Below are 72,089 nucleotides of genomic sequence, written 5' to 3' on the forward strand. Positions count from 1 at the left end.
ATCTCCATAACTAGCTCATTTCATGGACCTAATAATTTAGAAGATTTAATCAATTTAGAAAAGAGATGAGAAGAGATCAACCAGTAAACCACAATCCTTCCACTGACTTTACCAAGTCATTGAATTGGATTAAGGTCATGCTGGTTGAATTGGCACCTAGATCAATCATACTGATCAACCTTAATGATATGGATCAACTCGAATCACTTAGGGTCTAATCAAGACATAATTCACTAAATTGGTCAGGTAAGTATGATCGATGGGAGGGTCTGCTAAGCTTGCCTTAAACACCATCGAAATGGTCAGGTAAGCCGCTCTCAATTAAAAACCATCAGTCGGAATGCCGAACTTACCTTAGACACTAATTGGTTAATTAATTTTAATTTGATCAACTTAATAATTCAGATTCAACCACTGAGCTACAATCAAGGTCCATTTGGTCTAATCAAAGTTATAGACTTGACCATCTACAACTATTGTATTGGTTCTAGAAAAATTTTGATTTAATCTAATTCAATATTTGATTAGATTTAATCAATTTCTCTAGTTAGTCCATTAACTCTTTGATTCTAACTTTAGGTCTAACCCAAGTAAGAGGACCTGATTTGAGCTAACACATGCCTTCATATTTTATGTGAATGATATTAGATCTTTAATTCATAATTCTAGATCTAATCGATTCTACACTTAATTCTCAATTAAGTTCAGCATCAACATGAGTTTAGGTTTGAAATAATTTCAACCTTTTCATTTTGTAAATAATTCACAACAAATATTATGTAAAGATTTATTTATTCTGAAATTAGATCGACTCAATCAATATTGAGCCGGCTACACAAAGAGACTGGATCAACTCAGTTCAAAACTGGATCGGTTCAGTAATTTTGTAAGCACGATTCAAGGAGTTTTAGATTTGAAAAATCTTGTATAATTTTAAAATAAAATCAATCATAATACTTTTAGATCATATCTAAAATTTTTATAATTTAAAATTTTATTTTATCATAATTAAAATAATTTTAGTCATATAAATTAGATACCTTATTTTTCATACAACTTTGTATCACATACAACAAACCTAGAATTTCAAGATCTAGAGTTTTGCAGAAAAGGTTCTTTCTTTCACGTTCTTCTTCATGGGATCTAATCACATGGCACCCCTACACGTCATAAGAGCAGCCCATCGAATGAGAAGAAAGGGCCATTAAATCCTTCTTGCTCTTATGATCGGATGGCCTGATGATCAATCCAACCAAGTACTTGCTAATCAGATCATTTAATCTAATCACATATCATATATGCTTGAATTTAGATCTAATCTAAATTATATTAGATCTGATTACAATCTTAGATTATATCTAAATCTGATCATAAATATCACATGCATGATATAAAATCATATTTTATCAATGATCAGCACAAACTAGGACAATCTTTTCACTGTATGGGATAAACCCTACAGTAAGACAACCTTATGTCAATTTGTGTGATCAATTATTAATTAAATTTAGATTAAAATATCATATATTAGATTTAAATAAAATTAAATTTTAGATTTAATATGCACATAAATCATGTCATAACAAACCTAGGCTTTGATACCACTATTGGAATACGTAGGTAATTTTATGCATGTATTTTGAAATTTTTTTAAAAAAATTACAGTGAAAGATAACTAGATTAATCAAATTAATCTAATATACATATGATCTAATCATCAAATCAACCTACTCTAGGATCTATGACATGTTATGTTGCATATAAAATCTGAAATAATTTAAAGATAAAATCAGCATGCATGCATATGAGCAGTAGATCTCATCTACTTCTAATCTGAGTTCAAAACTTCATATCTGATCATGGGTCGATGATCTTCGCTACTGAGAAATAAGGTGAAGAGGATCCTTATTGGTTGCTCAGAGCTACATACACGTTCGGCCTCTACGAAAAATCCATTCGAAGCACCGATTTGATCGGTCTTCTCGGAAGTACTAGCTCACATGAAGACTTTCTTCTTGACTGATTTGGATTCTTTCTTCAAATCTTTAAAACTTTTTTAGAGATTGAAGATGAACTTCTGGAGGAGATGAAGAGGTAAGAAAAAAGATGGAGAAAAAAATAATTTTTTTCTAATTTATTCTCTCTTCCCAAACCCTTAGAATCAAAAATCTGAAATTCAAATTTTTGCGCACACCCCAAGAAAAAAGACCCTCCTCTCTATTTTTTATGTTATGAACCATGCCCAAACTTCTATCACATGAAGAGCTCTCTTCTGGTATCCTACACACATAAAAGAAATCACAAAAGTCCCTTTTATAGATATGTAAGGAGGTGGGGTGAAAAGTCCTAATGATCCTGGACTCTTACAGGATTCTGTCTTCCTTCATAATTTTATATCCAAAATTATGCCAAAAAAATATGAGACACCCATTTCAATATTTTTTTTATGGTAAATCAATTCTCCAATTGATCTCTCATGAAAAATATCCTCAAAATGTCATACATATAAGGAGAAAAAAATTTATTGGCATGGAAAGATTGATCTAGATGAGAACAGATTTTTTTGATAAGGAATATTTTAAAATCAAATTTTAGGACCTTTCTTTTATCAAAATCAAATCAGATTTGGATGTGAGATAGATAAGAAAAAAAAACTCTTTAGTTTAAAAAATCTCACATAAAATAATTTTGTGTGTGGAGATATCTGGCGTGCAATTTGAGTTGGTGCAGGGAGAAGAGTCCTATTCCAATAAGGACTCTTAATTTCTTTATTTGCATCCAAACCAAATCACATCTGGTTTAGTCCAAATAAAATATATAAAATCTAATCTAATTAAATTTATAAATTTTTAATCAAATTTTAATCAAATTAAGAATTGATTGAACCAAAATCTTGATCAAATCAGGGATAATTCTCCCTTAGTGATTAGATCATCTCATAACCTAATTAGATCAAACCTAATTGAATCTAATTTAATTAAATTTTATTTAATCTTCTTTGCTCCATCAAATTGAGCTAATCAGTAATTTAATTACTAATTAATCCTTCATTAATTCACTAATACTTAGTGAATTAATTTATTACAACTTTTGCATAAGATTAATCATCAATCGAATTGATGATTAAGTCCTTAAACGATTTTCAATCGTTGATCAACCATATGATCAGTCAGAAACTTCTTTTGAGTGTGACCCCATAGGTTTGAATCTAAGTCGGTAGCATAAGAATAACTTTCTAAATCAATTGATGTAACTATCTAGCAATGATGACCCGACATCCGGATAGATTGAATGATGGTGAAGCAATATTCAAGAACCTATTGGCGTATGGTTACCGTATAATTCATCCCTTTGATCCTAATACTCAAGGATGACCTAAGATTTAACTGTCAATTCTAGATAAGTCATCCATATTATATTTCAATCTTTTTCAAATTCATCACATGGATTATCCGGATTCAGATTTTGCTAAATTGAAATACACTGATGCATATCTCCTGCTAATTCAGAAGGATCAATCCCATCTTGACTCATGCATCGATTTGATAAATACTTGACTACATCCAAAAATCTTCCATCACTAAATTACAAACTCAGTTAGTTTGGCACTAAAATACAGTGAGTTGCTTACAAGTCACCGTGGTGATCTCAGATCGGAGGGACACTTATACCCATACCCTTCATGAGCTACCCTTGACAGCAGAGTACTCCACAGTTGGTCACATTCAGTGATGATGTACTCTTACATCTCACCTGCATGCTATACTAGTATCTCCATACCTTTTGGTTATGAGGACAACCAACGTATATGGCATACAACAACCTACACTTGATATCGCTATCGTCCTAGTAATAGCGTATCGTTTGGTCACGAACTAATTTAAAGACTACATGATAAATTCTCCTTTATCGATCGAAGTAGTCCTAAGGACTTCATCACAATAAAAGAGTTCGTTAGAAGATGTATTCTTGTGATAAAAAATATCAAATAACTTTTATTATTTATCAATTCATATACATTTATAATTACAACAATCGTCAAACGATTAGCTTTAGGATATAATTTCCAACAATACCTTCTTGGTGCTGGAGCTGGATCTACAAAATATATTTCTAACTATAAAATATTTTGATAGGGATCCTCCGATACTCAAGTTAGCTAGAAATTAGAGAACAACAGTAAGAGAGAGTGTTTCGAGGTCATTTGATCGCCTTCCTTGGGGTCTCCATTCTTTCTTATTTATATAGAGGGAGTAAGAGTCGTATATGTCGGAAGAACTTGATACTCTTGAAAAGTGCACATGGATCGCATTAGCAGAAATTATATTTCTGCATTTACGATACAGAGCCCACCGATAGTTGCCTTCTAGGATAGAATCAGATCTTGACGGTTAAATGTTTCTTATCTTACCTTTGATAGCCATAAAAAGGATTATCCTTCCAAAATGGTCATCTTGCTGATTTGAAAAGACTTACCAAATCTGAGACCATATTTTTTTTAACTACTCCACATCAGTTGTGGCTGGCTCATGCTTACCTCGACTATATCCGAGGATATGGTCAACTGAGGTCGAGGTGGTGGTCCACAATAGTAGCCCCCCCATTTTCGAGTCCTAGCTCGAGTTGAGATCGAACAAAGAGAGTAAAAATTTATGGCCAAGACCAACCCAATGTTGAGATCTCCTATCTTATCACTATTACCGCTTGTCCTTCATCGCCATCCATAGAGTTCCATGAGTTACAGAGGTTAGTACTCCTTTAGTTCATCAATTGTGTAGGATGTATATAGTTTGTGCTCCAAGATAAAAGTCTGATCTCTATCCAGCTTGTCTTTAGGTGAGATATTCTCGTCAACTCGACTGAGGGGTCTCCAGAGGATTAGCCTCTTCATCATCATTTTTGACCCTTATTTGACTCGTCCAATAATAAAGAGCATCGATTGACCATTAGAGTCCTGGATTTTGCTCAACTCATACATGGATGGAGAGCACCACTTGACGAACATCGGAGTCACGGGTTTTGCTCAGCTCCTCCATGAATAAGGAATACTGCTTGGTAAACTTTGGAGACATGGGTTATGCTCAACTCATCCATAGATGAGGAATGCTATTTGGTCAATCTTCAGAGATACGAGTTATGCTCAACTCATCCATAGATGAGAAGCACAGTTTGGCTAATCTTCAAAGATATAGATTATGCTCAATTTATTTGTGGATGAGTGCTGCTTGGTGAACTTCGGAGACATAGGTTATGCTCAACTCGTCTATGGACAAAGAGTACCATTTGACGAACTTTGGAGATATGGGTTATACTCAACTTGCCCATAGACGAGGAGCACTGTTTAGTGAATCTTTAGAGATATGTGTTATGCTCAACTCATCTATGGATGAGGAGTACTGTTTGGTGAATCTTCAGAGACTGGGTTATGCTCAACTCATCCATGGATGAGGAGCACCATTTGACGAATCTTCAAAGATACAGATTATGCTCAACTCACTTGTTGAAGAGGAATGTTATTTGGTGAACATCATCATCAAGCCTCTGCTCGACTTACACAAGGACAAGGAGCACTAGTTGGCCATTGAAGTTATAGATTCTGCTTAACTCGATTATGGACAAGGAGCGCCATTTGGCGATATTGTCATCAGGCCTCTGCTCGACTCGCTCGAGTATGAGGACCACCATTTGGCTGTTGGAGTTGCAGATCTACATGCAAAGAATGAAAAATCTCGATGGATTGACTCTATTTGGACCCTTCAATTCCTAAATCAAATCAGACTTTGGAATAATTGTAAAGAAAATAATAGATGATTAGAGTCGTGTTATCCTGTTCTAGTTAGTTTACCTCCGATCGATCTTCTTAGGTTGGCTTTCTCAAGTCAATCTTTTTATCTCGACCTACAAGAGCTTAGCTTTGAGAGGTCGGCTTTTGGGAGCTTGACTTTCATAAGCTCGGCTTCAGGGGCTCGACCCTTGGTGATCGGCTTTCAAGAGATCAGCTTCGGGTGCTTGACCTTCAAGTGCTCAGCTTCGGGAGGTCCCTCTCAAGAGCTTGGCCTTTAGGAGCTTGGCTTTAGGTGGTCAGCCTTTGGAGGTTGGATTTTTGGAGGTCGGTCTTTGAGAGCTTGGCTTTTTAGAGGTCGGCCTTTTTGGGAGCTTAGCTTTAGTCTGAATCTTCACCTCAGTTTGGTGAAGTATGATGGACTTGATAGCTCAGTCTCGATCTTCACCTCGGCTTAGTTTTGATTTTTACTTTTGCTTTTAGCTTGATAGCTCGGCTTTCATCTTGATCTTCTCTTCGGCTTGGTGAAATGCATTGAGCTTGATAGCTTAGTCTTGACCTTCACCTTGGCTTAGTCTTAATCTTCACCTCAACCTTGAGCTTGATAGCTCGACCTCAATCTGGATCTTCATCTTGGTCTTTGGCTTAGTAGCTTGGCCTAGTAGCTTGGCCTAGGTCTTGATCTTCACCTTGGCTTGGTGATATGCATTGTGTTTGATAGCTTGGCCTCGGTCTTTACCTTGGCTTTATCTTGATCTTTATTTTGATCTTTGGTTTGGTAGCTCGATCTCAGTCTTAAGTTTTACCTTGGCCTTGGCCTCAAGTGCTCGTGGACCTATGGACCTAACTATGGGGTCGGTGAGTGTCTATAATGTCCTTGGCTGGGGCTCTCATTCGGTTGTGTCGACTGTGCCCTTGCCTCAGACTATGAGGAGGTGATTGCTCGATCGCTGATCTAGCTTGATCTTGATAGGGGGCCATTTGGTGTAGATTGAGCTGCAGCAACCTGCTGCAATCATTATACAGCAGCAGCTACACCTTCTGAATATTATTGGATTATGTACCATTGAGTAGTAAGAGACACTTGATGCTCCTCTTCATGGCCTCATGATGAAACACACACTCTCTCTTAAAATAAGCCCCAAGTAAAGATTGGAGGCCTGATGACGATGTTGGCCAAACGATGCTCCTCGTTCACGAACGAGTTGAGCAGAACCTATGACTCCAATCCCCAACTAGTGCTTCTTGCCCTCATGTGAGTCGAGCAGAGGTCCGATGATGATGTTCATCAAATGGTACTCCTTATCCATGGATGAGTTGAGCATAATCCATATCTCTGAAGATTTATCAAATGGTGCTCCTCATCCATGGGCAAGTTGTGCATAATCTGTGTCTCCAAAGATTCACCAAATGATGCTTTTCATCCATGGGCGAGTTGAGCATAACCTGTGTCTCTGAAGATTTGCCAAATGGTGCTCCTCATCCAGGGGCAAATTGAGCATAACCCATGTCTCTGAAGTTCGCCAAGCAGTGCTCCTCATCCATGGGCAAGTTGAGCATAACTCATGTCTCCAAAAATTGGTTAAATGATGCTCCTCATCCATAGGTGAGTTGAGCATAATCCATGTCTTTGATATTTGCCAAATGGCGATCCTCATCTATGGATGAGTTGAGTATAACTCATGTCTACAAAGATTGGCCAAATGGTGCTCCTTATCCATGGATGAGTTAAGCATAACCCATGTCTTTGAAGTTCGTCAAGTGGCACTTCTCATCCATGGATGAGTTGAGTAGAACATGCAACTCCAATGTTCGCCAAATAGTGCTCCTCATCCATAAACGAGTTGAGTAAAATTCATGACTTTAGTGGCCATGAATGATGACGAAGGGGCTAACCCTCTGGAGATCTCTCAGCTGAGTTGATAAGAATGCTTCATCTAAAAACAAGCTGGATGAAGATTAGATTTTTACCTTAGAGCATGAGCTATATACGTCCTACGCAATAGATGGAGTACTAACTTTTACAATTCATGGAACTTTATAGATGGTGATAAAGGATAGACGATAAAAGCGATAAGACAAGAGATCTTAACGTCAGGTTAGTCTCATCCATGAAGTTTTACTCTTCATCCAATCTCAACTCAAGCTCAGACTCAAGTGGGGTGGGCTACTATTGTTGACCACCACCTCGACCTTGATCGATATATCTTCGAGTATGGTCGAGATAAGTAAGGGTCAGCTGCAACCGACCTAAAGGAATTAGGAAAAGCATGGTCTCATATTTGACAGGTCTTTCCAATTCAGCAAGATGACCATTTTCGAAGGATAATCCTTTTCATGGCTGTCAAAAGCTAGATAAAGAAGATTTAACCATCAGGATCTAATTCCATCCTAGGAGGCAACTACCGATGGGCTCCACATCACAAATGCAGAAATACGATTTCTGCCATTACGATCCATTCATACTTTTCGGGAGTGGCAAGTCCTCCTGGTGTATATGACTCTTACTCTTCCTCTATAAATAGGAGAGATTGGAATCTCAAGGTAAGTGATCGAAAAGTCTCAAAATACTCTCTCTTACTCTTGTTCTCTAATTCCAGCTAACTAAAGTGTCAGAGGATCTCCACCAAAAAATCTTCTTGTCAAAGACTTAGTTTGTAGGTTCAGCTCCAGCACCCAAGAGGCATCTCTATTAGCATCTCATCTTCGGCCAAATATACTTCCACCTCATCTCCAGTTGAGAATCCTTCCATCTTATATCCAGTCAAGGATACTTCTACCTTATCTCTCGTCGAGAATCATTCTATCTCATCTCTGCTGAGGACTCTTTCACTTCATCTCCTACCGAAGATCCCTTCGCCGCATCATTTTTTGGAGAGACAAAGCCCGACCCCACTGACTTGAGTTTTGGCAACAACAAAAACTTATAGATTTTTAAGAAGTTAATCAAGGACAATTTATCTCTAACTCTATCATGTGCCTTTATGATGAAATTGGTGATTAGAATCTCATAAGTAATTAAATGCTGGATTAAAGAACTCTAACTAAATTTAACTCACTCCATAAAAGGACTACAAAATTTAGATACAACTTATAACTCAAATTTATAAATAGTTAAAATTTGAATTAAGGATGAATAAGTAATTTTCAATAACTCGCTTCATATAAGTTTTGTTTGAAATCATATAAGTTAAAACACATTGTAACTCAACTTATTTGCAATTTGAATTGCAAGAAACAAAGTTGCATGAGATTGAATATCGCTAGTTAAGAGGAGAGGTGAAGCAAAATAAGTAGCAAACAATGGAGAGGGAAGGGAAGGAGAAGAAGAGAGGGAAGAAAGTGGATAGGGAGGCGAAGGAGTGGAAGTGCAGATGAATGAGTAGGTAAGAACTAGTGATAATTAGGGAGGTTATTGATGATGTAGGAGGAGGGAAGGGTGAAGGAGAAAGAGAGGCAAATGAAAAGGCAAGAGAAGTAGTTGAGAGATATGAAGGATGGAGGAACATAAGGGGAAGAAGAGGAGAGTGAGGAGAATGAGGAGAGGAGAGGGGGAAGCTACAAAGAGGGGAAAGTTGTGGAGAGGAAAGTATGAAGGAAGAGGGAAGATGGATGTAAGAAAGGAGAATGAAGAGAGGGGGAAATTGCAGAGAGGGGATCATAGAGGAGGAGAAGTAGAAGGGGGAAAGATGGAGGTAACAAAGGAGAGGCGAGAGATGACCTATAGAGAGAGGGGTGATGAAGTGAGTCAAGTTGAGTTATGGATAAGTTAGGCGGAGAGCGTGACTCAGCCTTGCAGCTGTGACATGGTCATTTTTACCATGATGAGTCGTAGATTTTTGTATTTGAGTTATATAAGTCATACAACTTAACTTGTAGGCTTTAAAAGTGTTCAATGGGCTTTCTCTATAACTCAACTTTCAAGTTGATCGAGCTGTCGAAATTTAATAACACATAGAAGATTTTGCATTCGATATTATTAAACTTTCAAATTAGAAACTTATAAATAATTAAATGCTCTAGTGAGGACCTATATATAATTTTCTATCAACCTATCCTTATAACCTTGTAGGCTATTTGCAATATCTACATGGAACTTGCAATCTAACATTTAATTAAGTACCTTTAGTTAAATTTATCCTCAATTCATTCTATATAGAGACTACAAACTTTTTTTTATTTCTATATGAAACTTGTAAGTCTCGAAACTTATAAGTAATTAATCACTTGATGAAGAACTTTTCTCTTTAATGTACTCCATTATTATATATAGTATAACTTATCCAATAATAGTTTGTACCAGCATCCAAATAGGTCCTTATTCATCACAAAGGACAAGCATGGATAATGACTAGAGTTGAATTCAATTTTCTCAAAAAAGGATTCAAATTCAAAACTAAGTGATAATAATAGGATTTAAGGTCAAAGTTAGGTTCTATCATTATTTTATCATATTTTCTTAGATTAATAAATAATTCCACTCCCTTGTCCAGCTAATGCAAAATACACTATAGTGGTGGTCAAATTGGAAATCTTTTCATGAAAACTTTGGTACAATTTAGATGGAATAACTCTATGCACAAGTATAACTAGATCTAATGAGCTGCAACTTGGACTTATAATGTCTATCTACTTGTGTATAGAGTTATTCCATCTAAATTATTCCGAAGTTTTCATGAAAAGATTTTCAATTTGACCACCACTAAAACTTTATCAAAAAAAAAAACTCTATGCACAAGTAGATAGACATTATAAGTCAAAGTTGCAGCTCATTAGATCTAGTTATAGTTAAGGAAGACTTTCTTTTTTTTGTTTCAAAATTGCAAGTTAATAAAAGACTTTTTGGATGGTCAGTTTTTCCATCCTTTGTTAACTTATAATCAAAGTTTATCTTACTGAGAAAAAAAAAGAAGATGAAAGAATGAACTAATGGACTACTTGAAGGAGATAACTGAAAACTTATGATCCCTAAGTTTGAGATAGTAAAATCATCAGGAAAGTAATTTTTTTTATTTTAAGCATAATATATATTAATTTATATTTTTAATTTTGAATCTCTTTGATTGTAGAACCTTCTAATCAAAAAGAGTTTTGGATAAATAAAATCTTTAATTAAAGAAGATAAATTAGAAAAAAATTATTTGATAGAACTCTAAAAGAGTTATAAAATATATATATATATATATAATTTTATTTTATTTTTTAGTGGATTATGAGTGAAGAATCCAATTAGATCCAATTCGCTTGGAATTCATGATATGATATGGTATGTTGGATTTTTTTATGATTTTTTTCTAGATGGATTTTAGAGAGGGTAGAGCTTTCTCCCTCCTATCCATTTTCAATAGGTATAAAAATAGAGATTTGAGAAAGCAAGCAAATATTATGTACAAATTTTGCAAGTAGCCCAAATTCTTGGATTCTTCGTTTTGGATGAATAGTGCCTTATAACTCTAGTTTTGCGCCCACGAACATCTCTTACCATGTGTCATATAATAAATTTGTTGCAGCACATGCTATACATGGGAAGTTAGTAAGGAGAAATCATATCTTACACGGCATGCATCGTGTGGCCGTATATGCCATCAATTACAACCCTATGGGCTCCATCTATCAAATGTTTATCGGGATGTACAGCTATAGGATTGGAGGTACATGGGGCCGCATGATAATTTTTTGGTTTGTTAATTGTTAATTACCTCTGTGGGCCCGACCAACCCTTTCTTTGACGTAACGGGCTCTTCGAACCATTTTCCATTTTTGGGTTGTGGTAAAAGAAATGTTGGTTTCGGGTGTCGCCCTGGCCCTGCCATGCCAATGGCCCACAACTCTTATTCTAATTTCTGAAACTTCCCCTCCCCTTCCGTTTATTATTTTCTCGATCTCTATCTCGATCGCCGCCGTGCATCATCGGCCACCTCGTCGCCGTCCCCTCTCTTCCTCTAATCGCCACCGGGCGTGGAACTAATATCGCCGCCGTCCCCTTCCGCCTCCGCTGTGGCTGACGTTGCCATGGCCTGATGCCTCGAAGGTCTCTGTAAATCTCTCTCTCCGCCTCTGTTTTCGAGCTATCCACAGGCTGCACGAAGGCTAGCGCTTCCGCTCGGCCCTCAGGTTTCCTCCCATACCCAACCTCTCGATCCTTTCCTCTTTCCCCTCTCTTGTTTTCCTTGTTTCCATCCTTATAGCTGATAAAAAGATTTTGATTTTTCCCCATTATTTTTTGTCTGAGATTAAATTGTTGCATTATATTTAGTTCTATGAACAAATTTCAATGGTAGGATTTCCACAAATCTTTCTTTGTAGTTGATAGGAGTTTAAAATGTGGGCTATGTGCTGTTCTGAATCCCTTGCTGTTTGCCCGCTAACAGTTTCTGGAAATGACTGGATTTTTGAGGTCCTATTTTTTGACTAATGTTTGGGATTTTGAGGATGTTATTTCTGCAATGTTTTTAACTAAAATTCTACAACTTGATGGTGAGCGAAGTAAGTGATAACATGTTCTAGTCTATATCAATGCTGGTAACTGAGAATTCGAGGAATTATTGAAAAAAAAAAAAGAAAAGAAAAAGAAAAGCCTGGAAATAGTCATCCATTGGGGGAAGGAGCTACTATAACCAGATCACTGCTATTGGGTCTGAAAGATAAAATAGTTGAGTTTAATCAGTGTGGTGATCCCGCGTGGCTTATGAGGAGTATCACAATGCCTAGCAAGGGATCTGAAATTATGTAGATTAGTCGATGAACAAGTTCATTTGTGGTCTCAGGCAACTCAGGGATCATAAGTATCATGATCCTTATATGTTAAGAGACTAATTTTGCTGGGAAAATTCCAGTTCACTGAAACAGTGAGGATAAATAGAATGACTTTGCATGGTGGAGTTTAAGCATGACTCTTATGGGCATGTGACTATGTGAGTTCTTCAAAAGTTTAGGATTTTCTATGTCATAGTGGTCATATTCCACCTCTCTATACGTGTTGATAGTGAAACTTTTCTTTCGAGCATATCTGGTGGAGTCTCACTGTTCATCACATTGAGAATTTATTTTGGTTGATGAGCCACATCGACGCGGAAGATGAACAAAATGGCATGCACGGGTGTCTGTATACCAGGAAAAAAGCACTTGCTTTTACTCAAATGATTGATGTACTAAGTTGATCTGTTGTCTTCTTTGATATAAAACAATCATGATCTAATTCCAAAAATGTTTGGTCCTTCTTGCATGAAATCTGAATGGCTAGAGCCTTCAAGTTTGGATGATTCTCTCCCAAGGATTTATTTGTGTTTCACGTTCAGTTGTTTTCTGATGGTGAATGTTTCCTATCATGCTACAGATGAAATAAACCAAAGAAGGTTCGCATGGATTCTCATTTGTCTTCCTAGATGTTGATATTGGATATTATGTGCTTTCAAATGGTTAATTTGATGTATGGTTATTATGCATTTTTGTGGATTAGATTTAAATGCTTGAATCCACATGGAGCAAAATAGCTTCCCTTCAGGTTGGGAAGGATCTGAATTCAAACTCAATAAATTGATCGCATGCATATTGAGAGTTAGGATTCTATGTTCTTTATGAATTCAAAATGCATGACTGATATTTAGTGCCATGGTTCCAATAGTGTCCCACTGGTTAATAGGTACGTGGTTGAATCCAGTTTTCTACATTCCTATGTGTCTCAAAACCACAGTCATCTACCTTCTATATTAATGATAATAAGTACGCTGGGCATGCTGCCATAAATATTACCTTCTACAGCATCTGAAAACTGCCTGTTAACAAGTGTTGTTTTCATGTCATGTAAGATGGATTGTATCAAGGCAAGTGAGGAAGATACATGGTTTAATGGTAGGGATTATTTATCCTGCCATTGGAGGTTGTACTCATTAGCTAGTAAAGTTGTATCTCATATGAAAGTAATAGCTGTCATGGCCAGCAATCAATGCCGTCTTTTGCTGCTTGCTTTGATGTCAGAATCTGTGAATAAAGGTATCATAATTCCTGCTGGGTTCCTAGCCTTTGAGTGTTCTGCTGCGGGTTTAGATTGAGATCTTGGAGATAAGTTTAGGCTATATTCTATAATGAAGTTGATGCTGGAAGTTATGCTCCTCATGCTATCTTTGCTGGAGAATTGAGGAGGGTATGCCAACTTTTGTGATGGGAGTATCAGGGTGTTGTTTATGAACTATTGACCTTACGTTTGCAACAAAAGCAATGTTCTTTGAAGCTTTTGTTTAGTTTAGCGAGTAGATTGAAGAGGCTGATGTAATCTTTTGCTTTTGTTGCTTTTGTTTATGATTCCAATGTATATGTTTGTACCAACTAAATTTGGTCGTTGATTTGTTTATCTATCCTGCTAAAGTCAGCAAGTATTTGAACCTAAGTTTTGCAAGAAGTTTGGGAGAGTGAGCCATGGTGCAACAGTCAAGTTGGTCTATTATGACTTAAAGGCCACAGATTCGAAACATGGAAACAACCTCTCTATAGCTGGGGGTAAGGTTGCATATATTTGATCCTCTCTAGATCGTATGATTGCGGGAGCCTCCTACACTAGGCCACCCCCTTTTTTCTAACAAAAAATTTGGATAGTTTTCATGTGCGTACACTGAAGTTTAGGATGTGCCAATATCCAAATCATGGTTCGCCGAACTGTCCTGAATCAAGCAGTTCGGGAATGCCAAACCATGTCGGTGGTTTATCAGTGCGGTTTGGACATTCAATTCGGAACATCAGCGAAAATGGACAGAGGGAGAAGGAAAGAGAGGAAAAGAGAAGGGGGAGAATGAAGGAGAGTGAAGGGCCGATGGTGGCCGGCCCACTAAAGTTGTCGAAGCCTTCAGAGCTCTGCCCTCCTCCAAAGAGATGGGAATAGAGAGAGATATATAGAGAGAGAGAGTGAGGGAGAGAAACAGGAGGGCGAGGTGGCATGGAGGCCGATTGTGGCTGTCTAGGCCCTTGGATGGACGGATTCTCCTCCACAGCCTGAGTTAGGTCAAAATAAGGGCGACTCTATTGCCGACTTCAACGTGCATCGTGAAAAAAAAATTAAATATGATTGAAATAGGGGCAAGTCACCCCTATTTCAACCCAGTGGAGGCTGTGGGGGGAATCCAGTTGTCCGGGGGACTCAACGGTCCTCCGACAGCCACCGCCGGCCTCCTTACCACCTCCCCTTCCATTTCTCTCCCTCTCTCTCTATTCCCATCTCTTCAGAGGAAGGCAGAGCTTTGGAGGCCCCCCTCTCTCTCTCTTTTCATTCCCTCCCTCCCCTCTCTCTCTCTCTCCTTTCCTCTCCGATTCTCCCTCTAGTCCGCTTTGTTTGCCGTGTAGGTTCAGGCCCAAACTGAACTGTATCCGCCTATGGGTGGGCATGGGTTCCAGTTCCAGTTATGCACACCTTGATCCAAACTTTGTTGGTTACCATAATTGACACTCAAAAACTCCATAAAAGGATATCACTAGTTTGATGCATGGTAAAGAGCACAGTTATAACTTTTTCTTCAGTTTTGCACAAGTTTATAATCTATCTACACACAATTAAATGCTTTATAATTTCAGTGTGGTAGGACATCATATATACTAAAATATGAAAAAGTGGATTGTCAAAACACCTCCATAAAACTTTTTGATGCATATATATATTACAAAAGTTAGAACTATGAAGTCTTCACAAAAATAGCATCATCTCTAGTTGTTCATATGACATAAAATATTTATTGAAAATTATTATTTAAAACATTTTTTTTTGTAATATTTGATGACCTTCATCTCCATCAACATTTTTTTTGAATGTTCTCTTTCTGTATGACAAGGGAATATGTTATCTCATTTTTCATGCATGTGATCTGGAAACTGCAAATGGATGACCATGCAAAGAAAAAGAATGAACTACCTTGATGGTTAAAGGGTTTATAGCAGCTAATGGAATGGAAAAGAAAAGAACAAGTGATGAGTCTGAACCAGGATCTATTCTGCTTTCACAAGTGGACAGGTTTGGATTTATAAAACTGGAGCAGAACTCTTCAGAGGGCTTAACTAAAAGCAGGCCTACTAATGAACATGAGAGGTATGGGATACACTATTTCATTTGTTTCTCTTAAATATTGTTTTCATTTTTCCACTTAGAATGGATCAGAAGTGTTGGATGTTTATATCATACGTTAAATAAAAACCACCATATCACAAGCTTTATGTTATGCCTGTTTTTTCTTTTTCTAATTGGAAGACTGCTCTTTCACATAAATTATTACAAAAACTATAGCCTACTAAAGGAACACATAACATGCCATTTTATGTAAGTAGGCACAACTTTGTTTTCAGCAAAACTTGTTTTGAACAGGGTAATGGTTGAGTTTTAAGCCAACGTGGGCTTTCAGCAGAAAGTGGTAGTGTAAATAATTCACACAACCTGCTTTGGAGTTGAAGAATATATGGCACATTTCAAAATATATTTGTGCTTAGGTACTCTCCGTGTTTTATTTATTTGCTGTGATGTAATTTATGATAGATCAGTTGTTTTCATTGTCTCAGGATTAATGTAAATACACATTAGTTGACAGTTACAAAATGTTCACTTCAAATTGTTAGCGTGTCATTATTTCACTTCAAATTGTTAGCATGTCATTATTTCAGTAACCATTTTGTTAAGTTTAAAATCATCTGAATCCATATTATACTTTAATTTGCTTAGAGTGAAATTTATTCTTGACAATATATGATAGAATTGTTTGTCTATATAAGTCTATAACTTCTGATGGAAATACTGCTTATTGTTTGTTTTTTTTTTTCTTCCATTATAACATTATGCATGTTGTATTATGATGAAAAGATTGTAATGACAGTTTGTTGGTAAAGCTGCTTCTTACAGGAAATTTAATTTGATGTTGGTGTGTCTCTTCAATTTAGTGAACTTTATCCAGTTATGGCCGCATCATCTATCAAAAGAATGTTGTTTTTTGTACTGTAGATTAGGCACAACAGTTTTTTGTTTGTTATGCTTTCATTAGTATTCTTTGTATTGTTGGAAAACTTATATTTATTGCTCAATGTGCATGGGTTGTATCTTCATAATTCATGCATGTGTAGCAGCAATATTTGTTTTCTTCATCATCTTTCTTACTTCCAACATGGCTCTTAATTTCTTTCAGAGAAGAAACAAGGATTAAAAAGTGGAGGAAAATGGTAGGTGTTGGTGGGAGTGATTGGAAGCAGTATGTTAGAAGAAAACCTCATGTGGTTAAAAGGCGTATAAGAAAGGGAATTCCTGATTGTTTGAGAGGACTTGTTTGGCAATTGATTTCTGGAAGTCGAGACCTTCTGCTAATGAATCCAGGGGTTTATGAGGTATTCCATGCAGCATACATTCTACTTTTGCTTGCCTTGACATAATCTATTGATTGGAAATTCTTCTTTTTAATATCCCAAACTCGATTGATGGCATGTTTTACATTTTTTTGTCCAAGAATTTATAGTATAAAATAGATTGTTCTTTGTGTCATTTTGAGATAAAGATAATAACCCAAACTTAAAACAAGTCTAATTTAACATTTTTATTGCAGCATGATATCATTTAGTTAACTCCACCTATGTTTTGCATTTAGTAGGTCCCACCCTAGATCGAGGAAGGCTGTGGTAGGTTGATGGCTAACATAAAACTATAGTCAAATCCTATATACATGAATCCATATAAGAAAACCTATGGGGCATTCCCTATTAGTGACATGCTGCATCACATCCTGAATATGGTTGGAAGTATGCAAGGGTTAACCAAGGTGTTCCCTAGTAGTGATGTGCTGTATCAGCATCCGGATGTGGTGAGGAGGGAAGGGTTTTCACACTTTAATGGATTGATGTGGGTAAAGAAATTAGTCAGGAAAGTAGAATACATTCAGTAACTTGGAATATAAGGTCATTGATAGGACAATTGATGGAACTAAAAGGCACAATGACAAGGAGGAGAATTAACATATACTGCAAGAGACTAAGTGGACAGGAGAAAAAGCGAAGGACGTTGGTAAGATGCGTTATAAACTTTTGTATACTCGAAAAGATCAGAATAAAAATAGAGCATGAGTTATTGTAGATAAGTATCTAAAAGATGAGATTGTAGATCTTAGGAGAATAAGAGAGAATAATCTAGCTAAAATTAGTGTTTGGAGAGGAGTTTCTTAATAGCATTAGTGCTTATCTCGGTTCACTGTGCCGTTATTGAACCCCGGATCGGTTGGCCAGCAACATGGTTCGGTACGCCCCCATACCGTTCCATATCGGGCTCAAATTGACATAGAGAAAGGGAGGGAGAGCAGGAGAGGAAGAGAGAGAGAGGGGGAGGAAATGAGAGGAAGAGAGAGTTTTCGGAGGCCATCAGAGGCCAGCCGAGCTTGCTACGCTGCTGCCAAGGTCGGTGGAAGCCGGAGGAGGGCAGAGGGAGGGAGAGGGAGAGAAGGCTGCTACGCCGCTATCGAGGCTGGAGCAGTCAGCAACTTCAACTTAAAATCCTCCAAAAAAGAAAAAAACAATGACTTGGTAAATCTCAAAAAAAAATGAAATAGGGATCGAAGCTCTTGTTTCGATCGGGAGGAGATAGAGCCCCTCACCGATCTTCACCAGCCTTGGCAGTGGAGCGATGACCTCACTGGCCCTTTGGTGGTCTAGCGGCCTCCTCTCCCTCTCCTTGCCTCTCTCTGCCCTCCAGCTTCCACCGAGCTCGGTAGCGGCACAACGTCCTTGGCTGCCCTTTGACGGTCTCCGGAGGCTGTCTCTTTCTCTCCTTTCCTCCTCTCTCTCTTCCTCTCTTTCCTTCTTCCTCTCCCTCTCGCCAATTTCTTGTTTCAAATGTCGGAACCATCTGATCGGCCGCTGGTACACTTCGACATGCTGCAAACAGACGGTTTGAGTGATTTGGTGAACCATGGTGCCTCAAGTAGGATTGGATGATGCTACACGCAATGCTTTTGGAAAGACATGTTAGACTAGTTCAAGAGATGTCTAGTGGAGAAAATATATTTATTGGAGGAGATCTGAATAGGCACATGGGAAAATATAATGCAGGTTTTGAAAGAGTGCATGGAGGTTATGGTGGAAACAGGGACGAGGAAGGAAATGCCATTTTAGAGTTCATGATGGCATATAATCCAATTTTAGCGAACTGATGCTTTAAAAAGTACTCTTACATGATAACTTTTAAAAGTGGATATGATACGAGTCATCTAGATTTCTTCCTCATTAGAAAGACTGATCGAGGTTGGTGTAAAGATTATAAAGTTATACAGGGTAGGAGTTTAACCAATCAACATAGATTGGTAGTTTTAGTATGTGCATTAGGAAACGTAAGAGGACTAAAAAAAAGGAAACCAAGGACTAGGCTGTGGAATTTGTGAGGAGAGAAACAAATGTCTTTTAAGGATAGAATACTGAAGGAAGGAAAATATTGTTTAGATGAGGAAATTAACACCATGTTGGAAGAGATGGCTGATAGTATTAAAAATACAGCTATTAGAGATACGAGGAGAATCAAAGGGAAAAGAGCCATCCGGTAAAGAAACTTGATAGTGGAATGAGAAAGTCAATTGACGATACAAGCTAAAGAGAGTGCTATAGAAGACTATGTAAGTGTAGGAATAGAAAAGCATATGAAAGATATAAGATAGCTAAGAAAGAAGTTAAGAACACAATATAAGAGACTAGATTTAAAGCATATGAAGAGTTATATCATAAGCTAGAAGTGAAGGATGGAGAGAAAGGTATCTATAACGTTGCAAGGTTAAGAGAAAAAAAATTAGAGACCTAGCTCAAGCTACATGCATCAAAGATGTAAAGCAGTTGAATCTAATGGAATATCTACTAAGATTTGGAAGTGTTCAGATGACGTGGAAGTATCTTGGTTGATTAATTTGTTTAATAAGATTTTAAAGACCAAGAAGATGCTTGATGAATGGAGAAAGAGCACTATAGTACCAATATATAAGAATAAAAATGATATTCAAAATTGTTTTAGTTACCATTGTATTAGATTCATGAGCTGTATTATGAAATTTTGGAGAGGGCTCTTGAGTGTAAATTGAGATGTGACAAAAAATATCAAAGAAATAATTTGGTTTTCTGCTGGGAAGATCGAATATAAAGCCTATTTTTCTCCGTCGGAGGTTAATGGAGAAATACAGAGACAAAGACAAGATCTCAATATCATTTTAATCACTTTGGAGAATGCATGTTATAAAGTCTCTAGATAAGTTTTATGGTAGGTATTAGATAAGAAAGGAGTTTCCATTAGGTTAGTTATATATAATGTGATGAAGGATGTGTGTAATGGAGTTGTTACTAGTGTGAGAACTAATGATTGTAATATTAGTAAGTTTCCAAGCACAATAGGCTTCGTACCCCAAGGATATGTTCTACATTGTTACCTTTTTGTGCTATTTATGGATGAGCTTACTAAGCATATTTAGGATGACATTCCTTGATGCATACTATTTGTGGATGATACAGTCTAAATAGATAAAACTATGATTGTAGTTAATTATAAATTGGAATTATGCAGGAGTATATTAGAATCTTATTGTTTTAGGCAAGATTCGCCATCTCGGTATTGGACCCCGTATCGGTACCATGCTATTATAGTATTGGTATATGGTTCGATATGGTACGAGACAGCATACCAAGTGTCGGTATGGATAAGATAGCATATCAGTGTAAGACCAGTACAATATGGTATATTCTGTACCGAGCAGTACAAAGTGGTATGGTAAACCATGGCTTCACGTTAAGTAAGACCAAGAAATACATGGAATATAATTTAAGTGAAATAAGAAATAGAGATAAAGTTTGAGTCAAAATTAAGGATCATGAAGTTTTTAAAAGTGATTACTTTTTGGTATTTGGGATCGATTATTCATAATGAAGGGAAGATTGAAGAGGATATTATCCATAGATTGAAGTAGGATGGATAAAATGGTGAAGTGCAACTAGATATTATATGGTCATAGGATACCTACCAAGTTGAAGGAAAAATTTTATAGGATAGCCATACGACCAGCTATGCTTTATGATATGGAATATTGGACAGTTAGAAAATAAAATGTGCACTAGATGAGTGTGGTCGAAATAAAAATGTTGAGATGGATATGTAGTAATATAAGAAAAAATAGAAAATAAAAAATGAAGTCACTCTTAAAAATGGTAGAGGTATCACTAATTGAGGATAAATTGAGAGAATGATGACTTAGATGGTTTGGATGTTACAACATTGAATCGAGAAATGCACCAATAAGTAGGAGCGATTTGATATACATAGATGGAAAGAGTGGTAGAGGTACACTGAAAATCTCATGGGATAACGTAGCAAGGAAAGACTTGGTATCGCTACATTATTTAGAAAGTATTGTCCCAAACAAAGTGGAATAGAGGAAAAAGATTTATGTAGCTGATCCTAACTAGTTTGGGATTTAGGCTTAGTTAAGTTTCAAAGAATTTCTGTGTAATCTTCTTTTGACTAATGTATTAAAAGGTAGGCATGTAGTAGCCACGAGGTGTCATTGTAGATAGCTGATAGCAGGTACCATGTATCCAAAGCAGGTTGTTAAAACATATTGTTATTTTTTTTCTTAGTATCGAAATTAATGTTCTATGGAAACTTCATGCCAAATATAATGGAAACAATCAAGTGCAAAGCTATAAAATATCATTAACCTAGCGCCGTAGAATCATGCCAACAACGATCTAATGTTAAGGTCCATAATTTAATGACATATATAAATCGAGTAAATTACAATAACCTCTTTGAGTTTAGGGGAAAATTATACTCACATCTGGTAGTTTGAAACACTTAATCTTGCCCTTCTGAAGTTTATTTTTATCCAACACTTCAACCCATAACTTAATAGAATGTTAGTCAAACTGTTAACCTTAAATGGAATCCAAATGCTATGTCTAAAAAATTTCAAAAACGACCAAAATAACCTTAAGTGACATAACAACCACCCAAGGACATAAAAAAATGTCTTCTCCTCCCCACTCAATGGAACTTTCGACTTTTCACATAGGATAAACAATTTCACTAATGCCATTAATTAAACTGGTGTAAGTGTAGGTTTTACGAACTTTTGGGTGTAGGTGTAATAAACGTAAACCTCAGGGAGGGTTTTGTAATTTATGTCACTCATAAGATAAAAATTTCCATAATCACATAACATTGCCCATAAAACAAAGATGCCCTTAATGATACAAAATCAACTTTAGAAAAAAGACGTCGGCAATCATATAACATAATTCACAAACAAAACATCATTATCTATAGATAATAGACTTCACGGGAGTTTAATTAAGAAAGTCAAAATGACAAATTGATGATTGACATCACAATGATCAATCATTGTCTGCCACTTCGAGTTCTGCTTTTTGAGCATCAAAACTAGGGGTGCCTGAGTCATCCAATTGGAAATTCGTCTAGCCTGCTACGGAATAAATCACCTCTTTTGAACCTATTGTATGGCATTGCTATGATACTTAGCTTTTTAGTTTCAGATCACTTGGCCACTAGAGTAGCCATAGTGGTCGATTTCTCAAGCAATGATTTTGACATAGATGAGGGCAATCCTGTGATTCCATAATAAGTTTTGTTCATGACAATTTGTTTTAGATTGGCTTGTGTGATTTGTCAATTTGTTGTGGCTAGCCAGTCTCACCACACAAGTACAATGGACTCTATATGCCAAATCCATTGTTTTGCTTATCTTTTTTTTTTTTTACACAATGTTGCTTTGTTATAAGAAGAATAGTTTTTTTTTATTTTTATTTTTATTTTTATTTTTTGATCACTGTCCTTGCCATCTGGTGGAGTGCCACATGTTATTATTGATTCCACCATGCACATGACTTGGGCCATCTAATATTGGAATCAAGTTTAATTCTAGTTATAGTGGATAGCTATGGGCGTAGAATATCGCTTTAGAAGTGTTCTAATACCAATGTACAGATAAAAGGTGATCCACAAAACTGCACCAACTATGAATTAGCTGAAGCATGTTATTAAGAAATCAATAAGAAAATTACTGTTTATTTCTAACAACCGATAATGCTGTAGCCAAGGTCTGCTGCTATGCCACTTCCTTCCCTCCATGAGGTGCTAAAATAATAATAGAGAGAGCACCGACTTTGAGAAATCTTATAAGTATTTTTGCAGTTAATTTGGTGGATTTTTTTAAGGATTGAATATCACAACAGCACAGCGTTAAAGAAATTTTAATGCCATGCAGAAGGGGAGGTTAGTCATTTCAAAGAGTGAGTAGTGAATTTTGAATCCTAGTTTGGTTTTACATATAGGCTCTATCTTAGAATGTATAATAATTTGATAATTGTGAAGTTGAAGCAATCATTAGTTCCAAGGAGGTCCTGTCAGTTGATGAGATGAGAGTAGTTATGAATGTTAAATTTGAATCATGATGGGAAGATTTGGACTATTGGGGCATAGAAATTGTTAGAACTCGAAGAAGTTATGAAGTACCTTTTTTTTAATGTGGCTACATAGAAAGCAAAGTTTTCATCTTGATACCGGTTTGTATTGGTATTGGGAACTCAGCAATTTGATGTATAAAACCCTTAAAATTATGGTCCTATGGCAAACTTAGTGGCAAGGATGAGTGCAGGGGGTGGGGCATTGAGTGGGGGAGCAGCAGGTGCAATGGGGCTAAAGCTCATGGTTGTCAGGTGGAGGAGTGATGGTGATAGACAGCAGAAGAAGTAAAGGTGGGGGGGGTGTGTGTGTTTGTGAGAGAGAGAGGGAGAGGGAGAGAGAGAGAGAGGTGGCAGAGTGGATGGCACCCAAAGCAACTATAGCACTGCAGAGTCCTTGGTGTCAGTAGGGTGGGGATCAAAGGTGGCTAAACAGACAGCAGGGCAGTTGGGTGCCTGCAAGAGAGAGAGAGAGAGAGAGAACAGTTATATCGGCAGAAACATCGCAGCAAAGAGGGAAAAGGGAAATAGAGGTTCTTTGGGAGGTCTTTTGCCAATAGGGTCAGAGATCAAGGGTCAGAGAAGAGATAAATATGGGGCATTTTTTTTAGATGATCAGATGCTTATTTTATGTCAAGATAGTAGGAAGTGGGTTGTTTTTCAAGTTGATCTGGACTTTTTATCTCAGATAAACCAATGCCTTGGTGTATCTTGGTATCAGCCTTCTATCGAGATGGATGAGATATTTTAGTCCTTTGCAACCTGTATGAAATTGAGGCTCAAAATTAGAATGTGTGGCAAAGGTACCTAATTTTTTGGTTAAATTATTCTGCATACATAAAAAAAAAGAATAAAATTGAGATTTTCATTTCAGAATAAAAGGTGATAGCTGAGATGGAAAAGATACTCAAAAATTGTGTAGTCACAGCATGCAATTCAGAGTAAAAACTTGCAGAATGATGGTAAAATTGATACTGTTATTTGGGTTGGTGAATTGGTTTAATGAAATGCAGACGATCCAAACACATAAGTGCCCTCTGTTCTCAAAAAAAAAAGGGGTGAAAACGGGAACATAAGATGAGCATTACAAAGACAAAAGTAGTTAGGAGTTATGTGGTAGAACAACTAGTGTACCTAGCGGGGCATAATCAGAAATTTAGATGTAAATTTAAAGGACAAAGTAATGAAAATTTGAGTACCATGTTCCACATGCATACAACAAAAGACTAAAAGAGCCCCTAGTAAAGACAGATGTTCAATTTTTGCATGAGAGCATCAAGAATGTGATTGCTTAACTAATGAAAAATTCAGTGAAAGTTTTGACAATGGATTTTGAAAGTTTGGATTCACAAGAGTTGCAGTCCTTAAATGGAGCAAACAATTAAGAGATTTAAGAAATTGAGGAATAGATTAGATGAGGCTTGTTGTACTCATGTTATTGTTTGGGATTTTTTTTTTTCTTTTTTTGCTATCTTTCTTATATCAAACTTTCTATTTTCCTTCTTTTTCATTTTGTTAATAATATGCTTATTGCTAATTATTTTGCTGCAGCAACTAGTGATATATGAGACATCAGCAGCAGAGTTGGATATAATTCGTGACATATCTCGGACTTTTCCTTCACATGTTTTCTTTCAACAGAGGCATGGACCAGGCCAAAGGTCCCTATACAATGTTCTGAAGGCATACTCTGTGTATGACAGGGATGTTGGATATGTTCAGGTTTGAATTGAAATAGTCAACCCTGCTGTTTGGCTACTGCTTAGCAATGGACCAGCTAAAATGCCAGAAATTGCCATTCCATAACCTTGAAATTGTTCGGATATCACTTGATGCAGCTAACTGTATTGCAGGGGATGGGGTTTTTAGCAGGTTTGTTGCTTCTTTATATGAGCGAAGAAGATGCATTTTGGCTACTAGTTGCTTTGTTGAAGGGGGCTGTTCATGCACCCATGGAAGGCTTATATCTGGTACTTCATTCTTTTGTAAATATTCTTTCTTTTTTTGATGTGTTATGGACTTGTCTTTGCTCCTATGCAGATACGTTATCCACTTGTTACATATGTGCACTAACTAGTTAAAGTGCACAAGCATATGCATGATAAACAAATACCCTGTAAAAGAGAGAATAATTTTACAGATGCAAAGAGGGCTGCAAAAAATTTAGATTATTAGGTTCAAATAAATTTGGGTTGATGATGTTTTATATCATGATACTTAGAAATCAAAATCTGGTGCAGTTGAATAAAAGGTCAATTCAAATCCCAATCCAAATATTTGATTCAGATTGATTCAATGTATTAAAAAGCCGATAATAGGCATGTATCTGCCGAGGGGGTTCATAGCAAAAAGTGGTTTGTGGATGTTATAACAGGTGCTTTGATCCCAAAGCGTTCTGTTAAAACATATCAATATTTTTTTCTTATGAAGTACCATAAAGCAATACTCTACATCAACTTCATGCAAAAAAATGAAAAGAAAAATCAGGACAAGCTTTAAAACATATTTGATCTAATGTCATTAAAAAAAATAAAAATCAAAATAAAGATAAGCAGTAAAACATCATTGATCTAACAACATGAAACCATATCAATGCTCATATGAAGGTTAACAATCTAATGACAAATATTATCATCTGCCCTTTACATGATATTGATGTCTAGCAAGATAAGTGGCGTGTTGGCTGTGCCAATGGGGGAGCTTTGGTGTTGGATCTTTGGTGGCATAGTGCTTCGAGGGATGCCTTGCTCTTTTCCATTCTCCATTCTTCTCCTCTTCTTTACCACTCTTTATCCAATGAGGGCACCAAATAAGTTAAGTGGTCCTTGTAATAAACACCAATAGGTCAAATTACTGCTTAAATTGCTAAGCTGGTCCAATTAGAACCAGTCCAACCTATTTTGGAACATAGTGCCTGCTATAAATCAATAGCATAGCAGCTGCAATGGTGGGTATTCACTCATCATATCAGGCACTATAGGCCCTAGCGCTATATGAGGTCGCCATGGCACGTAGCATAGTGGTTTAGTTTCGAAGTGGTATAGCGGCTGCTATGGCTGATTTTTTTTTAAAACAAGGTGTTTAATTTGATAATTTATTGGCAGATTTCATATTACAAGTGGGTAGATCCAATCCACTCATTATCTTAATTGGATGGCTAGGTTTTCGGGGGGAAATACTTTAGTTTTTTTTCTTTGACGCTCAGTAGGCAAGAGAAAAGATGGAAAGTCTTCTGTTACAATCACATTGCCTTCTTGGTAATTATGTTTTTTTCCTACAATGAACCAATAATGTGCTAAGTTATATGCTGTCGTATTTTATATTTCACTAAACTCAAGAACATCAAGATTTTCTCCATTTGACTAAATAGTAATGATTGTTTATATGTTTTAACCTTTCATTGTTGATAGTATACTAAAGTGAAGGAGTGATGCAAGTACTTTGTGGATGTGTTTGGTGTTATTTAAAAAAAAGTACTTTTGCAACTTTTGAAGCAAAAATTTCTTCCTAGAAAATATAAGCATTGGTAATAATATATGAGAAGTTCTTCTACAAGAAGAAAAGGTTTAAAAGTGCTTCTAGAGAAGCTAGAAAATCTTGCTTCTGGCTTCTCTTTTTTTTAAGAACTTTTTACACAGCAAAGGCAACACTAAACATGCCCTTTACTTTTATATGCGTATACTTTTGAGTAGAATTGTACACATAAAGATAGTTAGGAGCAAAGTTTTAAATCCTATGGGATAGACGCGTTCCAGTATCTTCATGAAATGGGATGCTCTACTGTCCAGTCCCATCCCGATAGCCATCCTGATTATGTATCTCAATAGATATCCTCTATCTTTTTTTCCTTCTTCTTTGCTTTCTTCTTTTCTTTCTTTTTCTTCTACCTTGATTTATTTCCTTTTTTCTTTTTTTTCTTATCCTTTCGTTTCTTTCCTTTTTTTCAATTTTCTTCTTCTTTCTCTTGTCTTTCTTCCTTTCTTTTTCTTCTCCCATCCTTTCTTTCTTTTATTTTTCTTCTTCTTTTGTCCTTTCACTTTTCTCCTCTTTTTTCATCTTCCTTTCTTTTCTTTTTCTTCTTCTTTCCCTACATGGAAGAGTTTTGGAGTCCCGAGCCTGTCTCAGTCCCATTTTCTCATTGGAACAGGACGTCCCAGGATGTCCCTTGTCGCATCGAGATGTAAAACTATGGTTAGGAGTGAGAATATACTGACAACAAAGTTATAAATAACTGAGGTTTTTAATGCCAAGATCACAGTCATCTTGTTGGGTGGCTTGACCTAAGATGATCCAAGATCTTGTTTTATTTAGCTAATATGGAATATATTCAATTTTGGAAGGAACTGAGTTTTTCCAAGATCTTGTCAAATATTTAATGACTAAGGTGCCAAAAGCTCGGCTAATATGGTAAATCCAAAATTGACGACCATAATTAGGTAGTGATTTTTAACTTTATTTCTTAAAATTCTATTTAAAAAAGGATATAAAGGTGATTGAAAAAATATCAGCCAATATGGTTATATTTGCATCAACCAATATTTTAGGGTTTCTTAGTCTAATCTGCCGAAATATATTTGAGATATGTACATGTTAGGAGGCACCCAATAGCAATAATAACTGAGATCTTGGCCAAGATGAAAACCTTGTAAAAATTAAGTCACTGACCAGGGAGGGTGGAATTTTCGGAGGAAAGATGGAAAGCCATCTGATAAGGAAGATTGGTGTTTAAGGAAAAAATTGAAAGCATTTAAAAGTCACTTTTAAATGCTGGGGGACAGTCTGTTGAGAGAAAAATAATATAGTATAAAAGGTCTCTCCTAAGTTAGTTGGGACCCAATTAGAGATATTTAGAAGCTATCTCATCTGTCAGTAAATTTAATTTGGAGAAAATTTGAACCCACAACTTTCAGCAGCCTTGTCTTTCTTATCCTATTAACTAGCCAATTGAACAGAAAGTTGTAAAACATGTTTTAATAATCATTTTCCTTCTTGCTGATTGAATTACTTTCGATCCAAACATGTCAGTACGATAATACTATAGTCGGATCTTTGAAACAAACACCCCAATCAAATCTTGGCCATCCCTTATTTTGTCCCAAGTTATAACCAATCTGGCTTGGCATCTTGCTATGGTAATTTACTATTTATATTGCCTTTCTCTTTTCATTTTAAGTGGAAACTGCAGCTCATTGATGATCTTTGTTGACACTAGCTGGTATCACAAGCATACATAATGCATTGGCAGTGGAATCCAAAGAATTCAAGGTCCTCACCCCCTCTTTCTCCTCCTTACCTTTTCTTCCTTCCCTCTATTTCTCCTTATGTGCCCAGGCCTAAATAACTATCTTGTGTAGGTAAGAATAAAGGTTGGAGCACAGAAAAAGAGAAAAAAAAAAAGAAACCTTTGAAATCTGATTGATAAGAAAATCGCCACATTCAGATCACAAAGGGGTAGAACGCCACACTCAAGAAAAGAAGAATGTGAGTGATAAGTTCTAGGGTTTATAACTCGCCACTAACACACAGGGGTTAGATAAGAGAAATCAGCAACACTCATTTTCATTCATTGAAATCTCAATTGAATACATAGGTCGCCTCCCTTTATATAGATAAGAGAGGGAACATAAGACAAATTCAGTAAATGAAAGGAAATAACAGAATTTGACTATCATAGAAATGATGGTGGCTATATCTTGCTACAAAAGAAATGATAGTGGCCGTATCTTGCTACTATAAAAATGATGGTGGCTGGAGATCATAGTGAATTAGGAAGAACAAAATAACTTTGGCTGCATCTTGCTACTATGGAAATGATGGTGGCTGGAGATCATGGTGAATTAAGAAGAACAAAACAACCTTGATTGCATCTTGCTATTATGGAAATGATGGTGGCTGGAGATCATGGTGAATTAGGAAGAACAAAACAAGCTTCTAAACTCGGCCCTTTTTCCAAGCAATAATTTCTTTCAAATTTCTGTCAAATCTGATTCGCACCACATCATGCTTCTACGCACGTGAGCAAAATCATCAATTTGGCTCTTGGATCCATATATGGCATGTGATCATCTCTTTCTTCATGATGGTGCACATCATTTCTCCCTTATTGAGTAGGATTTGCCCTCAAATCCAAGTCTTCCTCATCATCCAAACTATCCTCCAAGTAAGGAGAAAGATCTCGAACATTGAATGTAGCGGACACATTGTAGTCACCAGGCAATTCAATCTTGTAAGTATTGTCATTCACTTTCTCAACAACTCGGAATGGACCATCAGCACGCAGCATGAGCTTAGATTTTCTTTGGTTTGGAAATCGTTCTTTGCGAAGATGTATCCAAACAAGATCACCTGGAGCCAAGCGAACTTGTTTTCTTCCTCTGTTGGCTGCCTTCTCATAAGCCGCATTCTTCCTCTCAATCTGCTCCTTGATGCTCTTATGCATGGACTTAACCAACTCAGCTTTCTTCTTTCCATCCATACAAACTCTTTCTCTGATTGAAAGTGGTGCCAAATCAAGTGGGGTGATAGGATTAAATCCATAAACCACTTCAAAAGGAGAATGCTTAGTAGTGTTATGAATACTACGATTGTAAGCAAACTCAACATAAGCCAAACACTCATCCCAATTCTTCATATTCTTGTTAACAACAGTGCGAAGCAAAGAAGAGAGGGTACGATTTACGACTTCGGTCTGACCATCGGTTTGCGGGTGGCAAGTCGTGCTGAAGAGCAATCTAGTACCAAGCTTCTTCCACAAGGTCTTCCAAAAGTAACTCAAGAACTTGACATCTCGATCAGACACAATGCTCTTTGGTACACCATGCAGACGTACTATCTCTTTGAAAAATAATTCTGCAACATGTGAAGCATCATCGGTTCTGTGGCATGGCACGAAATGAGACATTTTTGAGAATCAATCCACAACCACCAAAACCGAATCCTTTCCCCTTTGTGTTCTTGGCAGTTCAAGCACAAAATCCATACTCAAATCTACCCATGGTTGATCTGGTACAGGTAGCGGCATATACAACCCTTGTGAAGTCTCTTTGCTCTTCGCCTTCTTACAGATAACGCACCTCTCAATGACGTGATGCACATCACGAATCATAGCTGGCCAATAAAAGTGCTCTTTCACCATCTCCAATGTTTTCTTCTCTCCAAAATGACCCGCCAATCCGCTACCATAAGCTTCTCTCACCAAAAGCTCTCAAATGGAACTGTTAGGAATGCACAGCCGATCTGACTTAAACAAGTATCCGTCATGCCTGTAATAGTCATTTACAGCTCTTTTCTCGCACTCTTCATAAATATTTGCAAATTTTGGATCGTCCTTGTATCGATCTATAATCAACTCAAATCCCATTAGTTTAGCATTAAGCAATGAAATCAAAGCATACCTCCTGGAAAGTGCATCAGCCACGATATTGACATTTCCTTTTTTGTATTTGATCACATAAGGAAAGGTTTTCAAGAATTCCATCCACTTGGCATGTCTACGATTCAGCTTGCTTTGTCCTTTCAAGTGCTTCAAAGACTCATGATCAGTATGGATGACGAACTCCTTTGGCAACAAATAATGTTGCCAAGTCTCCAAAGCCCGAATCAGAGCGTAGAACTCCTTGTCATAGACAGAGTAGCTCAAGCTTGCACCATTCAACTTCTCACTGAAATATGTTATGGGACGCCCTTCTTGCATCAAAACAGCTCCAATGCCCACACCGGAGGCATCACATTCTACCTCAAAAGTCTTGAAAAAATCGGATAGAGCTAGAATGGGTGCTGAACTCAACTTCTCCTTGATCAACTCGAAGCTCCTTTGGGCTGCTTCAGTCCATTTGAATTCTCCTCCTTTCTTGATGCATTCAGTGATAGGAGCAAGAATAGTGCTGAAGTTCCTTACAAACCTCCGATAAAAGGATGCTAGGCCATGAAAACTCCTTACTTCAGATACATTAGTAGGAACAGGCCACTCCTTGATCGCTTTCACCTTTTCCTCATCAACTTCCACTCCATGTTGTGACACAACATAGCCAAGAAAGACTATGCGATCCTGACAAAAATGACACTTTTTGAGGTTGCCATATAGCTTCTCTTGTCGCAGAACCTCAAAAACACCCCTGAGGTGCTCCATATGCTCTTCCTGATTTCTGCTAAAAATTAGAATATCATCAAAATATACAACCACAAAATCACCAATAAACTTACGCAGCACATGATTCATCAATCTTATGAATGTGCTAGGTGCGTTGGACAAGCCAAATGGCATGACCGTCCACTCATACAATCCGAACTTGGTCTTGAATGCGGTCTTCCATTCATCACCTTCCTTCATGCGAATCTGATGGTATCCGCTCCTAAGGTCTATTTTTGAGAAGACCTTAGCTCCATGCAACTCATCAAGCATATCGTCCAGTCGCGGGTGTAATCTTGTTTATCGCCCTACTATCCACGCACATCTGCATAAATCCATCCTTCTTTGGTACCAACAGAGCTGGTACTGAACATGAGCTCATAGACTCCCTCACATAACCCTTCTCCAAAAGATCCGTAACTTGCCGCTGCAACTCCCTGGCCTCCTCGGGATTGCATCTATAGGCTGGTCTATTTGGTAGGGCAAACCCTGGAATGAGATCAATCTGATGCTCGATCCCTCTGATTGGTGGCAATCTTTTTGGTAATTCTTCCGGGAACACATCTGTAAATTCCTCCAAGATCTCTTTCATTTGCGGTGGAAGGGAGACTTCTTCACTTGGAACCTGCTTAGCTACAAGAACAAAAATAATTTCATGGTTAGTTAAAACTCGCTTCACTTCCCCCTTGTTGGCAAATAGGTTCTCTTTCTTGTCCTTTTCAATCACAAGCTGATCCTTCTGGACCTGTTACGAGCTAAGTGGTGCCAACACTATATTCTTCCCATTCTTGGCAAATGAATAGGTGTTTTTGAAGCCATCATGAATAGCCCTCCGATCGTACTGCCAAGACCTTCCCAAAAGAAGATGGCTGGCTTTCATAGGAATCACATCACAAACAACCTCATCTTTGTAGGACTTGCCAATAGAGAAAGGTACTACAACCTGCTTTGTAACCTTCGCATCACCATCGTCAGTAAGCCATTGCAATCTATAGGGACGGAGATGCTTCATAGTCACCAAATTAAGTTTTTCTACCAAAATAGTAGAAGCCACATTAGTACAGCTACCTCCATCAATGATAACACCACATACCTTATCATGGATGGTGCACCTGGTATGGAAGATATTTTCGCGCTGCTCATTATCCACTTTGGCTTGTAGGTTCAGGTTGCGACGAATAACCAACAGCTCTCCTTCATCTGCAAACTCCACATAATCTTCTTTTACCTCTTCCAAAATAGCCTCATCTTCATTTTCAATTTCTTCTTGTGACTCCCGAATGAACATCACCCTCTTGTTTGGACATTCAGAGGCTATATGACCGTAACCAAGACACTTGAAACACTTGATATCTCGACTTCGTCTGGGAGGTTGTGAATTTTCCACCTCTTTTTCTTTGGCCGCATCCGTGACTTGCTTGCTAGAATCACCTTTTTCTACTTGTTTTGGCACCACCTTAGGGACGGACCATGGTGATAAGAAAGATGAGTTGGTAGTCTTACTTGGCTTACTTGCACCACGCTTGCGCTGTCTCTCCACTTTAACAGCAAGTTTGATCACATCGTCAAGGAACACATAAGATTGCAACTCCACCGTATCAGCAATCTCCTTATTCAAGCCTCCTAAGAACCTTGCAATGGTCTGTTCTTGAGGTTCTCGCAAATCGCATCTCATCATCAACATCTCAAATTCTTTGACATAATCCTCAACACACATCCCCCCTTGTCTCAAGCTTTGTAACTTGATGTACAGCTCCTGCTTATAATATTGAGGGACAAATCGCTTCTCCATGATCCGCTTCATAAGCCTCCAGTTCCGGATCTCCTCTTCTCCATCCCTCCTACGCTGAGCTTTCATATTCTCCCACCAAAGATTAGCATAATCAGTGAATTTAAGGGCAGCAAGTTTACATTTTTTTACCTCAGAATAGTCTTGACATTCAAAGACCTTCTCCACACGTTGCACCCATTCCAGATATTCTTCGGGTGAGCTGGTTCCTTTAAAGGATGTGATCCTCATCTTAATATTGTCTCCCAAACTCCTTTGCTGCCGCCTTTGCCATGGGTGTTCCTCCACACCATCATCATCCCCGGGTTCGTCATACTCCTCTTCATCATTGCGATCAACTCGTCGTGGTGCTGGATGACCATGCCGCTGTCGTGGTGGGGGAAGTGTTGCCAACCACTCAAACGCTTGTGTTAGGCGATTGAGTTGCTCCATCATCTCTTCTTGACGCCGTTGGAGCCCCATACTCTGAGCTTGTTCCAAACTCATGCCTCTAGGAATGACAGGGGCCTCATCTCCTCCAGACATGATTTGGATGTCAAACACTCCCTCAGGCTCTGATACCAAACTGATGTGCCCAGGCCTAAATAACTATCTTGTGTAGGTAAGAATAAAGGTTGGAGCACAGAAAAAGAGAAAAAAAAAAGAAACCTTTGAAATCTGATTGATAAGAAAATCGCCACATTCAGATCACGAAGGGGTAGAACGCCACACTCAAGAAAAGAAGAATGTGAGTGATAAGTTCTAGGGTTTATAACTCGCCACTAACACACAGGGGTTAGATAAGAGAAATCAGCAACACTCATTTTCATTCATTGAAATCTCAATTGAATACATAGGTCGCCTCCCTTTATATAGATAAGAGAGGGAACACGACAAATTCAGTAAATGGAAGGAAATAACAGAATTTGACTATCATAGAAATGATAAATGATGGTGGCTATATCTTGCTACAAAGAAAATGATAGTAGCCGTATCTTGCTACTATGGAAATGATGGTGGCTGGAGATCATAGTGAATTAGGAAGAACAAAATAACTTTGGCTGTATTTTGCTACTATGGAAATGATGGTGGCTGGAGATCATGCTGAATTAAGAAGAACAAAACAACCTTGATTGCATCTTGCTATTATGGAAATGATGGTGGCTGGGGATCATGGTGAATTAGGAAGAACAAAACAAGCTTCTAAACTCGGCCCTTTTTTCAAGCAATAATTTCTTTCAAATTCCTGCCAAATCTGATTCGCACCACATCATGCTTCTACGCACGTGAGCAAAATCATCAATTTGGCTCTTGGATCCATATATGGCATGTGATCATCTCTTTCTTCATGATGGTGCACATCATCTCCCCTTCTTCTTTAGTTGGATGCTTCCAATCATGTTCTCTGTCATTTCATTTGTCAATGAAATTTTTGGTGGACTCCCTACTGTTTTCTCAGAAAGTAGAGAATAAACTTTTCTGAGAACATTAACCCAAACAGTGTTGACAATCATTTCCATATCTGGCATTCACATCAGTCTCCTCTTTCCCATCATAATTGGTCTGCTTTGGAGGACTTGAGTCTATAAAAATTTCACTTCCCAGCTATAATGGATCAATTGTGATCTGGCATTAGCCTGAAAATGAGTTTTAGAGTGCCGGTGAGACTAAGTTGATCCTCTAATTGTTTAGATTGACATAGAATTCCACTTTCAAATTCGAAGCCAGACTTGGTAGTTGGTAAGAGGGTCTGATATTTTCAGATCTTGAGTAGGAATTACTTTAGTGCCTGTTGCATGCTGTACAACCTGCTAAGCACCTTTTTGGTTTCCATAGTTTTAGAGTGCCAAACATGTTTAATAGCTGCACGATCATTTGGATAAATTTTTAATTGAAGCAATTTGAGCACTAAGTAACCGGATGTTTTGGTTGAATCAGTTTTCAAAAGAGAATCAGGAAAGGGAAGTGAATTTAAATTGCAATTTGTATATGACAAAATGAGAAAATCTATCAGCTAAACCATTACTTGATCAAGTTGGCTATTTTTAGTAGTTGTAGATATGTTCTTTCTTTCTTTATTATTTTATTTTTGGCGTATGATATTTGTTGCATTCTAATGATAGAAATAGTGATCCTGATCTGCAAAGCATTTTACAAAATTAATATGATAAAATTCAAGATCCAAATAGGAGAGCAAAACAACCTATTATGTGAGTTCATCATAAACGAAATCAAGATATCTCTTAGAGCTCCAAGAAATGAGAAGATGCTATTCATTTCAGTGGAAAGGTCTGACAAATTATTTCATGACTGTGTCTTATTTTTAACCATTTTCTTACTTGCTGAAGCGGTTGAGATGAGGTTTTGCCTATGGTCATGTTCCTTTCACCTGTATGATCTGTCTGAAATCCTTTTGATTTTCTAGTTGTCAAATCCCATGCAAAACCCTAATTGATGAATATATCGGGGAACGAGAATCTTGGAGCCAAATGTTATAAATGTGATAAAAGAATTTGATGGATAGCTTGAGGAAGCATTAGGTATTTGGGTGTTTAGACTTAGTGGATGATGAACAATAAATGAACAGAAGACCCATTGAGGAACATAACTAGTAGTACCAATAAAATGCCTGGGCTGAAGGAGTCCAACCTTTAAAGCATAAAAATCATACCATAGAAGAAAAGAAAAAAAAAATCTCTAAACAATACTTTACTTGACCTGCTTAAGTTGGAGAATTTTGAAGGCTCTTATATTTTAGAGCAAAGTAATAAATGTGTTGATTGCCTGATTTTCTGGCTGGGAATGGAGCAAGATGTTGTATTAATAGTTATTGGGTGAATAACTATTCATGTTATCTTTGTGGACTAGGACAGACAGATGCCATAAAATGTATTTGTACTAGACCTACTTAATGAAATTTTCTCTTTCCCTAGAAGAAAATATTTGACTTAAATTGTAGATATGACTCAAGGATTATTTCTTGTATATGCTTTGGCAGAGTTATTTGTAATCTTATCAATAATAAAGAAAAGAAAATCTCTTTTTTCTAAGATTTCTAAAGGCTCGTATTATGACACAAAGGAAATATTTGACTTAAATTGTATGTATGACTTGAGGTTGTATATTGTTTATGCTTTGGCAGAGTTATTGTAGTTTTATCAATAATAAGGAAAAAAGAATCTCCTTTTACTAAGATTGGTAAAGGCTCGTATTATGTTACAAAGAAAGGCTAACTACCCATTCCAAGAAAAAATCCTTCCCACAAGAAAGAAATGTATAGAAAAAATAAAATTTATTGATGAAAGCCTCTGTGTAAGGCACTTGAGTTGAAGCTGTCCAAAGCTAATCCTAGTAACCTTAACAGTTTTTCTTCCTCGTCCAATATCCAAATTAGGGCCTTGGAACTGAGGTTCGCTGTCTCGATACCGGATCCTGTACTGATAAAATCCTATTATAGTGTTGGTATGCGGTTCGGTATAGTATGGTATGATAGTGTCAGTGTGGGGTGGTACAGCATACCAGTATTAATATGGTACGGTATGCCCCTGTACTAGGTGGTACAGCAAGCCATGCTTGGAACTCTAAGCCTACTTAAAGTACGACTTCAAATTGGTCCCCGCAAAATAGCTCCAAAAACTCAACCCAAAATCATAAAATCAGTGTGTACTATTGCCAAAACCACTCCTAATACCACTCAAACTGCAATCGATGATGTTCCAATTGTCCACCAATGCTTCTGCATCAGCTCCTAGCAGTTATGTGTTTTATAGATGTCATCAGTCCGCTATCAGGAAGATGGATTAATTAAGCATTGTTATATCTTCTCCTGCCTCTTTAATCATTCTGGTTTCATTGTTGTTTTCCTTCGAGCAGTTATAACTTGGTTTATTATTGTACACTTGTGTCCTTTTGGCATATGCAGAAGTATATATAACTGTTCATAAACTGTTAGCAACCTAATTTTTTACTATTTGTGGAGCAGGCTGGTTTGCCGCTTGTCCAACAGTACTTATTTCAGTTCGAGCAATTAGTGAAAGAACATTTGCCAAAATTGGGAAAACATTTTTCTGAAGAAGTGGTCAATCCAAGCATGTATGCAAGTCAATGGTTCATTACCATTTTCTCGTACTCATTCCCTTTCCCTTTGGCACTTCGCATCTGGGATGTCTTTCTTTATGAGGTTAGCACTCATAATTTCTCTTATATTTAACATTATCTGACGGAATACCAGTCTAATGGTTTATAATCATCTGGGGCCTGGTTGTGTTTAATCCATCAATTGATTCTCTTCATTCCATATTTTTATTTAAAATTATTTTCATAACAAAAAATCCTATGATCTCCTATTCCTTATCTGTTATAGATATTTCTTACTAGTGCAAACATCCTGTCTGATGAGTTTGTTAGATTAGTCCATGCACCATTATGTGTCTCTACATGTAAACAAACTCTTAAAATTTTGGTAATTCAAATTTTAAGAACCATTTAATCAAAAACCTAATCTGTTGGGAAACTCAGGATTCAACTCTTTAGATTGATACAACCCAACCATAATTCATGTATCTTACCAAATACCAACATTACAGAGGGTGCTAGTTACAGAACAGAGGAAAGGAAGCAGCCTGCTCACCCAATTAAAGGGACATAGGGCATGGATCATACAGAGCAAAACAGCAGAGCAATGGTTGGTCCTGTGCATTTCTTCAAAGCTAGAGGTGCTCATGCCCCCTCTGGAACCCCTTGGCTTTGCCTCTAACTTTATGGAAGAGAAGTGGAAACTGCAAAAGTGAAGCAAATTATTCCTCTAGGGAACAACCCCTAGATGGGCATACAATTGTTCATTGCTTGATGAAGATTAAATACAAAGACAAAGGACCCCCTTCTCCTAAGAAGGCAACTAAGGGCCCATATCAGACTCCTTTAAATAAGCAATTTATTCTACATGTACTTGATGAACTTAAGGACATATAGCATCACTCAAGATTATTTATCTAGTTTAAGGTCAGCGGAACCAAGACTCATGTCGGCCAGACGGCGGTACGGATCAGTATAGATCCGTACCAGATCGGATTAGTGCAAACCGACACAGAAGCAAAAAAAAAAGAATCGGGGAGGAAGAAAAGAGAGAAAGAGGGGAGGGGGTGAGAGAGAGTGGTCGGAGGGCAAGGCAGTGGCCACAGATGGACCGTGGGCATGCTCGGAGGGCCACCAAGGCCTCTGTCTCCTATGCCAAATCTCAATCGAGAGAGAGAGGGGGGGAGAGCAAAAGAAAAGGAGCGAGGGAAAGCCAGTGAAAAGTATGCCAGACGGCTAAATTGTCGCCTGCAGCTCCACGGTCATGAAACAGGGGCAATCGCCCCTGTTTCATGGGAGTCTTTTAAAAAATTCCTACCATAGTGAAGCCAGCACATCCGTTGCTGTCTTCATTGTTTCTCCAATTTTTAAAAAAAATCCTAAAACAGTGAAGTTGGTAATGGGTTTGCCGGTTTCACTATTCATCTTTGTTTTAAAAAAAAACATGATGAACTAAACAAGAGCAATCACCCCTATTTCGCGGCTGTGGCTCCGTCCGTGCCTTTTCTGCCATCCGATGGCCACGACGGCCACCCGGCGCCCTTCGACAGTTTCTCTGTCGTCTGTGCCTCCCATCGGTATCCTCACTCCCTCCTCTCTTTCTCTCTCTCGATTAAACATCTTATTGGGCGATATAGAGTTGCGGAGCCTTCGCAGCACTCCGACGGCCTTAGCAGGCGAACCCCGACCCTCCGGCAGCGGCGTCCCCTCTTTCCATCCCCTTCTCTCTCTCTCTCTTCCTCTCTTTCCCTCTCCCTCGTCTAGGGTTCCAATTTGGCTAGTCAGATCATTCCGATTTGCGGCCAATATAGCTTAGAACATCCTGAATTGCTCGGTTCGTGACGGTTCGGCGAACGCTGCTCTGATTCTTAACTCATGAATCCCGTTTTGACTAGGTAATATATTTTAGGTAAATGCTCCATATTATGAATTATTCTTCGTTTGAGTGGAAATTCTAACCAGCAATTGCTTTAATTGAAGAAATTCATTAGGAAACCAGATTTTCTATTTCTACTTAGATCATTTTCTCTTCTTCCTCTTATATGTGTTAAAGATTTCATTTTCCCCCTTTCACTTTTATCTTTTGAAATCTCAATTTTGTCACTTCATTTGGAAAGGAAACTTGTGTTTAGTAGCTGTCAAATAATTTAGTCTAGGTACTTATCGCAGCTCTATGGATTCATCTCCTTCACATTTCCTGGAAAATCAAGGCAGTGAACTAAAAGTTTTAGTGATATGGTGACCATATTGGGGGGTTAAGCTAATTATATCATCTCTGGTCAAGCTAATCATATTAGGGGGACATTTTTTGGATTGATATTGGTGCTGATGATTATCTTGTTAAGCTAACTATATCTGGTTATTATCTCAATAGACGCATTCCTTGCTTGTGGAGGATTTTGCTTACTATGATAAGTCAATTGGTATGCATATACACATGGATTTATATTCCCTGCCTTTGGTTTTGTCGTTGGTCTCTGGCTGTTCACACTTGCTATTGCATCAAAATTGCCTGGCTTTGTTATTTTGTCAAAAGCTTAGTGCTCGATGTATCACTTTCACCTATTATGTTATGGACAGATAGTTAGACCATTAGAATTTAAAGCTTAATTTAATCTTCTTGGTACATTCATAACTTAGACTCATTACTTTAAACAGGGGGTCAAAGTTGTTTTTAAAGTTGGGTTAGCTTTGTTGAAGTTCTGCCATGATGACTTGGTGAGACTTTCGGTGCATTTTTGTTTAATTAAAATTTTACATGAAACTTTTAAAAGTTACTAAAAAATTGATTTGAGCCATCAGATAAAACTACCTTTCGAGAAACTCATACATGCTTTGCGCAACTTTCCCGAGGATGCAATGAATCCAGATACACTACTGCCACTTGCCTTCTCAATCAAGGTAATGATTGCAATATACATGTCTCCTTGATATTGATTGGTATTTTGGTTTAGTTATTGATTGCTTATTCACTTACTTGAGGGAAGGTAATAAGTTTTATCGTAGTGGTCGTTTACGTTTGTAGTTGTCCACATGCTCGAAGCTCTGTATTGATATTAGACTTTGCAGGTGGCTGATTATTATATTTGTTTTTTTTTTTTTTGCTTCACATTTAGTACTGTTGATGGTCCCTATATATATATATATATACCCTCTCCTCTTGAGCAGTATGGTCCATCTCTCTCCCTCCATGTGTCTATATGTGTGCGTGTGTGTGTGTGTGTCTCTCTCTCTCTCTCTCTCTGTGCATATCTTTCTTGAAATTTTTAGTTTTTCTCTTTTGAAATATGCTGGTAATTCCTTTTGTTGAGACTAGAAGCAAGGGCAAAAAGAAAAAAAAATCTGCACGGCAATTCTACAAGGCAAAATGAAATAAGGTTGTCACTTAGACTTGTATCAACCTACTAATGCAGTGAGAGCTCAGCATTTTGCTTAATTATGATCTTTTGAGAGATAAAATTCTAAATAATTTATGTAACCCAATTAGAAAAGATGGAAAATTTGTTTGTTTCAATATTCTGGCTTCTTGTACTGATTTCTTGAGCTTTTTTCTTTTTTATGTTGCTTTTGTTTATCTAATAATGTAGTTATCATTTTCTTTTAGTTAATCTACTTGTTCTCAGTTTATTGCATTTTACTACTAATTAATGAAAACCAAACATAAAAGAACTTGAGGCTTGCTTGATTGACAATCTAAGTGAATGGCCAAACAAAGGTTTGGAAAACTAGTATCAATAATCATACCAGTTAAATTTTGGGTTGGTATGGTATGATATTGTACCTTGCAAACACACAGTACTAGTCAGGCATCAGATTCTCCAAACCCTAGATTTTAAGAGAGGGGGGAAGGAAGCAAACCAATCTAGTGTTTGGCCTAGATTTTTTGAGAGAGAGAAGGGAGGCGTTAAGTGGGAGTGAGGCCTTATAGTGGTGGGCGGAGCAACCAAGAAGGTCGTCATGGTAGGTGTGGTGGATGAGAAGGCCAGCATCCTATTGGTGCCCTAGGTAGACATGGGTGGTGGTGGACTAGAAAAGCTTCAGCGGCGGAGGGGAAAGAGCTTCCATGGGTGGAGCAAGCAAGCGATCGACGGAGTGCAAGGGAGAGGGAGTAATTGAGGGTCTAGGGTTTTAAGAGAATCAACTCAGTTCCGAACTGATAGATGCCAGCTAGAATCGAGCTGAACCGAGCTAAACCTGGCAATTCCACTCAGTTTGAACTGGTTCGGAGAGCTTCCTAGTTCCTACCAAGTCTTGAAGTGGATCCTCATATAGACCTGGCTCTGCACTAGCTTAATACTATAGAATTGGGCAGTTTTGGTCGGTTTTGAGAACCTTGGATCAAATAATGAATTTGTTCTCTTCTTTGATGGTCAAACATGCTTCCTGCTTCTCTTTCTACATGTCTTTGGGTTTTCTGCATGTATTTTCTTATAAAAATATCTGAAATTGTGTGAAGATCCTCACAAATTTCCTATTTACATGTATACCCTCATTAATTATTCTTTTTGCATGTATACCCTAATACAAATCTAAAAATAGCCTCACAAAGTTACGACTTGCATGTATACCCTTATAGATTATTATTTTTATGTACATCATTATAAATTATTTCTTTTTTCATGTATGCCCTTCATAAAGGTAGACATGCCAAAACAAATAATTTATAAGAATATACACAGAAATAAGAAATTTTACGAAGGGTATATAACTAAAAAGAAATAATTTATAAAGGTATATATGTAAATAATAAATTTGTAAAAGTATACACGCAATGTCAGATATTTAATGGTAGACATGTAGAAGGAATAATTTATAAGGCTATACATGCAAATAGTAAATTTACGACGTATACATGCAATTTCACAAGTTTATAAGGGTATATACGCAAAAAAAAAAAAAAAAAAAAAACCTTTGTTTTTTGGTTTTGCATCTAGTTTCGTTGCTTTCTAAGTCTCCATACACGAATCTGATGCTCTTGAACTTATTCTACTTCCCTTCATTCTCGTCGTTTCATTTTTCACTCATTTTTTCAATTCAGAAACAACTGTACCTTTCTTGAGGTGGCATTGTAGATTAAAAAATATTATAAAATTTGTGTTCTATTGTGGAATGCTTAAATGCATCTGGAGGGAATATGTTTAGTTAGCAATGGTGGCAGACTTTTCCCTTCATGTAGTTGTTTTTGTCTTTTTTTTTTTTTTGTCTTTCTTTTCTTATCTTACGAAGCTGTACTTCTCACATATGGTTGGCTTGCAAGGAGTCTTCAGATCTTGGTAATTTTGTCCTTTCCTGTCATCTTTGCTTGTTTGATTGCATTATATTGTAGTCATCATAGAGGACGGGTATTGACACAAAGGTAAAGTTGCTCCATTTTGACCTAGGTGTCAGGGGTTTGAAATATGGAAACAGCCTCTCTGCGTATGTAGGTAAGGCTGCACACGTTTGACCCTCATCAGACTCCGTAGTGGTGGAAGCCTTATGCACTGATATTCCCCCATACCATAGTCACCATACATCTAACCAGCCCATTGATGACTTTCAGCTTTGTTGATCAAGAAAAGGGTAGAACCCACATTAAGAAGTCAGTCTTATATCATAAATGGTTTGGAGCAATTAAAACTTTTTTTTTTTTATGATAAAAAATTTATGATATTTTCCCTAACAAAAGCTCTCCGTTATTTCGGTGGAGGAAGCAGCCTGAAACCAGGCCTTAAGGTCTGATAAACATATAAACCAAACAATCAAGATAACCTCCCCTTTCAATTGTTCTTTTCAGACTACCAACAACAGAACAGAAAAAGTGAAGGCAAATCAAGATTACAACCAGAACCCATAGAAGCCAACCAGTTTGCTGGTTGGTTTCCTTCTTTGAAAATGTGAGAAACTTGGAAGGAAGAACAGGAATCACTCATTATCCAATGTTCCTTAGCAGAGCATTGTGATGGCGGCCTTGAACTGAGTTTCCTTCAATCCAATGCCCTTAATTCCTTAGATATAGGTAGTGACTAGAAGGCCATCCCAAGCTGCGCAAAGCTCATCGGGCACTGTGACCTATGACAATCTTTTACCACCTTCATGACTCAGTCCCCAGTCCCCCTTTCTCATCCCTAAGGATAAAGCCTGCTCAAGATGCATGTCAATAAGCCGAGCCATAAAAGTTGGGCTTCACCATGGCAAGAGGTTTCGGCTGCCAGGAAACAGCAATAGGATGATGAAGGCCTGAAGGCTTGAGGTTGCCCAAGTGCCTTGAATGTATGAATAAATCATCTTTAGTATTGGCCTGTTCATACTCTGAAGGAAACCAGAGAGCACATTTAGCAAGCTTAGAGAATGTGGTTATAATGTTTTGAAAAATCTTTTGTTATGAGCAGTCCAAAGGAGCCATTCAGTGTATCAGAGACCAGCAACAACAATAGGAGTAGAGGAGGATGCTAGGTAGTTGCAGGTAGCTTATGTCACTTTAAAGGGACATAAGGCTAGATTCTCAATGGTGATTGCAAGATTCATTTTTTGGATCACCTTGGTCCAGGTAGCTTGAGCCAACTGACAGGTGATTATGATACAATCGATGTCCTCAATTTCATTGATGTCGGAATCATAAAAGATGTGGTCTTGATTAATGCAATGGTGCTGTACCAGAATAGACCTAGAGGGCAGACGGTTCCAACAGACTTTCCACAAGAAATACTTCACCCTCGGGTTTATGGCAACTTTCTAAATCCAGTTGTTGCAATGAGGAGGACAGGCAGATGGGCACTGAGAAAGAATTTCATAAACTTCTTTGAGATTAATTTTTGGATTTCCGGATTTTGCAACAACAAAGCCTTTTGATCCCGCCAGATGACCCTGTTATAATCTTTCTAGAATTTCTAGTTAGGCTTCTTAGCAGGTTTTGTGATGCAGTGTTTTGTGTCCTCTCCCTTTCTGGCTCTCCCTCTCCCCTTTTCTGTTTCCCCCCTTTTGGCAATAATAGTTTTCTATGTTCCTCGCCTATTCTTCACCTGGATTCCTTTGTGATTTGACATCAGTATATTGGAATGGTTGGAAGTGCTCAAAATATTTTGATTTTTTATTTAATAATTCTTCAGCTATTGTGGCTAATGTTGATTCCTGGCATGTTTATCCTATCCTAAACTCACTGATCACTAATACTTATTTCAATTTCATATGCATTGGTTGTATGAATTTATTACCTTCATAGATATACTTGCCATGAATGTTTAGTATGCAATCATTTTTTGTTCTTAAAATCATTTATACTACAATTAATATCAGAAAAATATTTTTCACTGATACTGTTTAATGAACAGAAAATATTTTCTAAAAAGTTCAGGGCCTGCTTGGCCATGTTGCTGGTTTGTTGTTTTTTGTTTCTATACAGTTTAGAGAAATCTCATATGAGATTGACATGGAAGAGAATGTTTGTAACAAATTTCTGTCTATTCCTTCATCTATTCTCACTTGTTTTTGAAAGTAATAAAGATTTGCTTCCAAAGCCTCCAAAGATTTCTACGTAAGTGACTTGAAAAGGTAAGAGGGCTTCATTATGCAGTCACATGGTTTGCTCTTTTTAGTACATTTTTCTTCTTGGGTTTTTGGGGGGAAAAAAAAAAGAACCAGAAAATAGAAATGTTGCTAAGTCCTTATCATCAACTATTTTTGCAACTTGAGTTATAATTCTTGAAGCTTATTCAATTATGCATTGTCACTTTTACTGTTTGTCATGTATGGTTGCATTATTTGATTCCACTTTTCTCTCCCTTGTGTTGAGTTGTTGAGTAATTCCTTGTACCTCTTCCCTTATATGATAATACTGGAAATTGATAGGTTAGCAATGTTGGATCACAATGAATTGAACCCAACAATCGGGTCATAGCAGGCTTGAATAATTTGGGTACCGTTTGACATTACTTTCATTTCTCTATTTTTAAAAATAAAAAAATAAATGAAACATCAGTTCTATTTTTTTTAACATTTTAAAAATCTAAGTATGCATGGTATAGTTGATTATTTTTAAAAACATAAACATGACAACGATGATAAAGATGATGTTGGCAACGATGGAGGTAGTGGAAGTGTTGGTGGTGTGGTGAAATGGTATGGCAGAGGTGGTGATAGTAGTGGTGGCAATGATATTAGAGGCACCGAAGATGTGGTGAAGGTAATGATGATATTGATAGTGTAGTGGAGGCGGCAATGGTAATGATGGTGATGGGGGTGTCGGCTATGTTGTGGAGGCGGTGATGATGTTGGTGATAATTGGTGAGAACAACAATAATGATGGTAAGGGTGCGGCATATGGTGGAGGTAACAATGATGGTAGTGGTGGTTTGGTGAAGGCAATGATGGTGGTAGTACCGATAGTGGTAAAGGTGACGATTGTGATGATGGTGAGGGTGATGATGGTGGTGGGAGCAGCAATAAAGGTGACAATTATAATGGTGATAGAGGTGATGATGGTGGTGCGGTGGTGTTGGTGGTAGTGGAAAAAATACGGTTTCTTGTTGTTGTAAGATTATATTATGGATAAAGATTTCTTACTTTTGCTTTTCTAGAAAAAATGAAAGTGATTTTTGAAAATAAAAAATAAAAACAATAGCAGTAAATATATTTTTTGTCATGGTTTTGGTAATTCTATTTGTATAAATAGAAAATAAGATATAAAATTGATAGTTTAACCGTATTAGAGTTGCTTGATAGTTTAACCTTTAAGATTTAGTTTCTATATATAGGCTTTGACAACCGTGACAAAAAAAAGTTTGACGTTGATGATCTTAGGATTGTATCTTAGTGGCTTTGGATGGGCTTTTGTCACCTTTCTGATTGTGTGCATCTTTGTAGGTGTCAAAAACCCTGGAGGAGCTTCGACAGGATTATGAGAAGAGAAACGGGGGACCATTAGGCCAAGCAGGGTCTACCAATAGGCAGCTGCGGGCCATTAACCATAAAGAGTTTTCTATCATGACCGAAATAAGCAATTGTGTACAGAAGGATGATCTGTCTTCCTGAAACCGTGCACTGCAATGGAAGCTACGACATGGAAATAACAATGCAATTCGCATGGTTCCTTTTGTATAGTGTATGCCAATTCTTTTCTCATTCTTTTGTTGCTTCCAGTGTATCTCTGTTTTTTTTTTTCCTCCTCTCCAAATCGGCTTTAAGTTCGATGAGTATATCTTGTCCTTATCATTTAATTGCATTATTTGAGAATGAGAATTAGGTTGGAGAGGAATATATTGGTTATCAGATCATTACATAGAGTAGTAGTAGAAACACAGTGCGTACTCCAGTCTCTCTAATAGAAAAGCCACTCTAAGGCTCCATTGTGGGGTGTGGCTTCATACAGGACTCGTTTGGTTCGCAGAAAATTTTTTTTTTTTTAGATAATAATTTTGTAGCAGTAGCAACATAGTGTATACCTCATTCTCTTCTCTTCAATAGAAAATTCACTTCAAAGCTTCACGGCGTCGTATTATTTTTTAAAAATAAAATTTTAATATATTTGATTGATCATAAAAAAATAATTTATTGTAAAATAATTTATGTTTGATTGAGTATTTATTATTTAAAAAAAATTATATAAAATATCTATTATATTTTTAATACGTATGAGGTCTTATCTTTTTGCTCTTAAATTTTATATAAATAATAATATTATATTTATAATAATATTAATATAATATTAATATATTATAATATAACATTAGATCATAATAATTTGTTGTATTAATATAATATTGATATATATTAATATTATATCAATATTATATTAATATAATATTAATATTTTAATATAATAAATTTATTAATATAGATATAAATATTATATTATATTAATATTTATATTTATATTAATATTAATAAAATATTATATTAATGTAAATATTAAAATATAATAAATTTTATAATATAAATATTAATATTAATATTATATTCATATAAATATTATGATAATTTTAATATAATATTATATTACTATCAGTATTTTATTCTAATCATTCATTAATATTTTATAAAATCTTAATTATAGATCTTAAAAGAATAATTTTGAAAAAAATATATATCTTTTTTATGAATTTTTATTTTTTATGAAATATAAAAAATATTTTTTTATAAAATTTTTTTTTTTCATTCTTCTTTTAAAATTTCAATCAAATAAGAGATTTTCTGTTCACTATCTAAGAATCGTTTCTTTCCTCTTTCATTTCTCGCTAGCCAAATGAGTCCACGAAGGTGAGACACAGGCACTAACAAAGGCTTGTAAATGGATTCCTGCTCTGATTTGGATTTAAAGATCACAGCTTCTGTAGAACAAATTTGTATACACCGGACCGTCTTGGTTACCTCATGGATCTCAATCTGAACATAAATCAAAACTCACCATAATAAATAAATAATAAAGTTTCTTGTGGCATATGTGCCTAATATTTTGCCAATGTTATGTATTGAAACTTTTGTTATTTTTATTCATAAATTATTGAGATTATATTATATTTATTTGCAAAACGGTCCTGGGTTAGCTGAACTCTACAGGATTAGTTGCTGGTTGTTTTCATCGTAATTTAGTGAACGAATTAAAAGGGATCTACATATACCCCTTTCTCATTTTAAGGTTGGCAAAATATGCTTCGATCTATCAACTTGATTCGATCCGCTATAAATAAGTTTAGATTTAGGTTAAATATTTTTGGGTCAAAAACAGATTGATCCATTTAATATTTGGATTAGATTCGAGTTTTAAATATATAATCTGTTTAATCTATTTTAAATTTAGATCAGATTGAATCAGATAATTTATTTAATTATTTAATTCGTTTAAGGTTTGTTTAACTTATTTAAAATTTATTTAACCTATTTGTGACCCGTTTAATATAGATCTGTTTATGGGTCGGGCCTCGGGCCTAGATTCTATTCATTTTTAATCAGATTTCAAGCCGGATCTATGTAAATTTTGATATTTTCTAAGCCCAAGTCCGGCCCATGAGCAGGTCTAGTTTAATCCGATCTGTTTAATTTGTTAAATATGTTGACTCCATTTAATCTAAATTGATCTGTTTAATAAATGAGTTAAATAGGTTAGATTGGATTACCTGTTTAATAAATAAGTTGGATTCAAATCTGAATTTTTTATTTGTTTGATAAATAGATAGGTTTTGAATTGATGATTTTTTGATCCGATCCACATCGATTTGATTCGTGTCCATCTGACCCCACCAATTGCCACCCCAACTCCCATTTCCCTATCTCCCAGCATTAGGGTAATTGAAAGGGTATAAATTCCCTCCTATCACCACCGCTCTCGAGCAACTATTTTGGCCATTGGGTATGCCACGTTCCGTCGTTGTGAGAGGCTTCTTGACAAGGATGCTGCTGTGTGCATTCACTTCTCATGGAGATGGTGTGGCAAAGCGATGGTGGCCCAAAGATAAGGGTGGCCCAGAGACAAGGGCTTCGACCCATGGATCGATGAGATGAACCGTGAGAAGTGAGATAAGGGTGCTCTCGGTGGCAAACTAGTTGGTAGTGAACACATGGGGCTGAGAGATAAGATGCGAAGGCAAGTGTGGAATCCTGGCCTGGCCTAGTTATTATTGAAGACATCAACATAAGACCCAAATATATTTTTTGAATCTAATTATTCAGATCATAGGACTAATCTTGAACTTCGTGGTAAAAGGTCATGCAATTTCTAAGATTTTGGAAAGATGGGATGGGAATGAATTGGAGGAACGGAATATTGTGTAAAATTGATGGTAATCTTAGGGTGGACAGATTTTGCACTGTTTTCATTTGGAAATCTTAACTCTAAAATGGGTAAGTATTTTAATCTAAAATTTGATTGGAAGTTGTCAACTTGTTGATCAATCAATCTGTAAAATTTAGAAATTTGTAAAGGTTGTCTGGTAGATCAAAGAAAACTTTTGAATGGGCCTGATGCATAGAGAATGGCAGAACCGAATATTAATCTTGTAGTTGATTAAAGCCTTGTTTCTATTTACTATTTTGACATGATGTTTGGTAACATTGTGCTTTTAATGTTTTCCTTAAGATCTAAAAAGTTTCAAGCACTATTTCATAAAACAATCAGGAGAAGTTTTTATAATATTAGCTGTCAATAAAAAACAGGGAAGATTATGGAATCTTGATTTGGATTAATTATTGTACCGTATAGATATGAAGATTAGCTCCCAAAATATAGAACAATAGAAGAGGGATGTGTTTACGTAATAAATCTAAATTTGGTAATTTAGGATGTTTCCTCAAGGAGGAACATCTGTTTATTTGATTAGTTAGTAATGTATAGACTTAAGTTAAAAATACCTAGAATTAGTTAGGTATAAAGAGATGGATAGACAAAAGCTAGCATTTAACTCTCAATTACTTTGTTTTAGGGTAGTTTTAAAATATGTGTGAATTTGCAAGGCATTTGGTTAGCATGAAAGGATAAGTAACCTTCACCTAATCAAAGTAATTCCTTTTAAAAAAAGAATACAAGTTGAAAATGTACCTTAAATTAATTATTGCCAAATACTTTGAAAATTGCACTATTTGTTTGAACATATAGTTAAAATTTAGATTAAGCATGAAGCATGAATCTATTATATTTTTTAGCCTTTGAATATTCATGATATTGTTGCAATTTGATAATTATAAGTTTTGCTAGAGTGATTCTAATTAATTGAATTTTGAAAATTTTGGTACGAGCCTTTGGAATCTATATGTTGATAAATATAAATGTATCGATTTGAAAAACTATGTTTGCAATTGATTATTGAAATTTTGAAATTGTTTATCATTATAAATCAGCCAAAATAGTATATTGCAAACATGTATATATATGAAAATAGTGACTGCATAAATTATTTGTGTATAAATATTGAACTCTTGGTTTAACTACATTTTAGACCCTACCAAAGGGGGGGTTATATATTGGTATTTGGCATTAATCATTCCGAAACTTGATAATTTCACATCTATTTCATTGGGATTAAGTGCGGTACTTTGGACCTTATTATAATAGTTGTATAGACTCATGAGTTGAAAAAATACTTTTGAAAATATATGATTATAAGATATGCCCGAAAACTTTGGTATAATCACTTTGGTTTTGATATTGGTTTCTAAATACTCCGAGATCATATATAAGTTATTGATTTGGAAGGTCACATCTATGTTATAGTATATTGGAGTTTATAAGTATGACTTTAATTATCAATGTTATATAGCTAAATAAGTTATTGTATCAAGCCTTTATATTTATTATAGTTGCTCAATCCCTTTGATTGTATCTTGGTTACTTATTGAACTCTATATCTCTTTTTTTGATTTCTATATTTTTACTGAGCTCAAGGTATACATCTAAAGGTTGGATTATGATATTAGAGCGAGGATTTGGTTAGCTATATTAAGCCAACCTTTAAAATTTTGTAAAACTCTTTCAATGCTACTATACATAGAAATATGTAAATTATACAGACTAAACTATCTGAATATATAAATTAAGAGAGTTTTCAAAATCTATTCATAAGAATTTCATAAGAGTTAAAAATTTTAACTACAATTATTATCTACCTATTTTAGTAGACTTTTGATGGGTTGTCACCTTGCATGCTTATGGGATCCTTCTCCCATAGGTGTACGATGAATTGCCATATTTCTTAACATATGCCTTTTTGGTCAGGGGTGTGACACTTATATTAGTATCTGAGTCTAGATTTTGTTCCTTAGGAATACATCCTAGGATGAGTATAGGATAATACTTAGGTTATTTTAAGTCTCGATTCTTCAAATAAACTCTAGGATGAGTCTAGATGGAGCAGACAATTGTGATTGGTAGTTGGGATAGTAATTTTAAGACCGTAAATCATCTATATTGTCTATCATTCTTATTTGAAGCTATCTAGAATTTTTATAATCCTTTGATATTATTATTTATTAGGTTAGAAACTTAGAATGAGATGCCATGCAAAGGCTAAGCAGGTTGGGGAGAGTTCACATGATGATAGCGCTCACCAATAGGAGGACCAAATTGATCACTATAATCCAGGCAATTCTATCGAGAGCACCCAAGTGGAGTTGCTTTAATTAATGTGTATCTTATCGAGATAGTGCAAAGACAATAACAGCAATCGCAAATGCAACAACAAAAATTGTTAAATTTGCTTAGATATTTTATATGCTTGCATGCAAATTTTTTAAAAATATAATTTTAGTAGAAATATAGATTAAACAATTTGATCTAATGCATTTTAGATCTAATCTAAAGCATAAAACACCTGAATCTAGTTCTTATGTATGAAATAAAATCATATACATTAGATCTAAAAAATAAAAATCAGAAGAAGAAATTGGTTAGTTATCTGAACCGCTATTCTTCTCCTTCCTCGGATCGAATCCTGCGGATGTCCGAAGTTTTTAACATAGCCGCGCAAACATCTGACTTCTGCTGGTATCCATATAGAGATGATCTGATCGAAGCACCGAGGCTACTAGAGTACTAGCACTTTATAGGCCTTGCTCTTAATTTAAACCTGAATCTTCTTTTTCTAGATCTCAAAGAACAAAATCTGCAGCACAAACTCTTCGTGTTGATCTAATGGGACCTGGACAAAATGTCAAGAAGAAGAAGAAAAATTCTTCTTCTTTTCTTTTCTCTCTCTATTCTCTCTCTCTAGATCTGATCTAAGGAGGAAGATGTGGGGCGTTGGGATGAAGAAGGACAAGAGGGGTAGCATTGAGATGGTTGTGCAGCAAGAAAAAACTCACGTAACAAGTCATACACGCCCTAACCCCTCTTCTTAATTTTTGTCATATAAAATTTAATTTTTTCAATGCCTCAACCTGATAGAATTTGATCCTAATCCATTTAAATTTAAATTAGAATTTAAATTAAGATCAAACTCTATTAAGAAGAGGCCCACGCCCAAGGGGAGGCACCTCCCCATCCTTTCACGTGTGCAAGAGAAGGGGCGCGACTTTTAGCGCCTTTCTCTTCACTTGGTCAGCCAGATAAGAGAGAGAAATCCAATCAAACATAGGTTTAGGCTTCTAATTTAATTTGATTTCAAATTAGATTCAATTCAAATCCAATTCGAGCCCGATTCGAATCAAATTCGAAAAGACTGTCAATCCTGATTCAATCAGGATTGAAATCCAAGTCCTACTTGGATAATTAAATCAAATTAGTCTTAAATTAAGTCAAATTTAATTAAATTAAATCTGATTTAAATTAATTAGAACTTGATCCATAATTTAATCAGGTCCAATTACATGGCAATACTTGCAATTAAGTCTCTTATGCTAACAATTAGCAGTTACTAAATTTATAACATTTACAAATTAGCAGTTTCTTAATTCAAACCATCAATTCTATTGATAATTTGATTATAATCGAAGTTATTGATCAAGACGAGCTCTTTTTGTGTGTGACCCCTCAGGTTCTATTTTATTTGGTAGTGAGACGTACTATGATCTCCATCATAGTATCATCAAAATTCCTTTCGATAAGTTGGAACAATTCCAACTCACCCTAACAATGATGGTTAATCCAAAAATGATCCTAGTGAGTTCTCACAATCTATCAGTGATGCCTAGCAGTATGTAGTGATAAGTGACAATCCAGCAAAATAGAAAGATGAATCTCTAGGTGTAGTTACCGTGTGAACAAGTTCTTCTATTAAAAGTTTCAATAGAATGCAGGTCATGGAACCTCATTAAACCTTAAGCATTCGTCATATGTCAAACTTAATTTGCTCGAGTGCAATCGTGAATCTCATGAAAATTTCTTTCCATAATCATGCTACTGTGGCCACAAATTTATGGACTCAGCCTCTTTAGGTCACATAGGATTACTCCTCAATTACTAAGACCGATAGATCCCATCTTAATGCAACCTAATTTCTACAATGAATATACTGTAGCCAATATATACCTCAAGACTTCATATGACTAGAAGATTGAGTTATGGTGTAGTCAAACTACAGCATCCTCAAGGTGAACGCTCGATGCATCGTAGGTCAAAGAACCACTCATATAACTACAGCATCGAGAAGTCACTAACGAGTGAGTAGGCATCTATGTAACTTCTCATTTCTAATCATGCTCAGTACCATTGTTCTCTAATAATCATCTGCATTCTCACTCTAGTGTCTCAAACACTATAGATTCAAGATCCGTCTATCAAAAAAAAAAGTGATCCGTGCACCAGTCTAGTCGGATCAATCACTGTCTCCGTAATTATCATCGACTGAAAGTAGTTTAGGAATTAATATATAATGACACATATCTTAAATTCTTAACTCTTGAGAATATATGTCATTGACCACTAACTCTTTGGATGATTCTAGGATATATTATTCTAGAAAAAATAATTATTCATAATTTTTAATTTAAATAAATCAAGTACAAATTTATATCCTGAAAAATTATAATGTGTCACCAATAATTAACTTTTTAGATCACATATTTAACAAAAATAATAAGATTTAGAGTGACAGAATCAGCAACCACAACAGGCTCAACTAGCATCTTATGGATAAAGGGAACATGATAAGCTCTGCCATCATTTGCTGGGAATAACAGTTTGTCGGAGGTTGAGAAATACATATGGAAATTGAAACCACTTTTAATGTTCACAAATGCATTAAGGAAGAAAAATAAATTATGCCTCCTATCTCCTATAAGGGGATGCATATGATTAAAGGTTGTTAGAAGAATATATGCAGATCTGGACCTAACATTCTTGCTACTTAGAAAATATTCAAGGAAACTTTCTATAGAAAATATTTTTCTTAAAGTATTTGAATATAGATTGAAAGTAATTTCATCAAATTGAAACAAAAAGAATATGTCTGTGACTTAGTATGAGGCTAAATTTATCCGTTCGGTAAAATTTGCTCCTAATGTTGTAGTTGACGAGCAAACCTAAATTAAATGATTTATAATGAGAATGAGGTCTCGGCTTAGATAATTGGTGAATGCATTTGAGTTGACTATCTATGAAGTGTTAGTGAACAAGACATTGTTAATTGAGAATGATTTTAATAAAGTATAAAAAGATAGAGATTGGAATTTAAAAAAAAAAAATCTTTCATAATAGCATCCTGATTGAGTCAAAGTTTTGTTAGTTAGCTCAGGAGAGAAAAGATTCAGCACTCTACTATTAACCTTCATTAAAACAGTGGAGTGCAGTAAAGGGCAATGCAGAACAACATTGTCATTGGACAGTGGGGCTTGTTTTGAGCATGGCCAACTAAGCCGCAAGGTGACTACATGTCTATTCAATTTTACATGATATATAGATTGAGGATGTTTTCGGAATCTGTAGTCCTAAAAGTTTCATAAAAGTTGAAAATTTTTGATTAATGTCGTTATTCTATCTATTTTAATAGATTTTTGATAGGTTATCATGTTACATGCTCATGGAACTTTATTTAAAATATTTTTAGGAAAAATTTTAAAATAAAATCTTTTTCAAATAGAATTTTTTAGTTTTCTAATAAAACTAAAATAATTTCTTAATTTTTTATTAAATATTATTATAACATCTAAAAATATTTTTAGGGGATCGGAAAATATTTTCTGATACCCAATAAACTTAGCCATGACCTCAGGCTAATGCTGTGGCGTTATTCACGGCGACGGCGGACTAAGCGCGCTGTGTATAAATACCCGGCCCGCCCGGTTCCCTCTTCCCCCCTGAAACCTCGAACCCCGGCACTTTCGGTCGCCGCCGCCGCCGCCGCCACAAAAATTTACCAAAAAGCTTAAAAAAAAAAAGATGCAGGCAACGGCGTCCACTCACCATCACCACCTCTTCTGTCCATTCACCGCCCCCTCCTCCTCGCGCCGCCTCTCCCGAACCTTGCAAATCGGAGGCCGCCGCCGATCTTCGGCGTCCTCCGTCGTCCGAATGAGCCTCCGTGACGACGGCCCCGCCCTCGCGGTGGTCGGCGTCACCGGCGCCGTCGGCCAGGAGTTCCTCCGCGTCCTCTCCGACCGTGACTTCCCCTACCGTAGCATCCGCATGCTCGCCAGCCACCGCTCAGCCGGCCGCAGCATCCCCTTCGAGGGCCGTGACTACGTGGTGGAGGAGCTCGGCCCTGAGAGCTTCGACGGCGTCGACATCGCCCTCTTCAGCGCCGGCGGCTCCATCTCGAAGGAGATGGGCCCGGCCGCCGTCGAGCGGGGCGCCATCGTGGTCGACAACAGCTCGGCCTTCCGGATGCACCCGGAGGTCCCGCTTGTCATCCCGGAGGTGAACCCCGACGCCATGGCGCACATCAGGCTGAAGGGGAGGTCGAACGGGGCCCTTATCGCCAACCCCAATTGTTCCACCATCATCTGTTTGATGGCCGCTACGCCTCTACATCGTCACGCCAAGGTAATACTTCTACGGGTTTCTTTCCTCCCCAGATCGAATCTTGGTCTTGTCTCCATCTGACATTATACTCCTTCTCCACTAAAAATCTGATCTTGGTGTTATTTCATTGTGGCCGTCTCGTCAAGTCTTTGAAACCAGCATGGGGATCATCCGATAAGCACCGAGCCGTGTGCTCGAGTATTATCATGTTTCAGGATGTTGACACCATATCCATTTCATCTTTCTAGCCATCTATTTTTTGGTAGGATTCGTGCAATTATAATTTCTCTATGTAAAATAGCAATTACTAGATCGATACGTCATCTAATGCACCATGAAACATCGTTAATGAATCTATCAGCATACTATCCTTAATTTCCAATATTCTTGATACCTATTCAATTTTATCTTCTCACAGCAAACATAGAGAAGATTCCATCTTCCTGCACTCAATCACAAATAAGGGGGTTGGGCTTAGCTCTGAGAATTTAGTTAGGCTTCAATTTGTCATCCTTGCAGAAATAAACTTTGAATTCCAATTGCTAGAGTACTTTGTACATTTTCAAAATTTTTTGAATGTTGTGATGGTCGGTGCCACCTAATATGTCAGCTTGGCTTTGTGTATGTGGAAGGTGGTGAGAATGGTCGTCAGCACCTATCAAGCAGCCAGTGGTGCAGGTGCTGCAGCAATGGAAGAGCTTGAGCTGCAGACTCGTGAGGTATTCTGCTTGAGTCTCTCTTCCTGTCTGCTTTTTTTTTTTTTTTTTAAGTACTGCTTAATTATGGTGCATATTTTTCTCTAGGTCTTGGATGGAAAGCAACCGACCTGTAAAATCTTTAAACAACAGGTTCTTTTTAATTTTTCTGTCTTGGTTACCTTGAGTTGAAAATTATGATGAATGGACTGGTTGATGCCAAATTATTTCTTAATTTCTGTTCATGCAGTACGCATTTAATCTGTTCTCTCATAATGCATCAGTTCTCTCAAATGGGTATAATGAAGAGGAAATGAAAATGGTGAAGGAAACAAGAAAAATCTGGGTAACTGTTTCTATATTGTGTATATGGATACATTTCATCATTCTCTGTCTTATTGATTCTTTCATCGTTTTCTATCTGTTTCTATATTGTGTATATGGATACATTTCATCATGCTCTGTCTTATTACTCTTTCATCATTTTCCCATTTAAGGTGGTACTGTTTGTGTGCCTCATCTGTTTCATGTTTCAAATGGACCTGTTTTAGAATGACGTGGACATCAAAGTCACTGCAACTTGCATACGAGTTCCTGTGATGCGTGCGCATGCTGAAAGTGTGAACCTCCAATTTGAAAAGCCACTTGATGAGGTGAATTGGGAAAAATAATGTGCTCTACTTGACAATGGAATCTTATAAATTGCTATGCTGGTTGCTAGATGTTCACCTATAATATAGGTAGTCCTATTTGGTAAATTATCTGAAACCTTTGCTTTGGTGGACATCCTTATGGCTTGTGTCCATGCTGTTGTATTTGACAATAGCGCCAGTTTGTGTTGGTACAAATACCCTTCTGTCCGATTATGCATATTTATAAGTAGTCTAAAATGTCTATAGGATAAGATTGCTACAAACAACACCATCTAGTTTTTGAGATAATATCCTTTAGAGAGGCATAGCTTGTGGTGAAACTAGCAAATTGTTCAACAAGTAATGTAGACACGAAGTTTTAAATTAATGGTTTTGTATGATGATCATCATTGATACTGGTCTTGGTCTGCTTTCATGAACGAGCAGTTAAACCTGAGGTGTAATTCCATTATACAGTTATGGAATGCCTTGAGCCATACCTTTAGTAGGGAATTGGAATTTGGTTTCAGCTTCAATTACTCACCAATTTGGTCAGATATGAAACAAAAAAAGATAATTTATGCATATACATGTACACTAAAAACAAGCCCCGATGTCTATTTGGCTGATATGGGGACTTTCAAAAACTTCTACTTTCTACATAGCATTTTGTAACAACATGTTCATGTTGATAATTTTAGAGTTGGAGCATATAAAAATCAAGATGGTGTTTTAATCTTTTTTTGTGCCCTTCAGGATGTTTGGTGCTAGACATTTATTTCTAGCTCATCCCCTTTCTACAATTAGTGTTACCCCTATGACATTCCTTTCTGTGCTAAGACGTTACATACTGGTAAGATAATGGCCTTATGGGTTTCTGTTGTGTCTACACTTTTATTGTTGCTTTCTTCCCGTAATTGGTGTTGAAGATATGGCTGATGTTATCAGCTATCATTTCATAAAGTCACATTAACTGTTAGCATTTATGGAGACTCTTTGGCATGCTAAATTGCCTCAACAAAACTCCTTTATCACTAGATTACTGAAACTTTGGCCCAATAAGACATTTCATGATTGGGAGAGGCAAATGTTTCATTTAGCGGTTACTTCAGTGCTGATGCCTAACAGCAGTATTTCGTGAATGCGTAACGCATTTTTCTTTTTTATCTCCTGAGTCAATATGAATTCAGTTTTTTTAAGCAATATTTAAGGCCTCTTGTAAAGAGGTGAGTCTATTTTCTTTGTTTCAAGCATGAAGTTCATCTCCAGAAGGGCTTCCTGGAAAGTTGTATTTTTTTTTGGTTTCTTTTGAATTTATCTCATTGAACATTAAATAACCATATCAAGCAAAGATGTGAATGGTGAGGTGGGTTTATGGAAAACTATAGGAAGGATTGGATTAGGGACATGGACTCCAAATTCTCAGGAATTGAGCAAATGGAAGATAAAGAAATGGAGAACTGATTGAAATGGCATAGTTTTGTGAAAAAAGATGGTGGTGGGGCCTTGATGTTCCTCCACTGTTAGCATGGATATCTATGATAGGGATTAGGATAAAGATTTTAAGCTGACTCTTGCTGTATATTCTAACCTGCTTAAGCTCTTGTATCATCCCAACATATTAGTTCATTTGGCATGTAAATGAACTTCTTATTCTAGCTCTATCATCACCATTTCAAATTCCTTATACTTCTCGTCAGCAGTCAACCAGTAACTTGGTATTGCTATCTCGAAGGTGCTGGAAATAATTAATAGATGTTTTTCATCTTTAGTCAATGTAATAAGGTCCATTTTGCTCCATGTTTATCATTTGATTTTCAAGTTTTTCAGACCCTCAGGGCAGATTTTACTTATCTGCTTCTTAATGCATGGACAAATTAAGACTCTTACATCTGTCAACCTGGTTTTCTAATATTATTTTCCTATCAGAGTACCAAATTTGGCCAGCTCTAACTGAGAGTGAGTTTACAATTTTTGTGATTAGCCATTTTAGAAGATACCTACCAGATGTTTCCCATAACTCAAAGTGCTCATCAGAGCTTTGAGTTTTCCTTTTCATTTGAGCTAATGGTATATTCTGACCTTTCTTTTGTCACTTATGAGTGGTACAATGGTTCATGCTCAATATTTCTATTATTAGCAAGGTACTGGCAAATGGATTTTCTTACTCTTCTGCATAATTTTTGAGAACATATTTCTTTATATTGCTATTACCAAGGATTCAGATTCCGGTGGGATGTCTAGATATGCCGGAACAAGGCTGTCCTGTTAGTGTCCCAACGTCCTGATTGGGACATCTTAAGACATCCCTTGTCCCAAGTGTCGGGACACGGCGGGACGGCGATGCATTATGTTCTATGGAAAAATTGGGATAGTCCCATTCTATGGGATTTAAAAACTTGGCTATCACGTGGATGATATTTGAAGTCTGTATGTTTATCTGCTGTCTTAACTTCTATTTCGTACTATTTGAACTCCTAGAAGACAATTAGACATGGACAGTGAATTCTATTCACATGTTGATTGGATAGGACACTGCAAGGCAAATTCTTAATGGAGCTCCTGGCGTGGTGGTAATTGATGACCGGACATCTAATCTCTTCCCAACACCCTTGGAGGTTTGTTTATTGATTTATGTAATTTTTATGACGATTAGGCATCATAATAAGGAGGACATTGGATTGCCATGGATAACTCTCATGCTGAACTAGTGTACAAATTTGTGTTGTTTGTAACTGAACACCTGGTGATGCTTAAAGTTTAAAAAAGAAAATTCCAACTACAGGTATCAAACAAAGATGATGTTGCAGTAGGACGGATTCGTCAAGATTTATCTCAAGATGGCAACCTTGGGTAATATAGCTTTCCTCTAATTAAAATTCTAGTTACTACTACTGGTAGGATTACTAGTATTACTATCATTAGTTGTTTGAGAAATATTACTCATGTTGTACTACTAGGTTTCTCACTACTTTATATGGTTACTAGTATCATCATCCCACATGGTATGTTAACCGGAAGATTTCACTACAGGTTGGACATATTTGTCTGTGGGGATCAGATTCGTAAAGGAGCTGCACTAAATGCTATCCAGATTGCTGAAAAGTTACTTTAGTGAATACACAGATTGTTCTGCAAGTGGCTGGGCATTGTTTCTTGTCAGCTGTTGTTTGAAGAGAATCATTAGGAAGTAAAGGAGAAATTAGAGTGGGTTTAGCTGCCCTGAGAATGATGTATCATTTACTTGTGTTATGGGAGAGAGCAAATTTTGGTATGGTCTATTTTTTAGTCTTTGTTGATTAGTAATAATTATATAATGAGGTACATGTTTAGCGATTGCTTTGAAAATAAGAATGCCATTTGCAATTTGGTACTATGAATTTGCTTTTCTGATAAACTTGTTTTATGGTTACCAATATGGAGCTACAGTATGAAAGATTAAAGTTCAAGAGGCTTTCTAGTGACTTGCATAGGCTATTGTACAATTTGTCATACTGAGAAATTTGACTTCATCAAAGCTTCTTATGATTAAATTATAAATTAATGAAAAGCTATTCTGTTTTTATAATTGCTAAAACTATGATTGTGTGTAAATTGTTAAAATTTTTGAGTGGTATTTTAGTTATTAAAAGAAGCTAGTTTAAGTTCGAACCGCTGCTTCAGCAGGATCCCTCGATGTAACTTCAGGTGGGCAGGTTGAAGACAAGCAATAATACTAGTGAAAATAGGTTGATCATGATTATATGATTATGTCTGATAATCTCCCATGCTTTCTTGCCATCTCAATTGCAGGCTCACTTGGTTTTATTGGGCCAAAGCAGGTAGCTTATCTTTTATTGTACTCTAATCAGGCTATGATGTGGAAATGCTGATTCCTAGCCTTTCATGCCCATAAAAAGGGGTAAAACTATATGTAAGGAGGGACGATTCTCATTTTCCCGTGCATGAATAGTACTAAGTGATATATATCATACCATATCAGATTAAATCATATTAATTAATTATTTATTAATTTTTTCTCTAATAATTTGTTATATATTAGATAATATAATACTATTGATATTATCTAGTATATAATATTTGAACTATACATTAGCATCGCATAGACAATTATATATATTATTATTATTAATGATATATTATAGTATTATGTATTATTAAATTATTTTTTTATTATAGGGGGTGTTTGGTTCGCGATCAGAGTTGGAATCGAAATCGGTATGGGAATGGATTGGAATAGGAATCGGAGTGATCAAATCTCTCAAAATATTTGGTTCACGATCAGAATCGGAATAGAATCATTGTTGTTGCTTGGCTCATTTAAAAATAAGAATCAGAATTAATTTAAATTTAAATTTTTATCTTTAAATTTAAAATCTTCAAAAATTGATTGTTTTTAAAAAAATTAATATTTTTACTTTATTTAATACTAAAAATATATATCAAGAGATTTGAAATTAAATATAATTTGTTAATTTAAAAAATTTGAAATTAATATAATTTATTAATTTAGAAAATATAATGTAGTTATAAAACTTCCAGCAATGGATATCAAATACATCTTTTAAAAAAAATTATATATAATTTAATATATAACTAGTTAGATTTTTTAGTAAAAAATTTATTAGTTAGAAGTATTGTATTTTTTTTGGATAAAGTGAGAAGCTCCTAGCATTGTTGATTTAATGACAGAAAGTGTTGATATTGTAGTATATACATTGAAAAATGAGGAGGATATACTGAATATATAAAAATGCGATATATTGAAAACTGAGTGAACCCCAAAGTTGATACTGACAATTCTACAAAGCTAAGCATAATGCATTGACAAAGCCATAAAAAAATACCTAATTACCAAGAATCAAGACTATCATAGTGGTATTTGCTCTGCATAATAATATATAAAAATAAAATTTTATAAAATTTCATAAAAAAAAGTTAAGCACTCCATCAACAATAGCATTACACAAAATATTAACATCTAAAATCTGACCCACCAATGTCTGAGTCAAGAAGACTAAGCACGTACTGCCTCTTCAAGTGTGATATAAAAGAAAAGAATACTGTGTTCTTGCTAGGCTTTGCTGTGAGAATATCGGCCGTCTTTATCACTTTACCACTAGTCAATGCAAATATTTTTAGCTAAGGCAAAGAAAAAATATTTTTTTTGATAAAGTTAAGTAGACATTTCCTCAAACACATTGCTTGTCTATCTAGATATATAGAGAGATCAAGAGAGAGGGAGAGACTTACCGATGATCGATCTGACGTGAAGAAGATGGGAGGTCACGGGAGATGAATATGGACAGGCCCTTCCTCGTAGAGAATAGGAGAGGTAGGGGCTTGATGGGGGTGGAACAGCTAGGGAACTAATACAGAGTGGGGGGCTGTTGGTCATCGGAGTAAGGGGAGAGTGGCCATGAGATCCATCCGGGGCAAGGGTTTCTCACCTTTTTTTTGGTTCGAGAGAGTCTATCGGATTTTTTTAGAGGATGAGAACAACAGATTTATTTGATAAAATAATTAAATATGAGGGATAATTTAGGAAATAATTTGTTAAATACTGAAATAGACTTTAAATCCGTAGGGGAGATTTCGGAGTAGGCTTTAGAGTGATTAAATTATTCCCATTCCATTCTGAAATCGGAATCAGAATGGGACTCCTCTCAACTAAGCGGCTGGAATAGGAGTTACCTATTCCAATTCTCATTTCAGACCTTCATTTGTCTCAACCAAGCACCCCTATAATGTTATTAAAATGATTATATTATTAAATAAATTTTATAATTATCATATGATATTTATACTGTTGAATTATATAGTACATTACCTTTTTTTGCTTTACTTTTTAATCAAAAATATATATATTTGCATCGATCTCAGCATTAATAATATTGTATTATATTAATAATATTAAACATAATATACTAATGGGAGAAACTATGGAGCTTCTCGATTGTAGTAGGATAATGAATTGAGGCTCACTAATCACTATATCTATGGTAATCCTTCACCATTATTCGAAAGGTGGTATAATTCAATCTTACAAGTCTCTAAAATTTATGGGTTAAAAGAGATGTCCTCGATAATCAAGCTAAAGAGGCTTGACTGGTGAGAAAAGATATAGAAAATGCTAAGCAAAGAAATTCAAAACATTATCTTCAACTTGGTAACTTAATCAATCTTGTAGAAGAACTCAAAATATTCTTTGTGAATGGTCCAAGAACTTAAATTTGGAATCCCTTCTTTCAAAACCTTTGCCAAGAAAGCAAGACACTTTTCAAAAAACTAAACAGAGTAATAGCCATAGGTTGCTCTACTAGTTTCTCCATTTTTCTCGTAGTCGTATCTACCATCCTTAATAATGTCGTGGATAGTGAAGAACTCTCGAGAACAGAAATACACGTAATGGCATTGAATGAAGGCTCCAGAGAAAGTTACCTATGCCAATTGTATGTCGTTAAAACTTTTCTAGAATATCAACTTATGCCTATAGGAAGAGAAGATAAGTCCTTTGTAGTTTTTGTTAGAAAAAATACAAGTCCTCCCCTATAGAAGTGTATCATATGGTCAAAAAATTTTAATACAAAATAAGATAAATTATTAAAAATAGATGAAAACAATCAATTTTTGAAGATTTTTTAATTCAAAAATAAAAGAAAAAATTTGAGTTATTTCTGATTTCTATTTTCAAAGAATCATATAGCCACAATGGGAATCATTCATTTTGATTCAAATTCTAATTCTGTTCATGAACCAAATATTTGAAGGAGTATGGCCATTCTGATTCTTATTCTAATCTATTTGGATCTCAATTCTAATCTCAATTATTGAGGTAGGTCCTCATCACTTAACCGACCTCAATCGAAAACTTACTTCGAAAAAAGCTGACCTCATCAGAAGACTGTGGTCCTCAGGAAGCTGGTCTCATCAGGAGGCTGATCTCATCTGAAAACTGAGGTCGGTAAAAATACGACCTCAACATCACCTGAGCGTGGTGACATTATCCGAGTTGAAGACTACATCAGCCAATGACTGACCTATTTCTTTAGTGATTTTGGTGAGAAACCGACATACTTGCCTGTCACAACAGCCCTGATCCGGAGATCGAGTCCCTCAGCTGCATACGGCACCTAATACTTCAGGTCGGTCATATACCGACTTGACTTTCCAACCCTACTCGACGAGTTCGAGATGGCTGGCATGCAGGGTGTTCACCTCGGACTGCTTCTAATCTCTTTCATCTTGCTTCGACTTATGGCCGACTTGGATATTGACATCGACAGAACTATCGGAGATCAAGTGAGGCTGTCATGTAGTCACATCGAGTCATATCAAGCCACATCATCCTAAGATAAAACCCTAGGCAGTCCATTTCGCACCATAATAGGATACTACATAGTCATTTATTATGCCACGTGTGCGCGATGAGGCCCACCGCCATATCCACTGACGCACTGGATAAAAGGTACGCCCATTGATGGTGCCATTTAAAGATGCCCCCATGCAGCTCCGTATGATCGGACTTATCGGAATATACTCTCGTCCTTCCATCCTTCATCCTACTCTTTCTATAAATGGAGGTAAGAGAAGACCCCTAGGAGGTATGCGTATTCCAATACTAAGAGCCTAAAAACTCTATCTCATTCGCTTCTCCACCTTTTGAGCTAAAAACTGACTTGAGCGTCGGAGTGTTTTCACCAGAGCCATCTTCGGTATGAGCTTTTCTTGCAGGTCTCTTTATTGCCACAGGACACCATTGTTCGACTTTTGTCTGGTCCGAGTTGATCTTCCCTTCGTTTGTCGCACTGTGAGCCCTCGCTCCTGTTCTCTGCCCTCTCAACTATACCGTCTCTTCGACGAGCGATCCTTTTCCACCAATTTTCTATTATTCCGCACTCAAGTGTGACGATCCAACTATCCCACTGGAGACAAATCGCAATAGCTTGGTGCGTCAGAAAGTGAGGGAGGAGAAACATCCTTCCAGGAGTTACAATGGCCAAGACAAGAGTACAAAATGCTTCTCTTAGTTTCGCTCAATGCTCATCATTGCATGATGCGCTTCCGATGACTTTCGGGGTGCCGATTGCCTCATGACCAAAGAAAACAGCAGACCAACAATAGCTTTCCATCTTGGTACAGTAAGTTAGAGCACTGACAGAGGCTGTCCACAATCTCCAGCAGACTGCGGAGCAACAGCAATAGTAGCTATGGCGGACAAAAGATTTGCCATCGTGGGACGTGCTCTCTAGGTAGAGTCTTCGGCTCCATTCTCCGTCCTATCGCTCGTCTCGATGCTCCCACTAGATGACTTCTTAACCCATTCGACGGTCGTCATAAGCTGACTCTTGGTGCACTCTACGTGCTACTTTCGATGATCGCCGATCTCCTTCCCCTCGACAAACTTCACACAAAGGGAAGAGGCTACGGTCTCCATCAAGATCTTCTTCTAGGGAGGGTTCTACCCTCGGATATTCCAAGCACCTCGATGAATCTTAGCAGTGCTTGGATGAATACAACCTCATGCTGAAAGAGTTTGATCGCCGCCTGAATCAACTCCAAGCGAACAACCGAGATCCTACCAATGAGCTCAGCATCAGCTCCCATTCGCCCTTTTCTCGATAGATTCTCGACGAATCGATTTCAGATCGATTCAAGATGCCACAAGTAGAACCGTATGATAGCACCACCAATCCGCTCGACCACCTCGAGAGCTACAAAGCTCTCATGCTTCTTCAGGGGCTTCCGACGTCCTTCTCTACATCGTCTTTTCGATCATCCTCTAAAAAGTCATCCACTTTGGACTTCGATCAGGGAGTATCCATTTGTTCGACTAGCTTGGATAGCTCTTTTTGATGCACTTTGCTACCAATTGGAAGGTGCCATGGACATCTGACAGTCTTTTCTCCATCAGACATCAAGATGGAGAGTCTCTATGAGACTTTGTGGTGCGCTTCAATGTTACCACCTTGGAGGTTCGGAACCTTAACGAATCGACGGCCATTGCGGCCATGAAGTAGGGATTGCGTAGCTCCAAGTTCACCTATTCCATAGATAAGATGCTTCTCCAGATGTTTACCCAACTCTTCGAGCACATGCAGAAGTAAATCTAAGTCGAGGAGGGTGAGAAGGACCAACGTCGATCTAAGGGCAAGGACCTAAAGAAGAAGACCAAGAAAGAAGGGACCTCCACGGGACCCAGTCAAGCTCGTGCTGAGAGGGAGGCCCCACATTCTCGACCAAGCCCGAGGCCAAAGAATTTCGACCTTAGGTACGATTCCTACACCCCTCTAACTACTTCTCGTGCACAGATCCTCATAGAGATAGAGGGAGATGATTACCTTCGACGACCCCAACCGATAAAGATAAGAGCAGCATTCCATAACCAGAGGCACTATTATTGATTCCATCATGACTATGGCCACGACACCGAGAGGTGCATCGAGCTGAAGAATGAGATCAAGGATCTGATAAGATGGGGATACCTCAGAAAGTACGTACGGAACTAACGTATGCAGCTGTCAGGTGACTCTTAGCCTCAGTTGTGCCCCAACGAGGAAGCTCACACTCAACTTACAACGAACGTGATCAACATGATCTTGATGGGACCAAGACTTCGAAGAGCTGGTGACTCAGAAAGCTCTTCTAAACATTGGCAATCGAATGACGACATCATCTTCTCCGAGAAAGATTTACAAGGAATCCAAACTCCTCATAATGACATTGTTGTTATGACGATAGCTAATTATGATGTAAAACGATATTTTATTGATAATAAAAACTCAGCTGATATAATTTTTTATGATTATTTTTTTCGAATACAACTTTCTATTCATTGACTTAAGCCAGTCAACACTCCTTTGATCGGGTTCATTGGCGACTCGATTAAGGTAGAAGGGGAGATAAAACTTCCTGTTACTATCGGACGACTATCTGGACAATTGATCGTGCAACTTAATTTTCTTGTAATCCGAGTTTCTTTTGTCTACAATGTTATCTTGAGGCAACCCAAACTGAACGTACTCTGAGCAATCGTCTCAATGTATCACTTGATCATGCGCTTTTCGACGAAAAAAGAATCGATGAAATGAGGGGAGATCAGCAGCTGGCCCGATAATGCTACTTAATCATAGTCAAAGGAAAGAAGCCAGCTGAAGTTCTTTCCATCATTGATGGATTAGACCAAAAAAAGAAAGAAAGTCGAGGAGAACCTGTAGAGCGACTCATCTCGATGCTTCTCAATGAGAAAGACCCGACCAGAACTGTTCAGGTCGGATCTTCCTTAAGTGATGAATTGAAAGAGAAACTGATTAACTTTCTGAGAAAGAATACAAACATCTTCGCTTGGGTTGCCTCAAACATGCCCGGCATCCCACCTGATGTCATTGTCCATCGACTAAATGTTGACGCCAAGCATGAGCCGATGAGACAAATAAAAAGAAGTTTCACTTTCGAACGACAGAAGGCCATCAATAAAGAGGTTGACAGATTGCTGGTAGCCACCTTCATCCGTGAGGCGATCTATCCTAATTGGCTCGCGAATGTTGTGATGGTCAAGAAAGCTAATGGTAAATAGCGGATATGCATCGACTACACCGATCTGAATAAAGCTTATCCAAGAGATAATTTTTCACTATCTTTGATTGATTAACTAGTCGATGCCACGTCGGGCCATCAGCTGCTCAGCTTCATAAATGCCTTCTCCAACTACAATCAGATCTGGATGGCATCAGAGGATAAGGAGAAGATGGCGTTCATCACTAACAGAGGCTTGTACTGCTATAAAGTTATGCCTTTTGATCTCAAAAATATCGAGACTACATATCAGAGGCTGGTCAACAAAGTCTTCAAGAATAAGATCGATCACAACATGAAGGTCTACGTCAATGATATACTCGTGAAAAGTAAGGAAGCTGCTCTCTATATCGATAATCTGGTAGAAGCTTTCGATATCTTGAAGAGACATCAGATGAAACTGAATCCAATTAAGTACGCTTTCAACATCATGTTGAAAAAGTTTCTTGATTTCATGATAATGAAGCAAGACATCGAGGCCAACTCCGAGAAGATCAAGATGGTTCTTGACATGAAGCCTCCAACTTCTCGACGGAATATCCAGAAGCTGGTGGGATGTGTTGCGTCTTTCAGCTGGTTCATTTCTAAGTTTGCAAAGCGATACCTCCCCTTCTTCAAAACTCTCAGATAGATGAGCTTCACTTGGATGGAAGAATGACAAAAGGCTTTCGACAACCTGAAATGGTACATGAGTTCTCCTCCACTTCTGACAAAGTCAAATATCGATGATGAATTGCTCATGTATTTGGCTGTGACTCCTGAAGCTGTGAGCTCGATATTGATCTGAGAAGAAAATAAGGTGTAGAAACCAACTTACTACATAAGTCAGATGCTACATGGGGTGGAAGTCAGATATCCCTGGATTGAAAAGGTGGTCTTCACAATCATCATGACGACTCGATGACTGGGATCTTATTTTCAAGCCCATTCAGTGAAGATCCTAACCGACCTTCCTTTGAAGATTCTACTTCAACGACCAGACATTTCGAAGAGGATGGTCAAGTAGGCAATTGAACTCAGTAAGTTTGATATTTCTTATGTTCTATGATCCTCGATGAAGGCTCAGATACTCGCCGACTTTATTGTCAAGTGCACTCTAATCGACGACAGCTAAGTCGAGGGCAACCCTTGAGGAGAAACTTTAGAGCCTGCATAGATTCTATATGTGGATGGAGCCTCCAACGCCCAAGACTGCGGTGTGGATCTCATTTTGACCAACATCGATGGGGTGGTGACCGAGTACACCCTTCAATTTGGCTTTAAAGCTTCTAACCATCAAACTGAATACGAAGCTCTAATAATCAGACTGAAGATCACCAAAAATCTCGATGTAAAATGACTAAGGGTGTTCACTGACTCGCTGCTGGTCGTCAGACAATCTTGAAGAGAATATGAGATCCGAGATCCAATTCTCTCCAAGTATCTACAGAAATTTAGATTTTTGTCAATAAATTTTAATTACTTTAAGGTCTACCATATTCTCTGCTCGGAGAATACTTAAGATGATTCCTTTTCCTGACTCACTACATCTGGTTGCGATGAGTTGGAGAGGATCTTCATCGAGCATCTCGAAGATCCAAGTATCGACTCTGAGAAGGAAGTGTTGGGAATAGTGTCTCAAAGCCAATCGTCAGCCTGTTGATGGTTGTGCTCCTTTTGTATTAGTACATAAATTATAAATAAATAAAAGTTATTTTGATTTTTTTTCATCATAAATATTTCATCTTCTAATGAACTCCTGTGTTATGGTGAAGTCCTTAGGACTATTTAGACTCGACAAAGGAGGATTTGTCGCTTAGTCCTTAAACATGTTCATGACCAAATGATACGTTGTTACCAAGGACGACAACGTTTATCGAGCATAGATCGTTGTGTGCCATATGGGTTGGTTGTCCTCATAACCAAAGAGTGTAGAGACACTGGTATGGCATACAGGTGAGATGTAATGGTACATCTGCACTGAACGTGACCAACTCCAGAGCTATTTCTGCTGTCAAGATTTGCTCCGATGGGATATGGGTATAAATGTCCCTCCGACCTGAGACCGCCATGATGACTTGCAAGCAACTCACTGCACTTAGGCACTGGACTACCTGAATTTCTAATTCAATGACGGAAGGCTGCTGGGTGTAGTCAAGTACTTGACTTGTCGGTGCGTGTGTCAAGATGGGATTGACCACTCCAGTTTAGGAGCTGTGTACAGTCGTGTTTCAATTTAGCAAAATCTTGACCAGGGTAGTCCTAGTGAGGAGTCACAGGACTAATTGAATTGAGCACGATTCGGATGATATCATCAGGGTTGACAGTTTAACCCTGAGTCGTCCTAAACACAGGGGTCAAAAGGGATGAATTATACGGTAACCATATTCACGTAGGTTCTGAATGTTGCGATTGTGATTATTCGACCTATCCAGTCGTCGGGTACCATTGCTAGATGGTCACTTCGATTAGTACAGGAATTAGTTTCTGTGCTACCGGCTTAGGTTCGAACCTGCGGGGTCATACACATTAGTGGTTCCTTTCTGATCAGATGGCTGATTATGAGTCTTATGTGTCTGAAACTCTATGATTGAGAATTAAGATTCTCTAATCATGAGTTCCACACATTTTGGATACCGGGGTCAAAATTTTGAATTTTAAATTTTGAATTTGAAATTTGAACTCTTTGATCAGGGTTTCATATCGATGGTCTCTGGTGCCTGATTGCCCATCGGATTTGGACTCAATATTTATGAGAGATTTAATTAGTGATTTGATCATTAATTAACTCAATTTGATTGAGTAATTATTTTTAGATCAAGTCCAATTGAATTGGATTCAGTTTGGATTGACCCGATTAGGTTAAATGTTGACCTAATCGCTAAGGTGGTTTAGTCCCTGATTTGATCGGGGGTTAGATTTAGTTAATTCCTGATTTGATTAGGATTTTATTGAGCTTAATTAAGTTTAATTAAGTTAAATTTAATTTATTCTAATTGTGCTTAACCTATTTAGATTAGGTTGGCTCAATTAGGTTCAAACCACCTTGACTTTTCTCCCTGCGCCACCTCACTTCTTCTGTGCATATTTAAATTCACGAGATGCAACTTCTCATAAATTTTCTCCACGCAGAAGCCATCCCATGCCCACCCTTGTGCACCAAATATCTGGATAAAAATAAGTTGGTTGGCCATTCAAATTCAAAAGAAAGTTTGAATTTGAATGAGCAACCAACTAATCCATGCGCCATGGTCTTATCTTGTGCGCCCCATATTTTACACGAGAAAATATTTCTCGTGTAAACTTTCCATGCATAAATCAACTCACGCCCCTTCTCTTCTCACGCACAAGTGGATAGGGATGAGTTGGTTTTGCATTTGAATTCAAATTTGATTTGAATTCAAATGTGCAACCACTTATCTTTATCCTCTCACGCGGATAAGACACGTTCGACGTTATTTTAAAAAGTGGAGAAAGGTGGGACGTGCGTAGAAATTTTAGGAGAGAAAATTTGGGGTGTGAGGAAAGTTTGTACGCAAGGTGAAGGTCCAAAACCTTCCGAGAGAAAAAGAAAGAAAAGAAAGAAAATTGAGCGCAGGGTTTCTAGTGTGTACCCTAGGGTTTCTACCTAGGGTTTGGGAAGTGAGATTGGTGTGCCACGAGTGTTGTGAGTCCACCAAATTTTAGGAAGAGATCCATCACCCTCTCAAGCAACCGTGCAAATGATCCAGAGCATCCAAAGAGTCGGCACACATTGATCGAAGGAGTTCGATCAACATCTGCCATCAAAAGGGTGAAATCACGAACTAGCATTCGTGAGGAGCTGATCAGACGGGAGCTTCGTGTGGACGATCCACAGAGGCCAGACATTTGTGTGGCTGTGATGTGACGATCAGAGCCCTCCGATGGTGATCAGATTGCGGTGATCGACTACCTGCAAAAGGTGATGTGTTCTGAACACAGTACTGTAAAAGGTTTACTGATTCAAATTTGAATTTCAAATTTAAATGCATGCTGTTGTATCATATTTAGATCCTAGTGTAGGGTTGATTAGTATTAATTAATGAGATTAATTAATAATTCCGCTGTAAAATAGTAATTTTGAAAAAGTTTTAAAATTATCATTTTGCCCCTGCACTAAATTTTTGCTACAAATGGTATCAGAGCATGGTTCTAGAATATGATATACATATGCATGCGTAGATTAAGGTGTAATCTATAAGTTTAAATTTAAAATTCAAAATTTAAAAAAATTTGAAATTTGAAATTTGAAATTTAAAATTTAAAATTTGTTAGAAGTTTCAAATTTGAAATTCAAAATTTGAAATTTGAAATTTGGTTGAAATCTCAAATTTGAAATTTAAAATTTGAAATTTAAAATTTGAAATTCAAAATTCAAAATTTAAAATTCAAAGATTGAAAATTCGAAATTTAAAATTTGGTTGAAATCTCAAATTTGAAATTTAAAATTTAAAATTTAAAATTTAAAATTTGAAATTCAAAATTTAAATTTTGAAATTGGTATATTTAGATATACTTGATCCAAGTAGCAAGTAATCTAATTGGGTTGGTTGCCATGGCCGTCCGGTCATAGGAGAAAAGTAGGGTTTAAAAGCCCTCTCTTCCCATTCGATGGGGTCTCCT

The 72,089-nt window shown here is 36.9% G+C and overlaps 2 protein-coding genes across 7 annotated transcripts; both read left to right on the forward strand.

Moving 5' to 3' along the window:
- Positions 1 to 11,569: 11,569 nt before the first annotated feature.
- LOC105061168 (uncharacterized) lies at positions 11,570 to 46,548 on the forward strand. 5 transcript variants are annotated; one of them, XM_010945132.4, is made up of 9 exons: positions 11,573 to 11,896; positions 15,598 to 15,851; positions 16,933 to 17,128; positions 24,785 to 24,955; positions 25,087 to 25,203; positions 37,112 to 37,309; positions 39,862 to 39,921; positions 40,006 to 40,104; positions 46,045 to 46,548. In XM_010945132.4, the coding sequence occupies exons 2-9, from the start codon at positions 15,682 to 15,684 to the stop codon at positions 46,210 to 46,212; spliced, it is 1,179 nt and encodes a 392-aa protein (XP_010943434.1). In that variant the 5' UTR covers positions 11,573 to 11,896; positions 15,598 to 15,681; the 3' UTR covers positions 46,213 to 46,548. The 5 variants fall into 5 exon arrangements, with proteins under 5 accessions (XP_010943436.1, XP_029116564.1, XP_010943434.1 ...); XM_010945133.4 differs by having other exon boundaries at positions 15,662 to 15,851; XM_073246725.1 differs by having other exon boundaries at positions 11,574 to 11,896; positions 15,770 to 15,851.
- Positions 46,549 to 54,833: 8,285 nt separating this feature from the next.
- Positions 54,834 to 60,267, forward strand: LOC105061169 (uncharacterized). 2 transcript variants are annotated; one of them, XM_010945137.4, is made up of 8 exons: positions 54,836 to 55,585; positions 56,197 to 56,283; positions 56,368 to 56,412; positions 56,510 to 56,605; positions 56,811 to 56,912; positions 59,423 to 59,509; positions 59,677 to 59,744; positions 59,925 to 60,267. In XM_010945137.4, exons 1-8 carry the CDS (start codon positions 54,983 to 54,985, stop codon positions 60,004 to 60,006), a joined length of 1,170 nt encoding a protein of 389 aa, XP_010943439.1. In that variant the 5' UTR covers positions 54,836 to 54,982; the 3' UTR covers positions 60,007 to 60,267. The 2 variants fall into 2 exon arrangements, with proteins under 2 accessions (XP_010943440.1, XP_010943439.1); XM_010945138.4 differs by lacking the exon at positions 56,811 to 56,912 and having other exon boundaries at positions 54,834 to 55,585.
- Positions 60,268 to 72,089: the final 11,822 nt, after the last annotated feature.

This window comes from Elaeis guineensis, chromosome 12 (assembly GCF_000442705.2).
Source record: "Elaeis guineensis isolate ETL-2024a chromosome 12, EG11, whole genome shotgun sequence".
Classification (NCBI taxonomy): domain Eukaryota; kingdom Viridiplantae; phylum Streptophyta; class Magnoliopsida; order Arecales; family Arecaceae; genus Elaeis; species Elaeis guineensis.

What these genes read in the sequence shown, in the direction of transcription:
- LOC105061168 (XM_010945132.4), top strand. Translation starts at nt 15,682, where the DNA reads ATGGTTAAAGGGTTTATAGCAGCTAATGGAATGGAAAAGAAAAGAACA. An exon ending in TGAATCCAGGGGTTTATGAG is followed by an intron (nt 17,129 to 24,784) that starts GTATTCCATGCA and finishes ATTTTGCTGCAG; the next exon opens with CAACTAGTGATATATGAGAC. An exon ending in AGTTCTGCCATGATGACTTG is followed by an intron (nt 39,922 to 40,005) that starts GTGAGACTTTCG and finishes TTGAGCCATCAG; the next exon opens with ATAAAACTACCTTTCGAGAA.
- LOC105061169 (XM_010945137.4), top strand. Translation starts at nt 54,983, where the DNA reads ATGCAGGCAACGGCGTCCACTCACCATCACCACCTCTTCTGTCCATTC. An exon ending in CTCTACATCGTCACGCCAAG is followed by an intron (nt 55,586 to 56,196) that starts GTAATACTTCTA and finishes TGTATGTGGAAG; the next exon opens with GTGGTGAGAATGGTCGTCAG. An exon ending in TTGAGCTGCAGACTCGTGAG is followed by an intron (nt 56,284 to 56,367) that starts GTATTCTGCTTG and finishes ATTTTTCTCTAG; the next exon opens with GTCTTGGATGGAAAGCAACC.